This window comes from Lemur catta, chromosome 1, assembly GCF_020740605.2.
Source record: "Lemur catta isolate mLemCat1 chromosome 1, mLemCat1.pri, whole genome shotgun sequence".
NCBI classification, from domain to species: Eukaryota; Metazoa; Chordata; class Mammalia; order Primates; family Lemuridae; genus Lemur; species Lemur catta.
The window spans coordinates 2,560,743-2,632,361 of NC_059128.1; the positions used below are offsets into that span (position 1 = coordinate 2,560,743).

At 45.2% G+C, this 71,619-nt stretch overlaps 1 protein-coding gene and 1 non-coding gene across 3 annotated transcripts; both read right to left on the minus strand.

The window, feature by feature from the left end:
* Positions 1-26,696: 26,696 nt before the first annotated feature.
* EIF5 (eukaryotic translation initiation factor 5) lies at positions 26,697-35,944 on the minus strand. 2 transcript variants are annotated; one of them, XM_045560366.1, is made up of 12 exons: positions 35,682-35,944; positions 35,331-35,540; positions 33,946-34,086; positions 33,756-33,837; positions 33,293-33,465; positions 32,915-33,026; positions 31,950-32,095; positions 31,213-31,371; positions 30,246-30,407; positions 29,758-29,922; positions 29,290-29,424; positions 26,697-28,891 (listed from the first exon to the last, which is right to left on the minus strand). In XM_045560366.1, exons 3-12 carry the CDS (start codon positions 34,015-34,017, stop codon positions 28,802-28,804), a joined length of 1,296 nt encoding a protein of 431 aa, XP_045416322.1. In that variant the 5' UTR covers positions 34,018-34,086; positions 35,331-35,540; positions 35,682-35,944; the 3' UTR covers positions 26,697-28,801. The 2 variants fall into 2 exon arrangements, with proteins under 2 accessions (XP_045416322.1, XP_045416321.1); XM_045560365.1 differs by having other exon boundaries at positions 33,946-34,225.
* On the minus strand, positions 32,440-32,564 carry LOC123630866. Its single transcript, XR_006732807.1, has one exon. It is a non-coding gene; the product is annotated as a small nucleolar RNA SNORA28 (small nucleolar RNA).
* Positions 35,945-71,619: the final 35,675 nt, after the last annotated feature.

The window sequence follows — 71,619 nt, forward strand, 5'->3', positions numbered from 1 at the left end:
TTTGGCTGCGCCTCGCGGTGAGCTTCTGCCGCTGCTGGAGCAGCTCCCACGCGCGCGCGGCTGAGGCTGTGGGATTTGGCGGTGGAGGCGGCGGGAAGAGCTTCGACTCTGGCGGCGGCTCTCCAGGGTCCACTTCCCGGGCCTGCGGCGATGACTTCCTCAGCCACCGCCTGGTGACAACGGCCACTGCTGCCTGGCCCCCCTGCCTGGCTCGCAGAGCGCCGTGCACGGCTGGCACTGAGGGCCAAGCTGCAGCCAAGGGGGGACCCTGGACGACTTCTGCCCACGTGGCTTGGCACTGGTCGAGTCCCCACTGTCAACTGCACCCGGGGCTCCTGCCGGGATATTTGGATCGGAGCCACTAGTGAGGCATTTTTAATAAGAACACATTTTATTTAGAATTTTTCTCATTAAAAACACACACATACACATATATATGTAGAGAGAGATATATATAAGAATCACAGGTATTGACTAGAATTTTTATTTTTAGTAACTAAATTTTAGTGAAAACCTAAGAAATAGGAAATCATGAATTGCCTGTCATATATCAGTATTTTATAGACGAGAACCATTTTATAACAATTGTTTTGGAAAATATATTTTTATAACATAATTTTTCTGTTAATTGGAAATGACAAACATTTAATGAGTGTTTTTATTTAACATAACAAAACTTTAGGCCAGGCGCGGTGGCTCAAGCCTGTAATCCTAGCACTCTGGGAGGCCGAGGTGGGTGGATCCTTTGAGCTCAGGAGTTCAAGACCAGCCTGAGCAAGAGTGAGACCCCATCTCTACTAAAAATAGAAAGAAATTAGCTGGACAACTAAAAATATATAGAAAATATTAGCCAGTCATGGTGGCGCATGCCTATAGTCCCAGCTACTCAGGAGGCTGAGACAGGAGGATTGCTTGAGCCCAGGAGTTTGAGGTTGCTGTGAGCTAGGCTGATGCCACGGCACTCACTCTAGCCTGGGCAACAGAGCAAGACTCTGTCTCAAAAAAAAAGCCAAAAAACAAAGCAACTTTAAAGATTACGTAAATACAAATAAAATGAAATCAATACAAAATACATATAAAATGAAAATTTTATTTTTATTTATCCCATTCGTATTTACCTAATTTATTTATTTACCTTAGCAGTTTATTTAGATTCCAGTTATCATATGAAGTTATTTTCTGTTAACTATTTTATACCCTATAAATTAGATATATAACACAGACCAAGGATCAAAATATAGTTTTAGTTACTGGTTTAAAACTCATAAATCTTGCCAAGAAAACAAATATAAATATTCTAGTAAAATTTGTTAGTTTGAACAATGTAGTATCTTTTCTAAGTCTTACAAATACAATGGATGTTTTAGGTATTTAAAGGTGTTAACTAACTAGATTCTTTCAAAACACCATATCCCAAAACAAATCTGTTGACCTTGTCGGGAACAAAGGTCCCTGGCTGCCCAAAGTTTAGCTGAACTGCCGGGAGCAAAGGCCACCATCTCCATAAAGGTTTGCTGTAAATTCACTGACATGAGGCAGATTAATAATAGGAGACAAAATTACAAACTTATACATGGGAGCCTTCAGAATGAATGCTGAAAGATACAGGGAAAATTGTCCATTTTTATGTTTAGGGTCGACAAATAAAGGACAGCTAGCTGTGTAGAAATAAGATTGGACAAAGAGGGTGTGAGCCCCTGCTAACAGGCCGAGTGGGAAACCCACCAAGGCCTTCCTGTCTCCCCTCTGCTTGGCCTCTCTGAGTGTGCTCCCTCCTTCTGGGTGTGGGCAGGGCCCTTTCTGAAATGGGGGTTTTACAGTAAAACAAAGTAGGTCAGATCATTACTTTATGGCCAGTTTTTACACAGAATAATTTTAGGTTTTACGTCTAGCTTTCAGAAAAAGGGGTTCTGGCTTTTATGACCTGCCTTGGGGAAGAGGGATTCTGGATTCTGTGGCTGGCCTCAGGGAAGGATGGGACCAGGAGGCAGGGCAGAGTCAGAGAACTTCTGCTCCCGATGCCTCATTTTAGGGCTGTTTTCTGAGCCCTGTCAACATGATATCACTTGGCTGTAGACTGAAAAAAAAACCCTTCAGCACCAATCCTTAGCACCTCAAACAGTGATGCAAAGTGGTAACATGGTTTTTCATTTTTTACATGAGGACCGAGATTAAGCTATTTCAAAAACAATCTAAATAGTCCCAAGACATCTTCCAACTTGCGTGTAAACTTGAGTACATGCACTATTTCCAAAGAGTAAGATTGTTTTGAGATTCTCTTTAGATTGTAATAACCATTTTGTTTATCTTAAAATAAATTACTATACAAAAATTAACACTTCAGGGATTTTTTTTTCCCCTAGGCAAAACTTTTCTATGGCAACAGAATGTACACATGACCGGCCAGCTTGCAGAGTAGCACAAACCAAGAGTGGACAGGACCAAGCAAGGGAAAGCTAGAGCTTCCAATTTAAGCTCTTGTAACTATGATTTGTGGGACAGCTTTGAATCCCTGGCAGTACTGTGAATATCAGAGAGAAAGAGTGAGATAGAGACGCGTTTTGTGCACCTTTCCACACACACTGACATCGGTGTAAGAAACTGTATCTGCAGCTGGGATTGAAAGACCAAAACCAAAATATTTTCATAAACCTTTGACCATAAGTTTCTGTTTTTGTGCTCTATTTACTTCATGTTTTATTTATTCTAATTTATTGACGCTCATTTTTTGTTTAGGCATGTCTATGGTTTTACCCAATTAAGAACCTTAAAGTTAAATACATCGGTATTTTTGTTGATAAATCAGGATATTTAGCTGTTGTCATTAGACCAATAATATTAAATTTAACTTACTTATCAAAAATCATACAAATAGATCATTTTGTCTTTAGCTGGGTTTATAGTTTTATAACTTTTGTATCAAACCCTGACACCTTAAGAACATAAACACATCCAGTAAAACCCAGGCAAAAACGTATGCTGACAATTCGAAAACTTTTTTTTTATTCTAACTATAACAATACTTTTTTAAAAAGCAGCTTATTTGCCAAAGATTACTAAATTCACATGAACTAGGAAAGCATTTGGGTTTGTTTAATTAATTTAGGAGGGCTCCCTTATTTATAAGCCAGTCTGGAACCATGGAGGCACAAGCTATAATAGATGGACACACACAGAATACATCTAAAAATGTACACTTACACGAACACACACACAAAGTTTCAATGGATTTTACCTCCGAACTCTAGCCATGAGATATTTAATAGTAACACAAACTCACCAGTTTGCAAAAGACAACTGGCTCCAGATTCCTTCTGACAAAACTGGAACTTGTTCACATGGCTAAACTTTAGTAAATTGCCCTGATAGGTAACCTAATTACACCTGTGGATCAAAGTTTTGGGTACAGCAGTTTTCATGGCAGTTTGATTTTAAAAAACCTCTTTTACCCTTTTTCTCCCTTCAGTTTAAAATGAATTTTCAATGTTCACATTTTAGCTAGAACTGGCTGCAAGATCTCCAAGTGGCCTTCAGTTGGTGATACCATAAGCAGTGAGTTTATCTCAACATCGGTAGAAAAAGTCAGCAGGTTCAGAGAAGGCAGAACAGAAAATACACAGAGAGCTTAAGAGTGGCAGGTCGACCGTTTGAGCTCTGAATTTTCCTGGCTGTAATTTGTCCTTTAGTAGAATTTGTGTACAAAAGTTGGCCATAACCAGCTGGAGCTGCAGCCAAGCCCGCACGCCTGTGAACCTTTCCATTCACAAATACCTGCAAGTGGAGGCGCCAACTGGGGTGCCCGGAGGGGGTCGTGCTCCTTGTCTTTCCTCACTTTCAGAGGATTTGTTTCCCATTTTCCTTTAAAAGATGCAACTGAGGAACTATAGTCTAGGCTTTGGTGTCGTGGATCGGAGTGCGCTGACTGCGGGTGGGGCTCCAGTGTTTCACCACGGAGTTCTCCCCACACTCTCACGCGTCTCAGTTTCTCTCTTCGGGGGTCCACTGCCTCTGAGAGGGCTCAAAACGCTGAGTGATCAGCTCTTATATGCGTTTCCTGGGCAAGCCTTCTTTTAATTAATTTCTCTGGGGGGTTCCGTATAGGGCCACTTGCACTGTGGGGAGTCGCCCCAGGCAACTCCCACTGAGGGCCCTGGTCACCCAGCGGTGCCTTTTGGCTGAAGGAGTAAAATGCCTCTCATTTATCTACAAACAAGACAGTTTGGTTTCCTCTTTTGCAAATGCACAGAAAAGCCAACTGAGATTAATTTGGGGAGGAAGAGGCAAGGGAGAAGACCCTTTAGAATGCACCTCCAAATCAAAGTTAGAACCCCAAACAACAAATTCCTAGGAAAAGAACCAACAGATCAGAATAAACCAGGACCATCAACCAAGAGCGGGAGGTCTGGAGCTGAGGACTTACCGGTTCCATCCACAGAGAAGCTCGGAGTTGGGTGGCCCCGAGGGAGTGATCCAGCACCTTGTGCTGAGTTCGGGCTACTCCTTCAGGGGGCCCTGAGTCTTCTCTGAACCCCATATTGGGTGTCAACTTGTTAATGGAAAAGAAGCCAAACTCTGTGAAATAAAGAGGTTTATTCTGAGCCAAGTTTGAGGACCACGGCCCAGAGCCACACCCAAGTAGCCTTGAGTAAGTGGACTCACCGTAGTTGGGTATGGTTTGGTTTTATACATTTTAGAGCAGTAGGAATTACATATAAAGTCATAAATCACTACATGGAAAGCATACATTGGTTTGGCCTAAAAAGGTGAGACGTCTCAAAGCAGGGGCTTACAGGTTACAGATGGGTTTAAAGACGGTTTGATTTGTAATTGGTTAAAGAAATGAAGCTGTGTCTAAAGGCTTGGAATGTTTTAAGATAAGGGCGTCTGTTAATCAGAGACAAGCCACCTGACATATACCCACACTCAAGTGATCTGTTAAGTAAAGTGAGGACCTGCAGGTGTGGTTTAACTTTGTCTTGCACAGCCTTCACCTGTTAATGGGTCATAAAGGACGTTTCCAAGGAAGGAGGGGCATGATGAGGCAAGTCTGACCTCCCTTCTCATGGCAGCAACTCAGCTTTAGGGTATTTCTGGGGTCCCCTTGGCCAGGAGGGGGTCCATTCAGTCAGCTGGCTTAAGATTTTATTTTAGTTTACACTAGGAAGGATGATTTTTATCAGATTTTCAAGGGGTTCTTTAGCATGTTTAAAAAAAGTCACTGGTTTACTAATTAATAAATGGTACTGGGGCAAGTTAGTAGTTCTTAGAAAAAAAAATTAGCTTAGATCTCTTTCTCGCATCTTATATAAGGATGAATTCTAACTGGAGTGAAAGTGGAAATATAAAAAATAAAACTCCAGAAATATTAAAAGATGTTTCTTGAGCAGGACTCTTAAAAAAAAAAAAGAAATATCAAAAGAAAACATCGTATGATTTGCTTTATAACTGGGACTGGTTTTTCTAACTGTGACCTCAGATACCAAACCCATGAAAGAAAAGACTTGCAAATTTGACTACATAAAATTTCTATGTGATGCATCCATACCAGGGCTGGGGAGCCTGTGGCCTTCTAGGTCCTTAAGTGCGGCCTTTTGACTGAATCCAAATTTTACAGAACAAATCCTTTTATTTTTATTAATACATTTTTGTTCATCTTTTATATTTTTATTTTATTTTAAAAATGAATGAATTTAAAATACCAAAGAATAAGCTTCAACAAAATAATCCTCCCAGATTGACCGGCACAATTAGAACATTAGTGATCCATACTTCATGCAGTACTTCAAAAGGGAAATATGTATTATTCAATTGCTTCGGATGAATCAACTGATAATACTGACTTGGCACAGGTTTATACTTCATTCCGGTCATAATATAAGATTTTCTTTACTATGAAGAGTTACTCAATTTGGGCAGTCTTGTGACGAGAACATGAGGAATAGATATCTTCAATGACTTTCAAGATAAATGTCGTGAAGTTGGACTGAATTTGGTAAATTTAGTGAGTGTATATACAGATGGTGCACCTTCCACGACAGGAAAACATGAAGGGTTTATTGCACAGATCAAAAAAGTATTGACAGATCCAGATGCTCTTATTTCTTTTCACTACATCTTGCATCAGCCAAATCTGTGTGCTAAAGCTACTATTTTAAGTGACACTTTGCAACAAGTTATAAGTATTGTTAACTATATTCCTGCAAATGCAACAGGGCGTCCTTTTGTAACATGCTAAAGTTGAACCATGAGGTATTCCCTGTGGATTTGCTGCAGCCCTCTAAACTGCACTGGCTATTGCAGGGACAAGTGTTAGCTAAAATTTTATCTGTGAGAACAGCTAGTTAAAGTTTATGAAGAACAGAATCAGCAATGTGAATGATTGAAAGATTTCTATAGGAATGCAGCATTCCTGTAACATGTCAAATCAAAATGACTTCAGTATATCTTTGCAAGGTAAAACTAAGTCTATACATGCATGATATATGGCAAAACATCCAAGCATTTCAAAAAAAGCTATCTGTTTTCAAAACACTTCTTCAAAAGGAAATTTTGGATGAACATTTCCCTAGTTAGCAAAATCATTGATGAGCTATATATTCTCCAAATGATTTGTATATATCATCCTACTCATCAATCTCTAAACTATCTAACAACAACAACAAAAAAAACTAACAGAAAGGAAAAAGATCACAGCACACAACTGCCCCTTTGTTTGATTAACCACCTGTGACTTAATTTGTCATCTTTAAGAGTTTGTTTTTACAACACTTGAACTGAACAGATAGAAGGAGCGTGACCCCCACCCCAGTTCCCCCAGACCAGTTCCAAGGAGACTGAGAAAGCCCGCCCGGCAGAGAAAAGACAGACTCAGACACTTCACAGCTGCCTCCTGTTATGAGCTTGCAGCAGTAACTCCCCCCTTTCCCTTTATCCCAGGAAAAACCCCAAACCCCTTATCCTCGGGGGCTGGCGCTTCTTTCTTTCTTTCGTGCCACGCCCTTTCCTCTCTTGGAAAGTAAAATGAAACTTTTTGCTTCAAACCTATCCTAATCTTTGTGTTTAAAATTCTTTCTCACCCGAGTTCCCAGTTCCCACCCCAACAGGTGTGGTCACATGTCAGTCAAGGATGCTGTACTGTGCTGTAGACACATTACCGCAAGTCTCAGTGGCTGTGACAACAGAGGTCATTTCTCATTTCTGTTCCAGGTCCATTGAGGGTCTGCTGGGGGCTTTGCTCCGCGCACTCTGGGACTTGTGCTGTCTGGGCCGCCCCCCATCGTGAGTGACGCTGGTTGCCATGACCACTCTGGCAAGTCTTCGACCTGTAACAAAAAGTATATTTTTATGTTTTATATATTTTTGAATGGAATATGTGTATATAATATATATTCTGTATATCTATTCTATCTATTGTAGGAAAAGTCTGTGGCACGGCAGGAGTGATGCCATCTGGAAGCGAAAGCGCCATGATGACTGACGTTTGACTCCTGCGTCCCCAGCTGTTCCCGTAGCACAGGTAACCCCTCATAAAGAAACCCCTATTGCATAGAAACCCCTCAGCAAGATGTTTATCTGACCTCCCCAGTGGTCAAGGAAGTCTGAGGCATGACCCACACAGACTTTACTCCAAAAGCTTGTTATATAAAGGATACTTTTTGGAGGGTGGGTGTGGGGGCTCCCTGAGACATGGCTTCTGTTTGCAAGTCCCTGCTGAATGTTTCTTCCTGAGAAACTGGATTTGTCAGCCTCTTTCTTCAGCCTGTCAGCTCCCTTTGCTTTTGGAGATAGGTTTGCATCGACCTGCTCACTGAGGAACATCCATCCATCCATCCATCCATCCATCCATCATCTATCCATCTTCAAGCCACAACTTGCTTCCTAATGGCAGAATCACACCCCACAAAACAAGACCCAGAGAGGTCCTGACATTTGCCACAGGAAGGTCATCAACAAGGCTGACACCTTTTCTTCTGGCCCCTTTCAGAAGCTTTCCAGTTAAACGTACTGCTTGCTTTTTATAGTTTTTTTTTCCATTATTATGTCCAGTATACTTCTCCATTTATACTTCGAACTGGTTATTGCTATACAGAGAAAACCTACTGGTTTATGTATATATTAAGCTTGACTCTATTCACAAAAAAATTACCAAACTTTTTTACTACTTATAATAATTATTCAGGAGAGTCTCTTGGGTGTTTTAAATAAATGATCACATCATCTGAAAAACTAACACGAGTCTCCTGTTTCTCAGTTTCTTCCCAATATTTCATTCTCTCATTTCATCACAGGCACACCCACCCCTGAACTTCCACAGCAATGTGGAATAACAGTGATGAAAATGGGCATGTTTGTCCTATTCCTGATTTAAATGGAAAAGGTTTTACTATTTCTCCATTTAATATAGTGCTTGCTGTTGTTTTTTGTTAAAAAGGCTTTAACCTGAGTAGGTATTTCTTTCTATACTTATTTTATATAGTGATTAAAATTAAAAATGTTTTCATATAGTAAAATTCACTCCTTTGGTGTGCAGTTTTATGAATTTTAACAAATGCATGTTGTCACACAACCACCTGCGCCACAGCAGGGGCAGAGTGACCCGCCAGCCCCGGATCCCTCTCCTGCTGCCCCTGTAGCCCAGCTCTCTGCTCCACACCAGGTCCCGGAACCACTGATTTGCCCCAATCTTCTTTCTCTATAGCTTTGCCTTTCCAGGTGTTGTACAAACAGAAGGATCATGTAACACGCAGCCCTTTTCATTTAACGTATTTGAGATTCATTCACACTGTGGTATGTGCCGATAGTGCGTTGCTTTCTATTGTTGAGTAGTAGCCACTGTACGAACGTACCCAGCTGCTCTGTTCATTCATCAGTAGAAGGCTGATTGAGTTGTTCTTAGTTTGGGGCAAATATGAACAAAGCTGCTATAAACATTCGTGTACAGGTTTTTGTGTGAATGTAAGTTTTCATTTTTCTTGGGTAAACACCTAGGAATGGGATTGCTGGGTGATTGGTAAGTGTGTGTTTAACTTAAGAAACCCGTCCAAGATATAGTCCATGTCGGTGAATGTGCTGTGTGCACTTGAAAAGAATGTATGTTCCTCTGTTGTTGGGGGGAGTGTTGTACAAACGTCAATTGGGTCAAGTGGCTGATATCTGAACTTCTATGTCTTGACTAAATTTTAGTCTAGCTCCATCAGCGACTAATTCTGTCAATTTTTGCTTCATGTATTTTGAAGCTCTGTTAATCATTCACATTTTTGACTGCTGTGTCTTTCTGGTGAATTGATCAGTTATCATTACAAAGTGTCTCTCATATCTCTGGTAATATTCCTTATCTTGAAGCCCACTGTATCTGATACATAGCTGCTCCAACCTTCCTATGCCACCCCCATACTGTCAACCTCTGTGTCTTTATATTTAATGTGGGTCTCATGTGGAAAATATATAATTGGATGGTGCTTTTTAAAATTCACCCTGATAATCCCTGCCCTTTAGTGTTTAGTCTACTTACATTTAATGTAATTATTGATATTGTTGGATTTTGTCTACTATTGTATTAATACTATTTGCTTTCCGTTTGTTCCTTTCTTCCCCCCATCTGTTCTATCTTCTTTTGGATTAATTGGATATTTCTTAGAATTCCATTTTAATGTGTCTAGTAGTGCTTTAGTTAAAACTCATTGACACATTATTTTTATTAGTTATCTAATTCATTGGACTTTTTCTTTCCTTTTACTTTCAACTTTTTTTTTGGTATCCCTGCATGTTAAATGTGTCTCTTTTAAAGAGGATATAGTGGATTTTTAAAAAATTCAGTCTTGGCTGGGGGCTGTGGCTCATGCCGGTAATCCTAGCACTTCGGGAGGCCAAGGTGGGAAGATCGCTTGAGCTCAGGAGTTGGAGGCTGCAGTGAGCTGTGATCACACCACTGCACTCCAGCCTGGGCAACAGAGTGAGACCCTCTATTGAAAAGAAAAGAAAAGAAGAGAGAAGAAAAGAAGAGAAGAGAAGAGAGGAGAGGGGAGGAGAGGGGAGGAGAGGGGAGGGGAGGGGAGGGGAGGGGAGGGGAGCGAGGGGAGAGGACAGGGAAGACGGAAGGGAAGGGAAGGTAAAGAAAAAAATTCAGTCTTACAATTCTTTTTAACCCCATAACTCAGTTCATGTAATGATATATATGGGTTTAGATCCACCTTCTTATCTTGCAGCTTCTACCTGTCCCACCTGTTATCTTTTTCTTTTCTTTCTTGACTGCTTGTCCCACCTTTACTATTACAATATATTGGTGGTTACCACAGAGACCACACATGCATCCTTCACAAGCCGCAGTCCTGTGCAGGTACATGCCTCTATGCACTCTCCTCCCAGACAGTCTGGGAGTCCTAGACAGCCCCATCCACCACCGCCACCACCCGCCCACTCTGTCCCAGCCTATATAGTAGTAAAATTTTATTTATTTCTGGTTTTGTTGTTTAATAACTCTCAGCTAGGGGCAGTGGCACTCAACTGTAGGCCCAGCTACTTGGGAGGCTGAGGTGGGAGGATCACTTGAGACCAATAGATGGAGGCCCGCATAGGGTGGCCCCGTCTCTTAAATAAACAAATAATTCTCACCATGTGATGTAAGCTCCATAAAAACAGTGACTATGTCTGTTCATGTAACCCTATCTCAATGTCTAGGCATCGTAAATATTTTTTAACAAGTTAATGAACATATCTTTTATTAGTAAGGTTAGCCATTTAAAAGTGAACAATGGCATTCAGCACACTCACAATGTTGTGCAAATACCACCTCTACCTAAACATTTTCATCACCCTAAAAGGAAACCCCATATCCATCAAGCAGTCACTCCCCGTCTCCCCTCCCTCCGCCCCTGGCAACACCAGTCTGCCTCCCGTCTCCGTAGATTTACCTAGTTTGGCTATTTCATATGGAAGGAATCACACGATATGTCCTTTTGTGTCTAGTGTCTTTCACTTAGCATGATGTTTTCGAGGTTCATCCACGTTGTAGCGTGTACGTGCATTTTCATGGCTCAATAACGTTGCATTGTATGGATGTACCACATTTTTAAAAATCCATTCATCCAACTGATAGACATTTGGGCTGTACTCACCTCATGACTATTGCGAGTAGTGCTGTGAACATTCGTGTACAAGTTTTTATTTGAACACCTATTTTCAATTATTTTATGTTCCTAGGAGTATAACTGCTGGGTCATGTGGTAATTTTATGTTTAACTGTTTGAGGAAGCATCAAACTGTTTTCCACAACAGCTGAATCATTTTACATTCTCCCCAGCTGTGTATGAAGGTTCCAGTTTCTCCACATCTTGCCAATATTTATTATCAGTTTTTTTAAAAAAATTATTATATACACCCTAGTGAGTGTGAAGTGGTACCGTATTGTGGCTTTGATTTGCATTTCCCTGATGACTAGTGATGGTGAACATTTTTTCACATGCACATTGGCCATCTGTATACCTCCTTTGGAGAAATGTCTATTGAAGTCCTTTGCCCATTTTCAAATCGGGTTGTCTTTTTGTTGTTGTTATATGTTATTATTGCCTGCCTGGATTTTTTTACATCCTCTTTTATCAAATCTACGTAATGCATGATGAGATGTGCCACCCAGATCTCCCCCACCCCCTGCCCACCCGCTCCACCCATGACAAAGCTGTTACTCCTCCACCTGCCTGGGGTGTTCTGCCTGACAGCCCTCAGCCCGGTCACTCTCCAGGAATCTCTCAGATGAAGAGAGCCACCCCCAACCCCACGTGTCCAAGGTCACAGCCCCTTTCTGAGGGCAACCCATCTCCAACGCCTGGTATAAAGTCCCAGCACCCTTGCCTAAATGTGCTATACTCAGAAGGGCCGTTTCAGCTCCAGAGCTCCTCATGGGGTCAGCTGAGGCCTTGGCTGTGACATCAAACCATCCTTGGTTGAGCATCGCAGCTCGACTCTCCCTCTGCCCCGCCACTGTGCCCTCTTCCCCAGCCAGGGGTCCCAAGGGCGCTCCCCAGGAAACTCACTGAGTGCGAATCTGTGTCTCAGTCTGCTCACTGAGGACCTGACCGCAGCATCCACACAGCAGTATTTTAACTGTCATTCACTTAGATTTGCCCACATATTTATCATCTTCTTAAGCTCTTATTCCTCCTTGCATCTCAGCCCTTTCACTTGGGATCTTTTCTTTTGCATGAAGTGTACCCTTTAGAACGCCCTTTGATGCAGGCCTGTGGGGCAGAAGCTCTCAGTCACCACTGGTATGAAAATGTCTTATTTCCTCCTCATTCCTGAAAGATGTTCTCACTGGGAATACTTCCCCCCACACCAGCCCCCCAGCACAACTGAAGACATCATTTGGTCTTCTGTCTTCTAGTCTCCCTGCTCAGAGATCAGCTGTCAGTCTAGCTCTTGTCCCTGGAAGGTGATATGCTCGTTTCAATAACCAAAAGCGGTTGCTTGAGATCACCCATTACAAAGATGGGCTTGTTGATTTCTCTGTCCTTCTATTAATTTCCCCCACATTTTATCATGAAATTTCAAACATAGAAAACTGCTGAAAGAATTGTAAAGTGAACACCCATAAGCCCCTCTAGATTCTATAATTAACATTGTGCCCTATTCGCTTTAAGGCCTATCCATCCCTCTGGCCCTCCCTCCCTCCCCTCCATCAACCCACCTTTTTTTGATGCATTTCAAAGATAGTTGCAGAAATCAACACGTTTTATTCCTAAACACTTTAGCATGCATGTTAACTGGAGTTCAATATACTTATGACTTTTAAAGGTAAAATTTACATGCAATTAAAAGAATACATTTTGACAAATGCATACACTATGTAACCCAAAATTGTTAAGATATTAAACATTGCTGCCACCACAGAAAGTTTCTGTGTGCCATTTCCCATCAATCCCCAGCCCATCCCATCTACAGAAACAATCATTGCCTTGATTTTTTTTTTTTACTTAAGACTAGTGTAGCCTGTTTTAGAACTTTTTATATAAATAGAATCATACATATGTATTTTTTTTGTAAGGCTTATGTCATTTAGTACATTCTTGAGATTCATAAATTTTTCTATGTGCATTAGTATAATAGTTTGTACCTTTTTATTAATATTATCAGTATTCCATGTTAAGAATACGGTGCAGTGTATCCACTCTGTTAATGGGACCTTGGCATGTTTACAGTTTGGGATTATTATGAAAAAAGCTGTGATGACCTTTCTCAAACAAGTCTTTCCATGAGCATCTGCTTTCATTTCTTGTACGTGTGGATTCTCTAGGAGTGAAATTGTTGGTTCAAAAGGCAGATGTATGTCCAGTTTTTGTAAGAAACTGTCAGAACTTTTCCCAAAGTGCGTGGACCATATTACGTACCAATCAACAGTATGTGGCAGTTCCAGTTCCTCCAGCCGCTCACCAGATCTGGCGTGGTCAAGTTCTTAATTTCAGCTATTCTGGCTGTGTGTAGTGGTATTTTATTATGGCTCTTTCACTAACTTTTACTTTATAGAACTTTTGGGGGTATCGCATCAGGTGCTTTCAATGATAGAACTGTTATTTTTGATATATTGAATCTTTTTTCACCTTGTACTGATCCTCCTTATTCCCAATAATTTCTTCTGTCCATCTAAATAACAGAGAGAGCTCTCTAAAAAAAAAAGGATATTTATTCAGGAATAGGGCATTGTAATGGGCATATGGATGCCATAGTAAATTATGTGTGTATTCAGGGTGGTAAAGGGAGACAAAGGTTTTTAAAGGAAAAATAAGGAGGACTACATAATTGTTTTAAGATAATTATCCCTGGGTAACAAGATCAGTAGCAAGGGTGATGCTATTCCAAGGTTGGGACATGCAGTTGCTGGGCAGATGTCCTCACAGAAGTTTTCTGTGTGTGTGTGTGTGTGTGTGTGTGTGTGTGTGTGTGTGTGTGTGTGTGTGTGTGTGAAGTTTCAATGATCTCTGTGCTAGGTTGTGGTTTTTGCAGTCTCATGCATGAGAACCCTTTATTCACAGCCTTCTCTCGTTCTACTTGTCCATTTGTTTTGATTTTTAACATACGTGACTCCATTTTGATTCTGACAACTTTCACATTTCTCCCTTTTGATCAAGATCTTTCTCTGAAAGCATCACTGATTAATCAACCTGTCGTTAGGTTTTGATTGTCCCTCGGTATCAGGATGGACCTGTCCTGGTTCCTGATTGCATCCCACATTGGGCGGGTGATTGGCAACTAGGAGTCAGTGTCAAAGTCCTTTTAGCCACATTCAAGCAACAAGAGAAGTTTGAAAGGAGCAGCTTTCAGGCTAAGTCTACCTGGAGTCCGTTATTAAGCTCAATTTTGTCTGTTTCATAGTCTTTTGCTATCATCTCAAAGTGGTGGGCCAGCATTGTTCTGTTAGGAGTTATACTTCTGCAAAAATTTTAACAAGTATCAGATAGTTTAAAAAGGAAAAAAGTAAAATTAATACTAATATGACAATCTCAATTTGCAAATGCTTCATTTGAGCCATGAACCTAGGCTTAAAGGCAACAAACTGAACAAATCAAATGACAATAGGGAATTAAGTGAGACCATTTATAACCATGTGGCCTGTCTTCTTGTTTTGTGTACATGGGCCTCAAATTTCCCAATTTCCCAGAGAAGTTTATCCAGGTACAACATGTACACAAATACCAGCAGATACTAAAGCAGGGGTCCCCAACCTATGGTGAGTTGTATTATTTCATAATACATAACAATGTAATAATAAAAGAAATAAAGTACACAATGTGTTGCGCTTGAATCATCCCGAAACCACCTGCCCAGCCCTGGTCCAGGGAAAGATTGTCTTCCATGGAAACGGTACCTAGTGCCAAAAAAGTTGGGCACTGCTACACTAAAGGATCTCTTAGGTGAGCTTCTGCCAAGTTACCACTGATTGTGAATTTTCAACTATGCCATCATCCTGCCAAGTGAAAAAGGTGTGCATGAAGGGAGGGGAGTTAAGAGTGTCATGATATGGAGCCTTGTTCTGACATCTTGGGGAAAGCGCTATAGCTTGCAAATGTCAACGTCTCATCCTGGTTTGTAGTTTGAATGTCTCTGGTTATGGCATCAGGCAGTTTGGTAAACTTTTCGTGTGGCCCATACATCATGCATGAGGCTTGTTCCTTAAAATTCATCTATTTTTATCTTCCAAGGCTTTAGGAACAGAGCAGTTACTGTTATTAGCAATCCCATGGAAGAAAGCTGTATTGGAGGAATCTAAAAGAATTCAGGATCTAATCAAGTCTATAGGTAGATAACAAGAACTTGAAAACAATGTATAAGGCTATTATCTAATAATAGGTATATTATTATTATTTTTTTTTAAGAAACATAACTTTTTCTCTCTACATTGATCACACAGGAAACTCAGATTTAAAAATATCTTAAGGCTGGGAGGCTAAACCAAGGCAGGCTTTAGATTTTACTTACAGTCTTAAAGTTTCTGAGCTTGCCAGGAAGTGACAATTTTTACTCATTGACTGTAAGGCTGAGAACTCTTGAAATTAGGCATTCTATGTACATTCTCAAATACGATATTTTAGCCAAAGGCTTGGTATAGAACCAATGTTTCCGACTGTATCTTACTATAAAGAGAAAGAAGATTTTTGTTGAACTTACACAAAAACCATATTGTCATAAAAAGTAAGAATACTCACAAATAGTATCCAAATTTTGCAGGAATCAAGTAGGGAGAAAAAGCAAATGCTTCCACCTTTGTTCACGAAAGCATAATTTACCAAATTGTTGTAAACTATAGATAGCTTTCTTAAATCTGGAAAACAAAACATTTAAGTAAAGAACCAACAATGTTTCGAATAAAAGTCATAAAAACATTATCTTCATCAGTTACTTAATCCCACGTAATTATTTTTTGTTGCTTGATCTTGATTAGCAGTTTCATCGAACTCATCAGCTTCTTTATCGGAGGTCTGGAAATGTTTATTTAGACCCTTGATCTTAAAGTTATTAGAAATGTGTGTTCAAGAATACCTGTGGAAGTCTTTTCCATGAAAAGCAATTTTGGACTATAGCTAATTACAAATGCCTTTAAAGAAGAAATCAAAACAGTTACAGTGGATGACAAAAACTCAGAACAGTCATGCTTAAAAATCTGATAAACCTTCATAATCGACAAGGAAATTTAGTCACTTCTATTACATACAGCGTTTTAAGATAACAGCCAGAATCATGACTGACTGTCACACCAGGACTATCAGATTTATAAATTTCATGTCATCTTTAGAATATTCATATCAATAACATATCCATATAAATATAACTTTAAAGAAGACTTAACTAAAATTATGACTGGTCATATATTAAATAGCTATAAATTTATATAATTTTTGAAACATTTGTAACGATAACACACTCATAAATGTAACTGAAAGAAGATTTAGCATCACTTGTCATTTGACAGTGTTTCCCATACAATTTACCAAATAAGCCTAATCATTTAGTGTCCACAAGATGAGGGACATGTTCTTTTAGACTTCCCAGGGGCCTGACTGGAAAATCTCAAAACTAATTCTAGGTCAAAAAGATTTAATTTAGAATTTTGATCCTTGGGAAACCTGCCAAAAATGTCAAAAGACGTAAAACACTTGATCAAAACAGAAACATGTCACTATGAAATAATATTCATGTAACCAGAGCAATAATCAAAAGATTTCAAAACCAATAAAGTTACATGGATTTAAAAACCTTAACCAAAGCTCAGTTTTCCAAAGTAATCAAAAACCTAATACACACAACACAGGCAATTATCTTAATAAAACATAAATTCTTTGTGGTTTTAGGCCAGTTATCAAAAAGGTAAACAAATATCTCTTACAGTGTGATTGCTTCTCCTTATGAGAAGCTCATTTAGTAACCTGGAAGTTGAACCTGAGGAAACAGTACTTGAACTGACTCAGACACAGGAAGACCGTGTCCAGGGTTATGAGTGCACACCGCATTAGAGAGGAATGTGAACAAGAAAATGAGCACCTTGAGCAGGGGAATATATGGCTCTTAATGACGGCATGGGAGGTTTCCTGGTTACATGGAACAATTCAAACACATCGCAAAAAGCCAAGAGTGCAGAATCAAGTCATACTGGAAGGAAACACTGCTTTTCTAGGCCTTCAAGATAAGTATTTCAGTATCAGGTCATAACGGCAGAGTTAGAACTGGAGAAAAAAGTTACTGATGAAAAAGTTGAATGAGAGAATTGTCAGTCCAGCCAAGCTAAAAGATACACCTTTTTGAGGGGAGAAGGAGGAGGGCTGAAGGCAATGACGCATGACTTGCAAATCACAGGCAAGAGGTGAACCTCTGGGATACAAGGCTGAGAAACTTCAAGAGGAAAACTACATAAAGAAATAAAATTACCATTCCAAATGAAAAAGACCGCATTTCCAACCTGACACTAGGGAAATTCAGTAGATCTCAGGAAGAAATGTGGCAGAAATAGAAACTCTGCAGTGTAGAAGATGGCTGTTAAAGAAACAGATCTCAGAATTAAAAATCAAAGCTTCTTGCAATTTTACTAAGAACAAATACATTTTTCAAGAAAATCTAGTTCTAACACAGGTGACCAAATTTTTGGTTTTGTGTCAGTGTATTTTTAATGTCAAAGCTCATTTTTAAATAATTTTATTTTAAGTATGGCCAACTTGATCACACAAAATTCTTTTCACGCTTCAAACTTGATCACACAAAATTCTTTTCACGCTTCATGAACCTTTCTTGACCTGCTCAGACATTTTGATAACATGCTTGGAATTTCTGCTTTGTCCTATACTTCCTCTTTGTTAAATAACAAGTCATTGTACTTTGGGTCAAAAATTTGCTGCACAAGATTTTTTCATGTAAAATTATTCTCTTTTCCTTTTAACTTTCCTTACCAAAAATACATCTTCACACCCATACATCTCTCTCTCCTACTTACTTGAACCTATTTTGTTTCTATTTCCTTCCTAAACCATATTTTAAAACAACCTTTAAATAACCCCCAAATTAAGCAAAATTCTTTTTTCTTAACAAAGAACACACTTTTTATGCCTTTCTTATAATTTTTCAAAGTAAAAAACATTTTTTGGGTACACTTTATATACAGAATTGTATACATTAACTAGAATTTTAACTCTTAGTATCTTTAATTTTTAGTGAAAACCTAGGAAGCAAGAAATTTTGAACTGTCTTTCACAGATCAGTATTTTATAAATGGGAATTAATTTGTAATTTTTAGAAACATGTTTTCCCATGTTTTTATGTGTATTAATAGACCCAAATATATTTAGTCTGCCTATAAAATTTAAGAAGCCAAGAACAAACATATTTATGTTTAGCAATTTGTTTTTAAATCTTATTTGGAAATGACATAGACATTTAATGAGTATTTATTATTTAAGTTAACACAGCATAACTTTAAGATTACAAATTATGTATAAGGTTAATTTATAAACATTTATCCTGTTACATTTACCTAATTTATTTATTTTTAAAAATTTACCTAGATTACGTATGAAAACTAAGATGTTAATATAGACAAAACTAGAACACTTTCAAATTATTTCCTGTCAACCATTTTTATAGCCTGTAAATATCAGGTGTTAACCTAAGTAATAACCTTAAATATATAAGTATTTTGCCAACAACTCAGAAGATGCAGCTGGTTTTTATTATGAACACATATACACACACAAATAAAAATGTTATAGCTTTCATTCTAGAATTTTAGTCATGCGATAATAAAAACTCACTGGTTTATAAAAGACAGTTGGATCCAAATTGTATTTTTGACAAAATTGGGAGCCCAGTCACGTGGCTAAACTTTATCTGCCCAGATAATCTAATAAAGGCTGTAGACCCAAGTTTTGGGTAAAGCAGTCTCCACAGCAGTTTGGTTTTTCAGGAAAACCTTCTTTACCTTTTTTCCTCCCCCTTCTTTCAGTTCCAAATGTGTTTAGGGTTAAATTTTCAATGTTTGCATTTTAGCTAGGAGTAGTGTTAGAGCCGGTTCCCCTCGGCCCCGGGAACAGAAAGACAGAGTCACTGAGGCTGCAAAGGCAAAGGAGTTTTATTTTATTGACTAGCTCGAGCTAGGGTCCAGGTCCCAGAGCACCAACGCAGTGGTCTCTTTACGAACCAGGACCCTGCCCTGGGGTAAAAACAAAGCTTTTATACTTTTTTTTTTTGCTGGAGTCTGTTGCTAGTTATTTCTGATAAGAGACTCTTTCCCAAGAGATTCCCTCCCAGGAGATTCTCTCCCCAAGGACACTCGCCCTGCACAGCCGGCCTCCCCATCAGGAAGCCACCTGCGGTGCGGTTTTTTTCTTTTTTTTTCTTTTTTAACTGCATTTGAACATGGTTTTAGCTCTTTATCGTAATCAAGCAATAAGCAAGCAAGCTTTGTGTACAGAAGCGGAATTTGGCTGTTAGCTAAGAGCAAAAAAACAAGTCACCATCAAACAAACTAAAATATTGTTTTAGTCCTACTCTACAGTAGCTGAACTGTATAAGAAAAACAAAATCTCTAAGTAGCCTTGAACTAGTAACAAATCTATCCTGTTTGTTGGCCTGGTTTGTGTGAATATTCCAGATGGGGAAGCATTTACAGGTTTGTTTTGTTTTGTTTGTTTGTTTGTTTGTTTTTGAGACAGAGTCTCACTCTGTTGCCCTGGCTAGAGTGAGTGCCGTGGCGTCAGCCTAGCTCACAGCAACCTCACACTCCTGGGCTCAAGCGATCCTCCTGCCTCAGCCTCCTGAGTAGCTGGGACTACAGGCATGCGCCACCATGCCCGGCTAATTTTTTCTATGTATATATTTTAGTTGGCCAGATAATTTCTTTCTATTTTTAGTAGAGACGGGGTCTCGCTCTTGCTCAGGCTGGTCTCAGACTCCTGACCTCGAGCGATCCACCCGCCTCGGCCTCCCAGAGTGCTAGGATTACAGGCGTGAGCCACCGTGCCCGGCCCTGTTTTGTTTTTTTGTGTTGGTTTGTTTTGGTTTTGCCTTTTCCTTTTTGCCTACGGCAGACAAAGCAAAATTTTTATGCCAGACAGTGATACCTTATATTACTGCTCTGAGCTCAGGTTTTGGCCTGTTTGATCAGAGAGCCTACCCTTTATAAACATTTACCTAGTTCTTTTCTTTTAGAACTATTAATGTTTCAATTAAGTGTTTCATCACCATAAGTGGTCGTTAGTCAAGGAAACCTAAATTTACATTTCCAACAGGTATCTAGGTTGTTGGTTACCATGGAGCTGTTTTAAGACTTTTCCTGGTTGAAATGCCATAAGAAGTACTAGTTTTTCTTCTTCTCACCCTTCTTCCTCTTTTTTTTTTTTTTTAAGAGACAGGGTCAGGGTCTCACTCTGCTGCCCAGGCTGCAGTGCAGTGGTGCAATCATAGCCGTCCTCCTGCCTCATCAGCCTTCCACATGGCTGGGACTACAGGCACATGCCACCCCAAATGGCTAATTTTTCTATTTTTTACAAAGATGTGGTCTCGGGGTCTTGTTTTGTTGTCCAGGCTGGTCTTGAACTCCTGGCTTCAAGCAATCTTCATGTCTCAGGCTCCCAAAGTGCTGAGATTATAGGTGTGAGCCACCATGGCTGGCCCTTTTTTTTTTATATAATTTTTTTCATGATAATCTTCTCCATTTTAGCATATGTGCTGCTGAAGCAAGCACCCTGGTGGCTTTTAAGTAGCCACCCTGCACCCACCATTTAGAATGTTTAGTTTTGCTGTTGGAAGATTTTTAGAAACAAATAAAAGAGTCAAACAAAATCAAAACAAGAATGTTCACAAAAAGTTTAACCCAGGCATGCAGATCAAACAAAATATTAAATTAGGCACGCAGACCAAAAGTGAATTCACCATAAATGACAGGCCTCACAGGGAGAATGCAAATGCTGTAGAAACCAGAATACTCAACCCAGAGAGACATTTGTCTTTATGCCTGAAAAGACAAAAAGCCTCTCATCATTCCAGGTGGGATACAAGGTCTTTTACTAAGGTGGCCTTATAACCAAACCAGATCTCAAAAGTTATCAGAAAACTCCTATCAAAAAGAGGGAGAAGTCTCCCCAGGGCAGAAAATAGGAGCCATGAAAGCCGAGAGCTCCCAGGGCCCAGGTGAGTGCTACGCACTGGTTCCTAGAACCACCAATCTTCTGCAATAGTCATCTTTCTTCAGGTCTTGTTTCTGACCCCATTTATGTCAACCTAAATAAAAGAGAGAGGCTCTCTAAAGGACAAAGATATTTATTTGGGAATAGGGCATGCTTGCAATGGGAATACGTGAGCCGTAACTGTGTGTGATTAAGGGAGGTAAAAGAAGACAAAGTTTTTTAAAGGAAAAATGAGGGGAGGCCAGGCACGGTGGCTCACGTCTGTAATCCTAGCACTCTGGGAGGCCAAGGTGGGAGGATCGCTTGAGGTCAGGAGTCCGAGACCAGCCTGAGCAAGAGCGAGACCCCATCTCTACTAAAAATAGAAAGAAATGATCTGGACAGCTAAAAATACATATAGAAAAAATTAGCCGGGCATGGTGGTACATGCCTGTAGTCCCAGCTACTTGGGAGGCTGAGGCAGGAGGATCGCTTGAGCCCAGGAGTTTGAGGTTGCTGTGAGCTAGGCTGACGCCACGGCACTCCAGCCCGGCCAAGAGAGAGAGATTCTGTCTCAAAAAAAAAAGAAAAGAAAAATGAGGGGGATTATGTTTTAAGATAATTATCCTGGCTACAAAGATCAGTAACAAAGGTGATGCCAGACCAAGGTTGGACAGGCAGTTGCTGGGTGGATGTCCTCCCAGAAGTATTTTTTTGTAGACGGTGTCGATGACCTTTGTTGCTAGGCTGTGGAGGTTACTGTGGAGTCTTTTGTGATCATTTCGTTATTGGGCATACAAGCATGAGAACCCTCTCTTCAGCCTTCCCCTGATTTATTTGTCAGGTGGTTTTTGTTTTTTAAGCCCAAGGGACTCCATTTTGATGCTAACAACTTTCACACTTCATTAAAATCTATTTTGTTTGAGACTCAAAGAGCTATACTTTCGGTTAGTATTACACCTTTTTTTCATCCTTTTAAACTTTTTTTGTCCTTATAGTTTAGTGATGCTTTTGTAATAGCATATTTCTAGACTTAAAAACCCAAGCTTACATTTTGTCTTCTACTTGATAGGTTTATTCCACTTACATCCCCTCTACACCCCGAAACAGGGTGTGTCACTCCTTTGCCCAGGCTGGAGTGCAGTGGCGCGATCATAGTTCACTGCAGCCTCCAACTCCTAGGCTCAAGCGATCCTCCTGCCTCAGCCTCCTGAGTAGCTGGGACTACAGGTGGGCGCCACCACACCAGGCTAATTTTTCTATTTTTGGTAAAGACAAGGTCTTGCTCTTGTTCAGGCTGGTCTCAAACTCCTGACCTCAAGCAATCCTCCCACCACACCCAGCCAATTCCATTTAGTTTCATTTGGGTTTTTAAATATATTTGAACTCGTTACTACATCTCACTCGTTCAAGTTTTCCTCCTTTTTAAATGCTTGGCTTTTCTATTAGTCTTTAAAAAAAAATAATCTTGATTTTTTTCTTATAAATTGACTTTTTAAAAAGAGAAGTTATAGGTTCACAGCAAAATTGAGTAGAAGTAGAGTCCCCATTCTCTCCCCACCACGAACATCCCCCACCAGAGTGGTACATTTGTTAAAACTGATGAGCCAACGTTGACACATCATCACCCACAGTCCATAGCTACATTAGGGTTCATCTGGGTGTCGTGCATCTTACAGGTCAGACTGTACAAACCTGTGGTGACACGTACCCACCCTCCTCACAGTATCACACAGAAGAGTTCCACTGCCCGAATCCTCTGTGCTATGCTTCTCTTCCTTCCCAGTCCTAACCCCAGGCCACCTCTGATGTGTTTACCGTCTCCAGTTTTGCCTTTTCAGTGTCGTATAGCTGGAATCATACAGTATGGGTGGGTACAGGGTGTCCACAGGGCTGGCCCTGCTGTCGTCTCCGGGTCCTCACCAGGCCAGGCTCATGCCATGAAGCTCCAGCGATTCCTTTACCCTGTGAATCTTTGGAAAACTGCCCCCTTCCCCCAACTGGCTGTGACTTAGGGTTACTTCGTATTTTGTCATCAAAAGAACTGGACTAACAAAGACTATGGTTAGACCTGAGGACCCCAAAACTACAGAGGATTGTCCCCTCATCTGGAGGCCTTAACAGAAAACCCTGTGGTCACTCAGGCCCTGAACCTCTGGGGACCCCCTCCTGGGCACAAGCCTTTAAGCAGATCCCAAATGGGAGATCCTGGTCTCAAGAGGGGGCAGTTTCATAGCTCCTGGGGGCTCGGAGATTCTGCTGCCTGTGGGACAGGGGCCTGGGCCTGCTAATCTATCCGATCTGGGACACTGTGCCCTCAGGATGGACAGCCAAGGCTGCTTCGGGACCTGACCTTCCCAGGCTGAAGTGCGTCTTTGTCTGACCAGTCTACCTCCCATGGTTGCTGTTGGCTGTCAGCCACACCACCCCCTCCACCCTGACTCCTGTCCCAATTCCCACAGCCTCTTAACCTCCCTGACACAGGGCGGATGCAGATGTGAGCTTGTCCCTGAGGACCTGTCGATGCCTCCCCACCACCCACAGGGGTGCTCCCCCCATTTCCTCTCATACGCAAATTCCTGCCCACCCTTTGAGAGCCAGTACAAATGGTGCCTCTTTTCTGATGCCGTCCTCAAAGGTCCCAATCATTTCCTCCCTCCTCTGAAGTTCTACAACTATCATTTGTCTTGCCCTGGCCTGGGAGCTCTTCTGGGGGAATGGGGGAGCAAACCTGGAGTCAAGCGTGAGCTCCTCCAAGGCCTGGCAGGGAGAAGCGCTCAAGGATCCAGTGGGGTGAACAAGTGGACGGTACCTTGCTCCTCTCTAGGACTCAGTTTCCCAGTCTGGAGATGGTTCCTTCAGATTTCACCCAAGGACCCCGAGAGCTGCTATGCCAAGCCTTCCCTCCACTGTGTAACCATCCTAAGGTCCAGAAAGTTCTTCCTTACCTCTACCCTTAAGTCCTCCATGGAACCAATAGGAATCTGAGGGCCACAGAAGGGACAACATACTGGCTTGGGTGGCAGAAGTCATGGGGTTCAGCCCCCATGTGGGTTTGCTGCTAGACCTTGGGCCAATCATCCACTCTGAGCTTGTTTCTTCCTTGTCAGGTGCATGTGTAACCCAATCCCCATGCCACCAACCCTAGCGTGTACTTGGGAAGGGTCCCTTCAGAGTGCTAGAAATGCTGGCAGTGCATCAGTCCTCACCTGTCTCCTTGTCATTCCTAATAATGCTTGGGACACTCCTCTTCACCTAGCTAGCCTGCAAGGTGGCCTTCCCAGGAAGCCCCCTCAGCTGCACAGGCAGGCTGGACACCCTCCTCTCACAATCCCTGGGACCACAATGCTATCAGGGGCTCTGTTTTCCCCACAAGGGTACTATGTGCGGACTGTGGACTAGGTATCTCTAGCACCAGCTCCGGGCTGTCCCACGGTAGTAGGAGCTTCCCAACTAGCACCATCTGTTGGCCAGAGCTCTGCTTGCTGGGGCCCTGCCAAGTTAGGCAGGGCTGCCTAATGGGTCAGGGTGCTATTACCAGTTAAGGGACCTCAGGAGGGCGTGGCCAGTCTGCAGCCACTTATCTGGCTTGCTCTGGGCACTACAGAATGAGTGTTGCTCGTGACAACCACCTATAGGACATCAGGGGGCTACTTGAGGCAAAGACTATACCCTGAAACTGCTCCACAACCAAGAGCAGTTCTTCCCTGTTCAGCTGCCCACTGCTCATTCCACTGTGACTCTGCTCCAGATGTCTGGAGGTCCCGGTACATGTTCTGCCCTCCTATCCCCTTCTAGACAACTTCCCTTACTGCCCCAGCCAGGCTTTACTTCTGTCCGCAGCATTACGCTCCCAGCAGGATTCTGAGTGTCGCACACAGGGATACCATCCCTATTACAGATATGGAAAGACAATCCCCTAGTTTTATAGGGAGGCCCAGGCCAGAACCCAGGTTTAATCCTGAAGCCCAAGAGAGTACTCCACTCTTTAAATCACTGAATCATCAAACATCAGGGCCAACTCGGACCCTACTCTCCATGCTGAGGTCCCAACACTGCACCTCCTGGTCTAGGGTCCTGAAAGAACTCTGGCTATGATTCCCACACTCCAGCACACACAACTTGTTCACAATTTCCTGGCCATAAAGAAACACAGAGATCACGGCCAGACACAATGGCTCATGCCTGTTATCCCAGCACTTTGGGAGGCCAAGGCAAGAGGATTGCTTGAGCCCAGCCTGAGCACGAGTGAGACCGTGTCTCTACAAAAAACAGGAAAAAACACAACTACAGAAACTTGATTTCTATGAAGGACATTTTCTAGGCCAGGATGGGAGCCCTATTATGGGTGGATATAAGCCCTGAGCTCCCACCTGACAAACGCTTACAGGGTCACACCAGTACACAACTTGCAATGAGGCCTTTGGCAGGTCATCCGTCCGTCACTCCACCTATGCATCATTATGAACCAAGGTCCGTGTGGAGTACTGGGGACAGAGACAAAAGAATGACTCCCTGTCCCCTCAGGAAGGAGGGATCGTGTGGCACATGATACAGTTAGCGCAGCATTTTTCCTGGTACCGAGATTGCTCTGAAAATTTGGAGAGGTCAGAAAGGCTGAAATTTCAAAAATTCAAGACAATGCAGGAATAGGGCCAACTTTGTGTATTTTTGGTTACTCTGGAATACTAGTAGGTAAAGCTGTGGCAATTAGGAAAATAGTTGACCAGATAAGCACAGTTTGTAGACATGCTAAGGAAACTTAAACTATCTTAATTATGGTTTGGTGGTTTTGTTAAAAACAAGTTCTACACAAACAAAATTTTTTTGTTTGGTTTTAAACACATCTCAGCAGTGCAAGAGGGACAAAGCGGCTGGGTACAGGAGTCAGACTAGATGAATGACCATGACAGTACCTCCACCTCAGGACCATTTTGAGGATTCAGCTAAAGGAAAATAAAGAGGTTCAAATTTACTTCAGTAACCTGCTCTTTGGGGAGGGCCAGCTGTAAGTTATCCCAGGTCAAAGGCTTGGAGTCAGTGCTTGGTGCACTGGAAGAAACAGCTCAGGGTTCAACACCCCAACTCCTCCCCTCACCAAGAAGCACTGATTACAGAGAATACCTCCTGTCCCTCCCTAAACTTTTAGGACCTGAACTAGTACCTTATTAAGTTTGTCAACTTCAAAATGGACTTGCTTAGAAAGCTATCTTCCCCAATCCCCCATTCTTAACTAGAGATATATATTGTATTCACAGTTACATAGCTATGTATTAGAATTCTGAATTCCTTAGTCAGTACCTGTCAGATTTCAGGAACTATAAAATTGAGGCGGACTTTCGGTTCACAGAACAAGACCACAGGATCTAAGGAAAGCCAGTGACCCAATGCAATGAGCAACATCTGTTTTTTGAGTGGGGCTGGCAAGTGTTAACTGCAGAAGGAAATGTCCAACACAAATCCAAAGCAGCAGCTACAAAACGGGGCAGATTTCAATGTTTTGATCATTATAAAATGAAAACTTAGGTTAATGTTAATATTAAAGCAGAGACAAAAATATAATTTTAACATTGTTTTAATCAAGTAACTTAGCTGTTTGAAACAGGAAATTTTAAGACAGTTCAATAGAGCAAAGTGAAGAATTACTCTATTAGGATAACCTGTGAATAAAAGCTCAGGTTATATGAATTTGAACTCCATTGGAAGTTTGGCACCAGACTGAACACTGGTCTAAGCCAAAATTTTCTTAGTGTTTAGAAGCCCTGAACATGTTTTCCTTCAGATTAAAAAGTAAAAGCTTTATAACAGAACCTCATTAGCTTGACACCGAGTATGCTGAATGCAACTTAGCTTAGATCACCAGAATTTTAGTTAATGAAAGCAAATCGGCCTTGCAGCAAGAATCTGAAACCTAGGCAACATGTGAATTTGCAAAAACGTCTTCTCTTTGGTGTGTCAAAGCACATTCCCCGCTGGGTGTGTGGCTCCTGCTCCACTCTCACCAGTCTATCAAAAGGCAGCTGGAGACCCATTCTTACCTCTCCAGTGAGATGGCTAGGTTTCATTTCCTTCAGATATCAAGCTAACAAGATTTTATTACATCAAATGTTTGTATAATTTCAATGCAAAAGAATTTTACATTAAGGTTTCAATCTGTTGAGATGGGTCACAAAGAAATGACAGGTGAATGATACAAGCCAGTGCTCCAAACAAAACTAACCATATGTACTCTCAATTTCCACTGTGCACTTTTTGTAGCAAAGAATTAAATGCAGTAAAGTGTTTCCCTGGAAGGTGATTACTCAAATATCATCAAGAACCCCTATCGAGTTTAGATCAGCCAATTGGGCAGGGAGTTCACAAGTCATCAACTCTCATGTGTCCAAATGTAAAGCCCTAGATGGGCTGGGTCAGGCCCCTGTCACTTGCACTCAGTGGCCATCATCACAGACTTCTTGGGTGCCTGGATATATTCAATGTGAAGTAAAAATTATCCCAAGTCTTACACCAAAATAGAGGCTCTGACTTAGAAGTATGCTTTTAGCTTTGTTTCTTTTTAAATAAGACATTTTTTGGGGGGAAAAATATCAAGTTTGAAACACAGTAACACTTATTTTGGCAAGATAGCAACCAAAATCTAAAAAGCATAATAAGCTACACATCCAAATGTAAAAGGCATTAAAGAACAAACCATAAGGGGAAAAGAAACCCACACTGAACAAAAGATAAAGTCTAAACATTTTGAAATTATAATTTAAACCATAAGGATAAAAGCTGAAAAATTATGCTGTTTTTGCTAGACAATAAGTGCACCTTTTCCTGTTTCCCCCAAGTAAAAATCATAGTTTAATATTTAATCACACCCCAAAGTGAGTTTTCATCTCAGTACAAAGCAACCACTACATACACATAAAATGCTTATTTGTTAATGTAATAATTTCCCTGGCTCATCCAACGTGCAATGCACATGACTTCAGAGACTACAAATTGGGGGCAAGTGTACACAAATTGAAAAACACAATTTCAAATTTCAAGTCCTGCTCTTACAATTATTTATAGGACACTCAGAACATTTTTACTTCTCAGTAAGATGTTGTACTATCATTTATCAGTCTACCTCAGAATAAACATTACCAGATGCCAATTTGAGGGATTAGAGGAAACTTATGAAGTACTATATTTCTTAATGGCCAAATAAGGTAATTACAAGTTTGTTTTACCTTCTGCTTAAGACCTCCTTCAGTCTCAGCACCTAACAATACCTAACAGGCTCCAAGAATGCTATCAGTTAAATGATGATGCAACATTTTAAAAAGGAGCCTAATGTTTCAGCTTAAGTCATTCAGAGCCAAAAATCTGAAGAATGACCAAAATCAAATATTTTTATAACTGTATAAATGTGATCCAAATGTGTCCACCACTAGTTTTTCAAAAAGAAACATGCTATAAATAAGCAAACTACATCTGCCCACTGATTTGTGTATGGACTCCCTAGATGTCTCATTGGGCTTAATTACAGACCACTCACAGTAAGAGATTTTTAGTATAAAGTGTAGCATGATGTTAAGCCATTTTAGCTTTTTGCACATACATGTTGCACTTCTGGCTGATAAATGAGAAAAATTTGCAGCATTACATTGTTAAGCTAGGTTGCATCCATCCCTTTAAATGGCATCAATATCAATGTCATCATCCTTGTTATCAGACTTCACAGTTTCAACTTTCGGTACACTGGCAGTCTTCGAATACACCACCTGATAAAAAATGATTTTATTGATTATAAACCTTTGTCCCAATAAACTTGCTTATAAAATAAATCAATATAAATTGTGGTCACAAAGAAGAAAACAGCCTAGATACAGCTATCATTCTTCACGAAACAGTTTTGTTAATAGAAAAACTTAAAAGTTATCTGACATGGTCCCTAGAGTCTAACAGTATTTTTTTTAGTTTTCATAGACCATAACATCTGGGGGTAGGAGGAATTTCCATCACCCTATTATGATTTTCCAAATTACTGAGAAGCTGTATTTTATTGCAACTTAAAGTTGAAGTTACCTAAAGCTGCCATTTTATATTACTCCTCATAAACCTTTTAATTTCAAACACCTATATCACCAACACCATATTCAACACCTTCCCCAGTGTTTACCTCAATGTTCTCATCTTCATCATCTTCTTCACCACCAGAAGATTCTTCCTCTGCCTCCTTCAACCACTTTATAAATGGTTCTGCTTTGACACGAATCTCTTTGGCAAGTTCTTTTGAGACATACTTCTTAGAGGCCTAAAAAATGTTCAGTACAATTTTCTTAGTTGCGAACTTTAACTTACTTTGGATTTATATAATCCCTCTTCTGAGCTCTTTGAGGGGACTAGGTCGTATCTTAATCTTGAATCCTCAACAGAATAGACATAGTCAGCACATGTTTATTACATTCTAAAGCAGTTTCTGCTGTTGTGACTACAAAGCTGACACAGCGGGAAGCACCTACAAGTTATACCAGTCAAGCTCAGGGACTGCATTTTAACATAGACCAGAAATCACTTCTTCATCCAAAAAATCAACAGCTCTTGTCTTAATACTTTGAACTTGAAGAGCCCACTACGTATTCCCCACCTTTTCTGACCAGCTGATGATGACTTCCTCTTCTAAAAGGTCTGCGTCATACATCTCCTTCAAGATATGAGGAATCTTGGAGATGAGCTGAGCTTGATGCATTGCTACCACACACTCCAAACCATGAAGAAGGTACCGCTGAGCTTTTTTGTTGTTGTGACAAAACTGCAAATAGACATCTTGGCATTAACAAGCTTTTTTAGATGTTCTAAGTCGACAATTCTAGTATCCAAGTAGTCATTCCCTTAAAATTGTTCCTTAAGGGTATGGCCCACACAACAGAAGTTCAAAAAGGTCAATGCATAAAAATCCCTATATTTATTTATAAGGGCCTATGTACAGCATTTTCAGATGCTCACAGGTTTGTAAGGCGGGTCAATTATCTCCACTTTCAGGAAGACAAAAAAAACGAGCAAAGGTGGTTAAAACGACGGTCCCAAGGTCACACAGCTGTTATCTCATTTATGAATCTAAAACAATTAGCTTACTCGTAGGAAATGGCGCCTGTATTTCTTAATTTGTTCTCTAATCTTCTCATTAAATAGAACTTCAGTCAGAACAAGAGGGCCCATGGCTTTAACATCCAGTCTTTCTGCTTCAGCAACAATTTCTTTGTCAGATGAATCAATAATACCCTCTTCTTTCTTTTTCTGCAAATAAAAAGGAAACAATTCAGTGAAATGGAGACACACTTTGCTAGGCTTGAGACACCAGTTAGTCCCTGCTCTCATGGACCTATTTCTCTGATAGAATTTATAATTTCTTCGGCCGGGCGCGGTGGCTCACGCCTGTAATCCTAGCTCTGGGAGGCCGAGGCAGGTGGATCGCTCGAGGTCAGGAGTTCGAGACCAGCCTGAGCAAGAGTGAGACCCCCGTCTCTACTAAAAATAGAAAGAAATTATCTGGCCAACTAAAAATATATATACAAAAAAATTAGCCGGGCATGGTGGCTCATGCCTGTAGTCCCAGCTACTCGGGAGGCTGAGGCAGTAGGATCGCTTAAGTCCAGGAGTCTGAGGTTGCTGTGAGCTAGGCTGATGCCACGGCACTCACTCTAGCCCGGGCAACAAAGTGAGACTCTGTCTCAAAAAAAAAAAAAAAAAAAAAAGAATTTATAATTTCTTCACAATCACAGCTTATTGCAGCCTCCAACTCCTGGGCTCAAGTGATCATCCTGCCTCAGCCTCCTAATTACCTTTGACTTTGGGTGTGAGCCACTGTACCTGGCCTTTGAATTTAATTTCTAAATGATACACAATTGCTAAAGATAGTGCCTGGAACCACCCCTCAAAAAAATATTTAATGAATCAACAGAAAAGCTAAAAAAAAGCCTTGCATTAGAGTATTCTAAAGATATCACGAAAGTTACTTACCAATTACCCAGCTGAAAATCATAAATATCTAAAAGCCCAAGGTTAAGATGAAACTGATTTATAGATAAACGCAATGTTTTACCTTGACAAAATCAAACAGGATATTGACGCGCTCTTCAATGGTTCTTTCCAAATCGTCACTGAGTGTCAGAACTTTTGCGTGGTCACTGATTTCATCCATTCTCCGCCTTTGAGCTTCCTCAGTCGTATCCTCCCCCCAATCATCATCCTCCTCTTCTTCCTGTTTACAAAACAAAATGTTTGGTCAAAGTCCTTAATAGAAAAAATAGTAAAGGTTTTGTCAAGTTAATAGCATCAAGTTCATTTGTGACCAAAATACATTCCATTTAATTCAAGCAACCAACACCTGGAATCCAAAATACAGTTGTAGGCCAGGCGCAGTGGCTCACGCCTGTAATCCTAGCACTGTGGGAGGCCGAGGTGGGTGGATTGCTTGAGGTCAGGAGTTCAAGACCAGCCTGAGCAACAGCAAGACCCCGTCTCTACTAAAAATAGAAAGAAATTATATGGCCAACTAAAAATCTATATAGAAGAAATTAGCCGGGCATAGTGGCGCATGCCTGTAGTCCCAGCTACTCAGGAGGCTGAGGCAGTAGGATCGCTTAAGCCCAGGAGTCTGAGGTTGCTGTGAGCTAGGCTGATGCCACGGCACTCACTCTAGCCTGGGCAACAAATCGAGACTCTGTCTCAAAAAAAAAAAAAAAAAAACAGTTGTAATATCACACTATCCACTTCCACCAAACGCCATATACTTTAATGCAATTTTAGTGCCTACTACGCCATCAACCCTGCACTCACCACAGCATGTGGAGGAGGACTGATTTCATTTGGTGGTGGTGGTGGTGGTGGTGTCTCACTGCTGGATACAGAGCCATTTTCCTTGTCTTTACCCTTTCTATTTTTCTTTTCCTTTTCTTTCTTTCCTGTACTACTGTCACTATTCTCTGTAAGAAAAAACAGGCAAATAAAAGTTTAGTTCCATAGCTAACATTACCTCAATGCCCATTTAAAGCTCAGCCCTTCTGCTATGGATCTCCTCTGAAAACCTACATAACACAATCTATAACTCTAAGGGGCTTCTCACAAAACCAAATTCGTCACAGGTGAGAAATGCAGGCTAAGAATGCAATGACAAAATACTGGGGGTATTAACCATTGGGGAAGATTAAGACAAGTTGGTGACGCCACAGATGACCAGGTAGTGAACGGTGGATGACCCCTTCACCATCCCTCACATAAACTTGAACAGGGCCCTACCTCAAAACCCAGCTAAGCCAATAACTGTAACACTGTTTAAGTCTATATAACGGCTTATCTCACCAAGAGAGAACACCGGAATAGGTTAGACTTTCTTGCTATAGCAAGCTCAAATTGTGTCAGACAATTGTGATCATCTGCCACAGAGTGTTGCTTGCAATCTCTAAAAACGCCTAAATTTAATGAGGCAAGCCCCCATTCACAAAACAGTACCAGAAGTAGATCCTTCGCTAGGTTCCCAACACAAGTCTGTTTTATAATAATTTCATCCATTCTAAAACGATCTGCCTTAAAAATGACGGCATGATATACACGGCAGCCTCTTTTTCACCTTCAATGGTAAATAAAATAATAGTACATTTTCCAACGGAGCCTCAGATTTAATAAAATATGATACAAGAATTAAAAGGCCCTTATATTCTGGCTTTGTAACAAAAGACCTTTCACTTGTTTCCAACAACTGGTTATTTCATGTTAAGATCTTAGAGTTCATCATGAAGACTTACCAGGTGGGTTTTTGAGAATGAATGTGCAGAGTTTATGATGTGTGTCAAGCATGCCTCGATAGCCACAGGCTTTACAAGAATTACCTATTGTTTGCTTCTTTGGATTGACATGCTGCCAAAAAAGTAAAAACAAGTATGTCATTCATAAGATGAAAATTCTGGGAAAATACATGATCCTCAGAAGTGATCTAAAATACCAGCTTTACAAAAGAAATTTTTTCACAGTGACTTGCTTTAAAAAAGTCTGAACTTGAAGTTTTGCATCTTATTCACAATTAAGTCCGTTCTTCTCAGGAATATGACTTAGTGGTATCACAGAACTGATCAAAAAACATACATGGATTTTTCTTTTGCAAAACCTCAAAGGCACTTACTTACCAGATCTGTTTCAGGATTCTCACATTCAGGACAGAGAACAAATTTTTTAATGAATCCATCCAACATGTCTTGCAGCTTATTCGCCTCATGAGATCCATTGACAATGTAACGGTCATTCTTAACATCAAACTGGGTCTGTGCTCCCAGCTCACAACCAAAATATTTGGTGGGATCTATTTAGAGGAAAAAAAAAAAAACCAGGCTGAGTCATTATAGTTAACTACATTAATCTTTGGCTACTCATCCACATTTATACAAACATCATTATTTTTTTAATTATTGGGTTAAACAAATGTGTTGCCCTAGTAGTTTTGTAAACTTAAGATAATCAATAAATTTTAATTTCAAGTGGAAGGTTCCACACTCAACCTTTAAGCTAATTAACATACAATTTAGTCAAGTTCTGCAGTTCAAAGACTGTATCCATAATACGCCCTTTCAGGCTTCTCCAAACTTTACTTACACGTTGGAGGCCGATTAAGCGCCTTTGCAACGTCAACCATGTTGACTATAACTGTCTTGATTCCATTTCCTTTGCCCTCAACCTAAAGGAAATAAGAATTTTAACTTTGCAGTCTTCCCTGTGAGATGCAATCTTTAAAAATCTACGAAGAGAACTAACAACTTCCCACAAAAATGAAGGTCAGTATTACCTTGGCAATCAGACGGGGCATCTTGTAGCGATAGAACTGGTCTGACACACTGCGGTTGACGTTGACAGACATTTTGGCTTATTAGTGGCTTTATCAATACGATGAAGAGATCTTTGATTGCAACTTTTTGGTATCTTCTGTCTGGAGAAGAAGGGATGACATAAACGACTGCAAGAGTTCTCGGTCTCTGACATGAAAAAATTTTCGCCACTGAGGCTGTAAGCTTCTTGCTTGTACGCTATGTTTCCCCAATACAGGTACCAATGGCTGCGCAACAGCTCTGAAAGAGAAATTGGAAAAACATGCAAAAATTCCCCCAAGTTTAACATCATTCCTGAATGGGAACACGTTGCTTAACATCCCAGTAAGTTGTGCTAATTAATTCTATGTTAAAAAGCATCTGAGTTCACATGCAAAACAGCTAACAGTCCCCTATTAACAGGGCACACCTGTAGGAACGTAAAAGGCCTCCATTTTGATTCAGCTGTAACTCTGGTGGGGAATGCCTGATAAAAACAAACCGTGCTGCCTCAGCCGCTGTGGATTTATATCAGACCAAAGGCAATCAGCAGGTCAATGATTTGCTTCTGTGTAGGGACCGTATTTTAACTGCTAAAAAATTAATACAAGCCTCTCCTCCCCCAACCCAAGCCTGCTTTAATAAAAAATTTCCTCAAATATACCTCCATCCTCCCTTAGCCACCATTTTAAAACGGGAAACTATGGGACTGTCCTGGGTAACACATCGTTGCTTCAGCAACCACGGCTTACTTCAAAGCAGCACTTCCTTAATACGACACGTTTGTCTCACTGGAGTGTGCGTTAAGTAAGGGAGAGCAAGAGAACGCCAAGGTCCAACCTCGACCTATTCTCCCTTTTCTTCGCTATTCAAACAACGGTTAACCTTCGCCCTCGTTCCCATGGCTACCACGGCTCCCCGGCCTCTGGGCAGCGGCTGGCAAGGCCGTCCCGGGCAGCCCTGCGAAGGGGGTGGCGAGCGGCCGGGGCGTGGGGGCACATTCGCAGCGTGTCCCCCCCGAGTCGGCGGCCCCAGGCAGGGAGCAGAGCGGAGGAAGGAAACGAAACCGGGCCGAGGGCGCCGGGGCTCGGGCCGCCCCCGCCCCCGCCGCGCGCGATGACTCACAACTGCAGCAGGAAGGCCTGACTCAGCCCGCGGCGGCGGCGGGCACGCGCGGCGCGCGCTCGCGCAGGGGAGAGGAGGGGGCGAGGGGCGCCGGGCGGGGAGCTGGGGGCGCCGCGGGGCCCGGGCCCGCCGCCCGGCCCGCCCCCCCAAACTGCGCCACACGCCGCGGCAGGGTCACGCGGCGGCCGCCGCCATCTTGTGCGGCCGCCATGTCCCCGGCCGCGCCGCGCCCGCGACTCACCGTTTTCGTCAAATAAAGACATAAACCCAACGCTGCTCGCCCGGGACTGGGATGAAGTGAGGCACGTTATAAACCCGAGTCCGAGTCGGCGGAGGCGGCGGCGGAGCGCAGCGGAGGAGCGGCCGGGCCAGGTGCCGCCGCCGAGCAGCGGGGAGGGGCTGTCCCAGCGACGTCCGGGGTCCACACCCGTCAGCGCCGGAGCCTGGCGACCTGGGCGCGGAGAGACGGCGCCGTGAGCCGCGGCCGGGTCGGGGAGGGCGCCTTCCCCGCCAGCCAGCGGCCCGCGAGGGTCGAAGGGGCGGGGAGCACTGGGCAGGGGGCGCGGGGCCACCGCCCCTCCACCGGACTCACCTCTGGAATGTTCTCGCTCTGACTGAACAACGCCGCCGCCGCGCTCAAGCTACCCTCGGCCTGAGCGCCCGCCCCCCGCACCAGACCAGTCTGTCCATTGGCCGAAGGCCTGCCGGAGCCCGCTTTTCATTGGTCCGCATGCTGCGTCAATCGCGCTTTTCCCCGCCCTTGCTGTTTCCTGAGGCTCCACTCGCGGCCTCCGCCCGCCTCCAGCCCCGGGTCCCGGCTTCCTTCTCCTCCCCGCTCCCCTCGCGTTTCCCAGAGGTCCTCGCGGCGCAGCTTTCGGGTCTCGCGAGAGCAGGAACGGCCCAGGCGGGGGGCCGCGCTTTGTCGGTTTGGGCGCTAGGAAGAAGATGGCGGTTGGTCCCCTCCCCCGCCCGGCCTGCGCCTGGCTGCGGCGTCGCGGTTACTCCTGGTCTCGCGGAGGCTGTCTCCTGCAACCGCTCCCGAGTCCGCGTTCCCGGGGAGAAGGCGTCCACCCGTGTTCTCCCCGCGGCGGGCGCGCACCCTGGCTCGGGGGTCTGCTCTCCGCTCTTCCCGTTCCTCGGGAACGCCCGTCGTTGGGTCTTGAGGAGTGTTTTCTTGTTTTACTAGTCAGAGAAATGCAGATTAAGGGGAATGAATTGTTTTTCCTCCCACTCCCTGGGCCAGGTCTTTATCCCGAGTGCTGCCTTTTCTCCGAAAGTCGGGGTGGCGTGGCTGCCGACAGGACGAGCCTGTGTGTCTCGAGCCAAGTCACCGTTTCAGGCGAGGCGCGGTCGCCTGTTTGCTTAGCTCGGACGGTCACTGCCCTCGGCGTTCAGGCTCCCGGCTTTGGAGAAAGAGGAAGCACCAAATTACTGTGTAACTCGGGGCCTCCTGAGAGCGCTCCTTGGTGGGGTCTGCATCTTCTCTTCTAGGCTGGAGAAGTGCTCTTTCGTTAGTGCCCCACTGTCACTTTCGGTTACTGCGCCTCGAATCCACCCCTCCAGTTAGTGAACTGTGAATTCCTTGCTAGGCAAGCCCAGAGCAGGTGTTAGGAATGAGGTTCCAAGGTAGTCACTTGATTATTATTTAGAAAGCCTCTCATATTTCAGTTCTGTTGAAATGCCCATTCTTTTCGAAACTTAGATTTTGTGTTAAAGTTTCAGTTAAGACTTTAAAAGCCCATAGTCCACCCTGCAATTTGAAGACGTACTTGTCTGTAATGGAGCGATAACCTGCTCTCTTCTGGTCTCTAAGAAGCAGTCGTGGCAAAGTCCTGAGCAGCAGTGTGGATTCCCCGATTGCATAAAATAGCAACGTTGTTGAGGACAGGATGCAGTGGATGAGGGGCTGCATTTTGTTTTACGCTAGTCAAATTTGCAGGGTTAGAATTGAAAGCTATGTTGATTTCTATCGAAATCCAGGATTATTCTTCCATAACTGATAAGCTTTACAAACCATTTCAGAATCGACAGTGTTGGTGGGGGGAATAAATCAAAGGCACGATCCGGAATTGAGAAGTGATTTATGTCCTTTACCGCAGGGGGCTTTTGTGATAATCACACAGGATGTTTACATTGGTGTATGATTGTTAAGCCAGATGCATAGCGCTTTATGAGTACCAGGGTTCCTGTCAGACAAAATATGAAGGTAGATCCCAGACACGCTGCTTCTGTTTCACTGTGGATGGAGCATGACTTAGCAGTATTGAAACAGTTTGAAGTTTTTGCTTGGCTGCACTCAAATGACATTATTTTAGAAACTCTGTTGGAAAATAGAGGCGTGAAACTAAAGCTAGAGGATTGTCCCCTCAGAACAGTTTTTTAATAAATAGAAAGTAAATTTTTATATGTCTCACATGGTCCAATTTTGAATTTCATTAAAGAAGTTTGCACTAATTTTAACGTTAATTTTTAGTATGTGTACCACTCACTTGTATGTAACATGGACAACTTTTAACAATTACTCTTGTGTTCTTTTCCCTTTTCTTTTTAGTTGACACATAATAATTGTACATATTTATGGAATATAGAGTGATATTTCAATACACGTATACAATGTGTGATGATCCAGTCAGGGTAATTAGCATATCCGTCACCTCAGACATTTATCATTTCTTTGTGTTGTGAACATTCAAAATCCTCTTCTAGCTTTTTCAAAATATACAATAAATTATCCTTACCAATATTCACCCTAGAGTGCTAGAGAGCCCTAGAGCTTATTCCTCCTATCTAGCTATAATATTGTAACCATTAAGTGACCTCTCCCACCCCACCCTTCCCAGCCTATAATGTCCACAATTCTGCTCTCCCTTTCCATGAGCTCCAGTTTTTTTTTTTAGCTCCCACAGGAGAACATGGTATTTCTTTCTGAGCCTGACTTATTTCACTTAATGTAATGTCCTCCAAGCTCATTGTATTGCCTCAAATGATAGGATTTCATTCTTTTTTATGGCTGAATAATATTCCATTGTTTATATATGCCACTTTTTTTAATCCATTCATTTGTTGATGGATATTTAGCTTGATTCCATATCTTTGCTATGGTGAATAGAGCTGCAATAAACGCGGGGGTGCAGAATATCCCTACAGTATACTGATTTCCTTTCTTTTGGATAAATGCCCAGTAGTGGGATTGCTAGATCATATGGTAGTCCTATCTTTGGTTTTTTGAGAAACCTCCATACTGTTTTACATAATGGTTGTAGTAATTTACATTTCCACCAATAATGTATAAGAGTTCCCATTTCTCCACATTTTCACTAGTTATCTGTTGTCTTTTTGATAACAGCCATTCTAACTGGGGTATGATAATACCTCATTGTGGTTTTGATTTGCATTTCCCTGATGATTAGAGATGTCGAGTATTTTTTCATACGCTTGTGTTGGCCATTTGTGTGTCTTTTTTAGAGAAATGTCTATTCAGATCCTTTGCCCATTCTTTGATTGTTAGGTTTTTTGCTGTTGAGTTCCTTGCATATCTGGATATTAGTCCTTAAAAATTACTCTTAATCAGGCCAGGCGCGGTGGCTCACGCCTGTAATCCTAGCCCTCTGGGAGGCCGAGGCGGGTGGATCGCTCGAGGTCAGGAGTTCGAGACCAGCCTGAGTGAGACCCCGTCTCTACTAAAAATAGAAATAAATTATCTGGACAACTAAAAATATATAGAGAAAAAATTAGCCGGGCATGGTGGCACATGCCTGTAGTCCCAGCTACACAGGAGGCTGAGGCAGTAGGATCGCTTGAGCCCAGGAGTTGGAGGTTGCTGTGAGCTAGGCTGACGCCACGGCACTCACTCTAGCCCAGGCGACAAAGTGAGACTCTGTCAAAAAAAAAAAAAAAAAAAATTACTCTTAATCATACCATTTGTTGAATGCTTATTGTATCCTAGAAATTTGCTAAGTCTCCTGAATATATTATCTTATTTATTTCTTAGACCCTATGAGGAATTTTTATTCCCATTTTACTAAGCAAACTGAGGCTTGGTGGAAGAAATTAGGCAACTTCTCCAAGATTATATACCTGGTAAGTGGCAGAGCTAGGATTTAAACCCAGATCTGTCTGATCTCAAATCCTGTTTCCTTAACCATTATGTTTCACAGCATCTCTAGATAAATATAAACATAAATAAACTAGGTAGTTTACATATGTAATCCCATTGAATTCTTTTGCAGTCACGTGAGGGGTGTCATGCCTGTTTTATAGGTGAGGACAGATGCGTTTGAACTCCAGCTTGTTTGACGCCAAGCTCATTGCACAATTCTGTCTCCCCTTCCTGCGTCTCTGCCTCATTTGGCTGCGTGAGTTTCCCCAGTCAGGTGCTCACAGTTCATTAAGTGATGGACACTCGGTGCTTATGAAACCCTTGTTGAATGAGTGCATGAGTCATGCACTTCCGCGCATGCCCTGGATGGCAGACATGCAGAGCTGCTGGAAAAGTAAGTTGGTGTCTGTGATTCTGTTCAGCATGAATTAGCCCCCTTGAGCAAGGTGAACTCTGTGTGGACTGAAAGCCTTGTGTTTCTGAGCTCTGGGCCATTGAGCGAGCTAATGTAATGTCCGCCGTGAGGGGCTGTCTGGCTGCCCAGCTGGCTTCCCTCTGTGGCACCCCCATCCCCCCACCCCCATCAGCTTTTAAAGCTGCACAGTTGCTTACTTAGGTTCCTGTCTCCCCTACTTGAAGACGAGCCACAGGGCACATGCATCATTTTTCTTCCAGCACTAGTCACAGAGGTCTCCATAGAGCAGACATTCAAAGCTGCTAGGAGGGAACCAAAGGTCAGAGGTGGTGCTAACCTGAGGGCTGGTGTCCTCGACCGTGGTAATCTAACACATATCAATCAACATTGCTGTGCTAGGCAGTGAGGATGCAGTCCCGCCTACATCACAGACCCTGCCCAGGGAGGTCACTGGTAAACAAGTGGAGGCTAACATCTGCTTGAGGGATACCCCACTGAAGCTTGCCCTCCTCCGTGAAATCTCCGATCCCCTGGGCAGGACGTCTCCCTGCCTTTGAGACCTGCCCAGCCGCACCTAGTCCACACCTGGCATTGAGGCCACTCTTGTAGTTGCCTGTTTCCTCACTCAGTTCCATCTTCCTCATCAGACCAGGCAACCTGAGGGCAGAGGGGCTTGTGCCTGAGGAGAACAAAGGAATCACAACAACTTTGGTGGAGGAACAGGAGCCTTCAATTCTGAAAAGGACAGTGGCAGGAAGCAGCAATGACTCTGAGGAAAAGATGAGGTGTCCTGGTGGGGTTTTTCTGGGGACTGACTTAGTGTCTTCCTCCTCCGAAGTACAGCGCTGTGACCCCCAGCGGAGTCTCTTCTGTATTATGCCAATTCTGGAAAGAGAGAAAATGCAAAGTGGTTGTGTTGTCCTGCATGCAGCAGATGATGGAGGAATGTGGATGAATCCGGGCCCCACCGCTGGATTGGTTTTGTCGCCACCACACCTCTGCCACACACAGCTCCCCAGGACAGGACAGCGACTCCACACTCACCTCAATCCTGTCTTCAGGGAAGCAAGGTGTGTGGGCATTGAACGGGATCCTCCCTGCGTGATTCTAGGGCAACAGGAAAGGCGTTGCTGGGTGATGCAAGGCTGGAGGGACAAGGGCTGCCACCTGTGGTGGCTGTCCTGCCCAAGACCCCAGGCTTGCCGCTTTCACTCCCGACAGCCATTCGCAAACCTTCCTGAGGGAGCATCTTCACTCACGCTCCCCACCCCCCATACACTGTCCTCTTTAGTTGCGAGTCTGGCACATTTTGTCCATCCAGGGGAGGCCTCCACACGCCAGGGGGTAGCTCCTGATGGAGGATGGGCTGTGGGGAGTGGGCCCCTGTCAGGGCTAGGCCCACACGGCCAGGAGCAAGGCTCCTCAGGTTCTCAGCACTGGGTCACCCGGTACTTTGGTAGAGGTGATATCTAGGTCAGCTTTTGAGTACAGATAGCTCTGGCTGCATTCTGGGCTCTGTACTTCATAAGGGAAGCCTATCCTACTTACCTGTGCATGGCCTGGTTTCCCTAAGGTAGGTTCTCAAATGTGAGTGAACATCAGAGCCCTGGAGGACTTGTTAAAGCAAGATTGCTGGGCCCTGAATCACCTGGTGTCCGATTCAGCAGGCCTGGGTGGGACTGAGAAGTTAGATTTCTGGCAAATTCTCAGGGGAAGCAAAACAGGTGCTGCTGGTCCCAGGACTACACTTTGCCTTAAGGCCAGGGGAGTCCTTGACTTTGGAACCCAGATACCCTCCCTCCCCTCAGCATAGTCTCAGTAGCTTTCTTGTGAGATAGTCCGGGTGACCCAGTTCAGGGGGTCTGTCTGTGAATCAAAATAAGTAAAGAAGAACAAAATCTCCACCCGCTGAGTGTGTTGGAGGAATGGTCCCCAGGTCCGATGGTGAGGTCTGGGACTGGCATTGGGGATCGTGCCTGTTAGAACTGCTGACCGGGCCTGACACCCGTGCTCTCTCACTGGCCTCCTCCACCCTGGGAGGTGGCGAGCGTGTATGTTACCCCTCATTTCATGGGTGAGGAAGCCAAGGCTCCTCAGTTTGGGGGTCAGGACACCTCCCAGCCTCAGGGCTGTTCCCACTGCGTAGGGACTGGTAATCCCTTTTGGTGCATCCAGGTTCTAGAAGTTTGCTGTAGTACCTTTGCTCAATGCTCTTCTTTTTAGCCATGTCTCAGAGGGGAAGCAGTATCCAAGGGCTAATCTGGTAGCTAAGACAGAATGTCCGTGTGCCCTGGGAGGTCCACTCGGGCGTGCTGTCTCCAAGCCAGTGAGGATACGTTTTCCTTTATGCCATTCGTTGTCATTAATCAGCCACTGTGCATCCTGCCCAGGGCTGAACCAGACAGTAGAGGTGCAAATGGGCCCCCAGAGGTGGGCCTTACTTTGTCTATAAGCCAACATTGAAAAACTTAGGAGATTTCACCTAAAAATGCAGGTTTCTAGTTCCTTGAGAAATTGGAAGCCTTCGCACTCTAGGACACATTCCTACATGGTAGCTCTTCCAGGAGCTGAGTCTTGGCTGACCATTCAGAGCCTAAGATGGGGCCTGAGTGCTCATGGACATGAGCCACTGTCCCCTAAAATCCAGGTGTGCGTGTGTTCTGCCCCTCCCTGATCCAGGTGTGCACTGCCCTCCCAGGTGTGTGTGTGCACCCACACTGCCCTACCACTCACCGTTGCTTGCCTCACCTGTGTGTTCATCTTCCCTCATCCATTCACCCACCCTTTCATTCATTCAACCAACACATATCGCAGGCCCTGTGTGCAACTCAGATGACCACAAATTTAAAATACAGCCCTTTCTCATCATCCTCTTTGGGAGACAGGACTCCTAAAGCTTCAGCCAGTGTCCCAGCGGCAGCTCGCATTGGTCAGGCACTGACAAGGTGGTTCAGTGGCCTCAGTGCTCCACGTACATGAATCCACTTAATCCCCACAGCAGCCCTTCAAGGAGATTCTATTGCTACTCCACTTGCAGGTGAGGAAACCGAGGCACAGAGAGGTTATGCAGTTGGCCAAGATGGAGAGGGGAGCAGAGCTGGTGTGTGGACATGGGCAGGGGCCAGTGGAGACAGGACAGTGCGTGCCAGATTTTTTCTTTTCTTTTTTTTTTGAGACAGAGTCTGACTCTGTTGCCCAGGCTAGAGTGCTGTGGCGTCAGCCTAGCTCACAGCAACCTCAAACTCCTGGGCGTAAGCGATCCTCCTGCCTCAGCCTCCCGAGTAGCTGGGACTATAGGCATGTGCCACCATGCCCGGCTAATTTTTCTATATACATATTTTTAGCTGTCCATATAATTTCTTTCTATTTTTAGTAGAGACGGGGTCTCACTCTTGCTCAGGCTGGTCTCAAACTGCTGGGCTCACACGATCCACCCACCTCAGCCTCCCAGAGTGCCAGGATTACAGGCGTGAGCCACCGCGCCTGGCCCGATGCCAGATTTTTGGGTGAAGCTCAGCAAGCTGATTCTCTTCTCATCAGTCCTCCCTTGGGAGGTGGCCAGTGCGAAACTAACTTTTATCTTGGCCACTCACGTGAAATCGAGTCCTTAGGTCATTTATAATCCCCCTGTGAGGAAGAACAGGGCACACTGCTGCTCTGCCAGCTTCCCAGCGTGATCGCAGGGGCTCCAGGTGTGATGTATAAAAAATCCAAGTATCTTCTTTACCTGGAAGGTGATGTTTCTAAACTCCCATTTAAACAAAATTAGGTCCATATTTTGGGTCAATTTCCTGGGTTTCTTGTCTTGTTCTCTACTAGATGGAAGAACCTTCCAGAAACCATAACAACACGCTCTAAATAACCTTTATTTTGTGGTACTGATTTATCTAAGTAAATATAGTTAGCACCAGATGGGACTGTGGCAATGTAGAATTTTTAACGAAAAACTGGATTCACTTTGAATTTCCTTAAATTAGGTGAGATTTTTCTTCCCCCTTGGGCGATGAACTCCCACATTCAATATTCCTGGCACAACATTTGGTGCTGTTATACTTGGTAAGTAAAGCTCAGCTATTCTGAGCTTTATGTGCCAGAAGCCTGTGCTCAGAAATCCTTTTTCAGTTTAGCTCATAAAGGCTGCTTGTATGTTTGGGTATTTCATGCAGAAAGAAGTCTTCCAGGCTAAGCAGCTCACATTCCATGCTCTCTTGCTAGGCATTTGCAAAGTTCATAGCTATTTTTAACACACACCTTTGCTGCTTTAAAATCACAGTCAGAATAAGCCATGACTGGTCTATTTCTCTTAGCACAGTCTTCCCGGTTCATTCCTTATGCTAAGGGAAATAAGCCAGTCACAAAGGGGGACGAATACTGTAGGATTCCACTTACATGAGGTCCCTGGAGTAGTCAAATTCATAGAGACAGAAAGAAGACTGGTGGGTGCCAGAGGCTGGAGGGCAGGGGACGTGGGCAGTTATGGTTCAATGTCAGAGTTTCAGTTTTACAAGACGAAAAACGTTCTAGAGGTGGATGGTGGTGATAGTTGCACAATACTGTAAATATTCTTAATGCCACTGAACTGCACACTTAAAAATTGTTAAATTGGTAAGTTCTATGTTATATGTATTTTTCCACAATAAAAAATAACAACCCTACAATAATAGCCTAAGTGACTATACCCAAATATATATAAAATAAGAGTCAGATGAGGTGGTGCAAACCCATAATCCCTGCTACTTGAGAGGCTGAGGCAGGAGGATCGTCTGAGCCCAGGAGATTGAGGCTGCAGTGCGTGATGATCGTGCTGTGAATAGCCAGTACACTCCAGCCGGGGCAGCACAGTGAGACCTCGTCTCAAAAAAAAAAAAAAAAAAAAGCAGGTAACAAATATATGCAAAATAATGGTAAATATGTAAAAACTCACACTTCTGCAATTATGTATGAATATCATAAATATTACCAATAATCATGTATATATGTATATATTAATATGAAATTTGTTTTCCATTTGTAGCTTTCTAGATTTTTCAAATTAAAAAGTTTCTTGGCAAATAGAAATAATTTTAGCTCCCTGAATTACTAACTCTGTGACTTTGAGCCCATCATTTTAGCATTTTGAGCTATTATTATCCTTGCTATAGGAATAATACTCCATAGGGTTACTCCCCACCCCCAAATTTTTTAAAGCCATGAAATTTACTCAGCAACACAAGTAGAAACCAGTCAATCGAGATCACCTCTCAGTAGGGTTTAAGTGCAGTGTTGGAAATCCCTCAGCCCCAAAGAGCAGGAGTCCTAAACCCAAGCCCTTCTGGGGTCAGGCAGGTGACAGCAAAGAGTGCAGTGGGCTGGGGGAGGCACTAGGCAGGGACTGTGGCAAACTGGAGGCCCCAATCTAAAGGCATCTACATTCAATTAAGAAACAAAACCAAAACAGAAACTCCATGCAGGTTAAACAAAACATGAAGGGGGGTGTCTGGCCATTGGGCCACCAGTTTGCAATTTCTGCTTTACAGTGAGAGATTCTTAGGTCTGGAGGGGGACAGGGGAGCCCTTTTGGCCCCAATCCCTACTTTTCAGAAGAGAAACTGTGACTAGGATATGGACTGCTTTAGAAAGAGCCCGGAGAGAGTCTTGGTCTTAGACAATGATTTCAGGGATCTATCCTATCTCACTGCTAGCTAGAAACATGTTTTTAAAACATTTTTTTCAGATAGTATATTCTTCCAAGTTCAAAGCTGAATATTTTTTTTAAACATAGATAATACAGATAGATTTGTTTGATTTCATCTTACTGCTCAGATCAGGCTGGAATGCAATGGTGCGATCATAGCTCACTGCAGCCTCCAACTCCTGGGCTCAAGCTAAGTGATCCTCCTGCCTCGGCCTCCTAGAGTGCTGGGACTACAGGCACCACTGCACCCACTTCTGGTACTTTTCTATTTTAATAATAGCTGCCACTTCCCAACGAAACCCAACATTCAACGTTTAGCAGAAATTTTGACGTGCATACTATGTACCTACTGACCTTTTACAATTGCACTTATGATATTTTTATTACCTTTTACAATTGCACTTATGATATTTTTATTTGGTTCTTTCGATTAAAAGGCCAAAGGAATGTATTTGTGAACATTATTGTAACTCTGATTCTGTTGGCCTTCTGTGTGATTTAACATGCCTTGAGAAAGACGGATACTTTCCCTTTGGCTCTCAGGTTGTTAACACCTACCGTGAGGATTTAGATTATGTAGTAGAACTCTAACCCAGGGGCATGAACCGGCAGACCTGGTATGGACATGGCCCCTGCAGATGTGTCGTGTTTGGCCAGCACTATCTTTCAAACTATGTTTCAAAATGCCTTTTTTTTTTTGGAATGACATGCCTTCGGGCGTTGTGTGCTGGGGGTTAGGGGGAGCCCTGCACATTCCCCACTCCCCTCAGTGTAGTCTTCCTCTTTCAAACTCCTACAGCCTCTCCCTGGCCAGTGAAGGCCTGTGTGGTTGTGACTGGTCTCACCCAAGGGGAGTCACAGTGCAGTGCTATCTAAGTGAGGCTCTCCAGGAGATGTGCACAGAGGTCAAGAGTGAGCGCTGGAAACTTCCATGCCAACTGACGTTGCCGGGATAGCCACGAGTCACCGGACAGGGCATGGACCAGTCCAGCTGCCCTAACTCCTGTGCTGCTGCCTCCTGGGTGTGTGCCGGGGTGCCAAGTGGCCCTTCAGCCCAGAACCTGAGAAGTCCCAGGTGAGCAGCAAAGGAGACCCCTAGACAGTTAGGACTGGAATTCAAAAACGTTCCAGCCCTGCCGGGGCCCGGCGTGAGCAATAATCACACATTAGCTGCCCACGCTGATTCAGCGCCTGCCAGCGAGCGGGTTCTGAGCAAGGTTCTTCCCGTGCGTTGGATGTTAGAGTCCGCGTCACTAACGCAGCGTCCACTCTGAGGCGGGAGTTTCTCCCGTTTTGCTTGGCACTTGCCCGTGTTAGCACGGAAAGTCCAGCGGGGAACCCCTTCGTCCCAAGCAAAGTGGGAAAGGTAGTCACCCTGGGCAGGGGCACGAGTTTTACCTAAATTGCTTGGTACAATATAAAGTGGAATGAAAAAAAATGAGAACAAAAGCGGGATTAAAACAAACATGGGGCCAAAAGAACGATCCAGACCAGGACGGGCCCACACTGTGGGTTGCCACCAAGGGGTCAAATCAGTTTGGTGGGGCCAGAAGAGCATTTTTAAAAATTTTTATTTTTTATGCTTTAGAGCAATTTTAGTTTCACAGGAAAATTGAGCAGATGGTACAGAGGTCTCCCGTAGACCCCTGTCCCCACGTGCACAGCCCCCGTTATCCACAGCCCCCAGAGCAGCACATGTGTTGCAGTCGATGAACCCGCTTGGACACATCGAGACCCCCTGGAGTCCACAACTGACAGAGTTTGTGTGGTGTATAGTGTACGCAGCGTTTGTAAGAATGAAACGGAGCAGAATAGACTGGGTCAGGGTGCTTTGCCTGCTGTGGCGGTGAGTACACAGTTCTGTGACCCGTTTTGTGTCGGTTATATATTTGCATGTGAGTGCTGGTTGTCATGTAAATTTCTTCCCTGACTGTGGGTTGTAGTGACACAAGGCTGAGAGAGGTCGCCTAGGAGTTCCAGGGACAGAGAGGCGTGTGAGGTGAGAGGTGAGGGAGAGCCCAGAGGGGGCTTTCTGGGCTCAGGGCCTGCAGCGGGGGACGGGAGGGAGGAGAGCCGGGGCAGGCACGGAGGGGATGGCCCGGCGTGGGGGGCACACCCAGGGGGCGGGCGGAGGGCCAGGGAGGCGGGAGACCTTGGACTTCTCTCCGTGGGCGCGGTGGAGCCCCAGAGGGCAAGGAGGGCTGGGTTTGGCTCCTGCTGGCCTGCCTCCTGGGCGGGCAGTGCCTGGCACTTGCTAGATCTCTCCGTGCCTCTGGTTCCCGGCAGTGAGACGGGGACCAGTGATGGTTCCCACCTGGGCAGGTTGGTTTGGGTGTCAGGTGAGCAAGCCCTTGGCACCATAGGAGGAAGCCGTACTTTAGCTGTTGTTATAGTCAGGCGTCGTTTGGGGAAAATAGCTCAGGGAAGGCAGAGATGGTGTCTGGATCAGATGGACCCAGCACGGTGCCGGTGGGAGATGCTGAGAGCAGACGTTTTGCAGAATGGCCATTCCTTAATGTTTTGCTTCAAGGGAAGTGCGCCCACAGTGCCACTGTGCTGGTGGCAGTGACGGCGTTTACAGCACAGAAGTTTAATTTGCAGCACACTGCCCTGGGGGCAGGGGAGGGGCGGGGCTGTAAATGTTTGCGGCAGGGAGACTCCTGCAGGACCCTGGGCCTCCCGCTGAGCAGCACCAGGCTGCAGGTGTTGGCTCTCCCTTCCCAGCTGGGTTCCCCAGGGTGGTCCCACTACTGTGTCCAGACGCCTGTAGTCATTGTCGCCCCCCAACCCGCAGCCCTTCATCTACACCTGGGTTGCGCCCTGCCACTTTGTTTTTAAACCCATGGAACACAAAGAGATGCTCCTCCCTGGGATGCCCATCCTACCTCCCTCCACCTTGCTAAGCCCTATTTTTGGTACCTGTCTATTGACTGGCTTTAGGGAGCCCCCCACACCTGCCTGGTAGCTTTCAGCTATTCCTTTGGAAAATGCAAACACCAGTGGCCCTCCTCGCCTGAACAATAGAATTTGCTGCTTTTAGAGACCTAGCCCTTTAAAGCAAAGGAGCCTGTTCACCACGCTTCCTTCCTGTGGGAGGGCGGGGATGCCCTTCGGCTCTTCCCCACCAGAGAACAAGCCCCATCTTCAGCAGGTCCCTGTGCTCCCTGTGCACACACGCCTTTCCTCCCACCAGATTCGTGGCTCTTTGTGACAGGACACTGCACAATTGACGTGCCCAGAGCAGTTTCCTGTCCCCATCGGCCGCTGAGTGATGAGAACCAAAGTCAGTGATGGGGCCTGCATGACCTTAGGAAACGGCCCTCGGAAAACTTCCTACTCACACAGCCCTGCAAAAACCACCACCTGCTCTTTCGCCGTCTCAGTATGAGATCAAGGGAAAGTGATGCCAGCCCCCAGGATATCCGGTATTGGCATCAACTTTTCATTCATCCAATAACACACCTCAGGGACCTCCCGCGCCGTGCCGTGCCAGACCCCATGTCTCTGAGAGAACCGGCAATTACGATGCAACGTGATAACTGGCGAACTGGAAATGCCTGGATTCAGAGAAGCCGTGTGCATCGTGGGCTGGGGCGACAGGAAGAGTCCCAGGGCAGCGGCCCTGCCCAGCTCTGGCTGGGCAACACGGTTGCGGGAAGAGGGGAACTGGCACCCGTCTGGGGTGCACGTGTGGCAGTGGGTGGCGTGACAGCGAAGAGCGCACCCGGGGAAACGTGAGCAGCCTGGGCTGGCTGCAGGTGCGTCTTAGGGAGCATGTGGGCAGGAAGATGGGGCCAGGTCCTTGTGGGTTCTGCGCTGGCTGAGAAGGAAGTTTTTGCTGTGTTGTAGCCGCTGCTTTTGATTAGTTAAGGTGATCACTATTTATTAGCCACTTCCTGTGCGCAGGCCCTGGGCACAGTGACGGGCCAGACTGGCATGATCCTTGCTCTCATGGCACATGTGGCTGAGCAGCATGGACAGACGCAGCCAGGGGCCAGGATGAGCAAGACTGAGAGCTGCAAGGGGTAGCACGGGGGCTGCAGGCTTGGGGCCAGGGAAGGCCTCCCTGAGGAAGCTGACAGTGAAACGAGGCCCCAGATTCCGAGCAGGAAGTGCCAGAGGAAAAGGATGGGAGAGGAACAGCGCATGTGAAGGCCCAGAGCGAGGCAGGGGTGGACACAGGTTCCTGGGAGTGGGGGGTGCATCAGAGGCGGGAGAGGGGACGTGCAGAGCTGAGGCTGGAAAGGTCGGGTTCCCCGCACCAGAGGCGGGGTGGCTCCATCCCGTGGAGGAAGAGGTGCCCTCCCCAAGCTCTGAGCAGATGTGGCTGGGGGGGAGCCACGCTCTGGGCCGTTGCTCTCCCGTGGAGGGAGTGGGGGAGGTGGGCCTATGTCAGGCTGGTGCCAGGAGCAGAGCAGACTGTAGACAGGAGGACTGCTCTGGCCTGCTCATCCAGAACATTCCCTAGCCTTGGGCTAGGCTCTGGGCCAGGCCCTGGGAAGTCCCAGGTAAACCAGCCACTGTCCCTGCCCTCAGGACCCTGTGGTCCATGGGGAGGAGGGTCCTGAAGCCCTGAGGGGCTACCCTGGAGCTGTGCAGGATGTGGGGGCTGGGAAGTGGAGGACAGACAGACATGGTGTGGTGGCCTGCTTTGTGAAGTTCTCTCTGTGAATTTGGTTATTGTTGACACAGAAACTCCTTCCACACCATGATGAGTACATTTAATACTGCCCCGAAACCCAAAGAGGTGTCCCAAGGCAACTGAGGAGCTGCCATCCTCCGTCCGGACACAGACCAAGCAGATGAGGTCTGGGGTTGCTCCCCGGGCAGGTGACCTGACAGTGTGGGGCCTAGGACAGAGCGGCCCTGGTCCTTGGAAGATGCCCATCTCCTGGCGCCGGCTGGGCTGGGATTCGCTCTGAGCAGGACGGGAGGAAGTGTCGGTCTCGTCCTCGGCACAAAGGTGCAGAGGCCGCCCCGACACCTTATTCCTAGGTCTGGATTTGTACACAGCAAAATGGCAGGCTCTGGTGCGGCAAAGGTTTCGTCACGTTTTGCGAATGGCATTTCCATGGAAGGCCTGGTTTCGTCCCACACTAAGCCTTCTGACACCCTGCGCTGCTCCAGGACAGGGAGAGTGACTTTAATCAGGCCACCTTGGGGATGGCGTATAGGATTCCCTTCTGAGGCCAGACATTTTTCCACTTTGCACATAGAAAATAAGAATCAGGTCAATGTCTTGTTTTAATGGCTGTGGTTAGGAAGAGGTGGGGGTGCTCGGGCTGTGTCCAGTACCCCGCTGGCCTGGGCCCTTTACGTGGCTGGTGATTCTGCTCTTGGACCTGGCCGGGTTCCCTCGGGGCTGTGAGTCCTGGCACCGCGGGTGAGCCTGCGGCGAGGGCTGCTCATCTCTTCACGGCAAATGTGACTGACAATCTCCAACCAAGCTGAAAAACCGTAATATCAAGGCCACACACACCGGAGGATGGGGCTGGGCAGGAGGGGATGCCTCCTTGGAGTGGGGTGCATATAAATAAACATTCTACGTGCCCGGCTGCCTGGATCCCCCACCAACCACTGCCCCATGCCCTCCCTCTCTATAAAGTGCACACTGTAGCTCCCACTTGTTCTGTGTCCCGGCCTCACGTACTTGGAGTTCTGCCTGGAGTCCTGTGTTTGTCCCAGTTCCAAAAGGCAAGGGCTGAACTTTCTGAATCTAGATGTTAATAGCCTTTCTCAATTCTAGAATACTTAACCATTGCCACTTTCCTACTGGAACTCCAACTAGATATAGGTATTGCCACTCAGTTTTAAACTGTACGAACAAACATGCAAAGTTTTGTTTGTTGGGTTTTTTTAATCTATTTTTTTGGTCAGGAACGTCTTACCTTAACGTGCATGGCCCAAGCTCACGGTCTTTGAAATGTGCTGAGGCGCCTTCCCCAGGCCCAGGTGCTAGTAATACGTGACGGGTTTTTATAAACGGCCTCTTTCTTTGTGGCTGCACAACTCTATGTGAACGTTGTCCATTGGGTTCCAGATCTGAGTCCTTGCTGTTGTTGGTAGTATTTGAATGATGGACGTTTGAGCGATGTGTTGAAGTCTCCCACTGAGACGGAACTCCGAGTTCCTCTCTGAATCTCACACCTTCGGAGGCTGCTGCATCGAGTGCCCTAGGTTTAAAATGACCTCACTGTCTTGGTGAACTGAACCTTTTATTGTTATTTAGTGGCCATCTCTATCCCCAATAAAATTTTGTCTCAAATTCTCTTTCAGCTGATTGTAGTGTCTTCCTTTGCTAAGATTTCCCTTACTTGTTGATTTCCGTCTTTCATTTTCAACCTTTGTTTGTCTTTAGGCTCTTGGTGGGTCTTTGGCAAACAGTATATATCTTGATTTTCTAAAAAAATCCAGTGTGTCTGTGTCTTGTCTTTTGACCGATAGGTTTAGTCCATTCTCTTTTATTGTAATTATTGATATATTTGGACCAGTATCTACGATTTTAATTTGTTACATCAGTTCTGAATAAATGTCTGTGTGCTCCCCTAAACAGACAAGAACATACGGCTCACACGCTCCGGCCTCCCCGACACCTGACTCCGCTGGGCTAATAACGCCCGATGCTCTCCCGCTGCCTTGCTGTGGACGCGCATTAATATTCCTCCTTTGGGTCGTAGCCACCTAGATTTTCTCTTCCTCTGATCGTCTTTGGTTGGTGATCTTCTCTTTAGGGCTCTATGAGCCTTTCAATCTCAGGTCTTTTATTTTATTTTTTTAATTCATTTTCTTCATTTTTAAATCTTCGTATTATTTTAAATCTTTTAGTGTTTCTTCATTATTCCTTCCGATCTGCACGTCTGCCTCCTTTTGGGTCTCCTGCGTCCACACGTGAGCAACTCTGTGCCTACCCACCTTCCCTCCGGACACGTCTATTTCGTACTTCTCTGCCCTACGCGTCTTCCTTCTAGGAAATCTCCCCGTCTCCTCCTCCCGTTCGCTGACTTGCTCCTCAGCTGCATCCCCCCTGCTCTTCGTTCTGAGTAAAGACCCACCCTCACCCGTGTGGGTGGGTGGCATTGCCACAAACCTTCAATTTGTGAAAAAACATAATTTCTGCAGAACATAATAAAGTGCAATAAAACGAGGTGTGCTTGTGAATGCAGTTGTCCCTTGTTATCCACGGGGACTTGGTTCCAGAATCCCCGAGCATACCAAAATCCGAGTTGACAATAAAATTAACCAGCACCGAGGGATCAGGTCCCCTGTGTAACCCGGCGTAGTGTTTATGGATAACATGAGTGTGCTCTCCTGTGCACTCTGGATCGTCCTAGGCTGCCTGCAACACCTAAAGCAATGTAAATGCTATGTAAATAGATCTTCTACTGTATGGCTTTTTATTTATGTTTTTAAATTATTGTATTGTTATTTTTTATTTATTTTTTTCTCAAATATCTTCTGTGTGAGGTGGGTCGAATCCCTGGTGTGGAAGCCCCGGACACCGAGGGCTGACTGCGTATATGTCCTGTTGTTCTGTTTCTTTGGAGAACCCAGCCTGACACACCCTCCCCCTGGCCCTTCCTTTCACCCCCTCCCCAGGTCATCACTGGTCTGATTTCTGATGTAGATTAGCTCATATTTTCTAGAGTTTTGTGTGGCTTCTTTCACTGAGAATAATTATTTTGAGATTCATTCGTGATGTCGTATCAATGGTTCATTCTTTTTCACTCCTGAGTAACAGTCCATTGTATGGATGTACCACCATTTGTCAACTCTTTCACCAGTTGATGAACATTTGGGTTGTTTACGGTTTTTGGCTGTTATAAATAAAGCTGTTATGAATATTTGCATACAAATCTTTGTAGGGACATGTATTTCCTTTTCTCTTGAATAATTGCCTAGAAGTGGAATGGCTGGGTTACATGGTATATGTGTGTTTAATTTTTAAAGGAATTCCCAAACTGTTTTCCAAAATGTTTGTGCCCATTTACATTCTCCTGAGTAACACTTGAGTGTTCCGATCCCTCCACATCTTTGTCAACACTTGGTATGGTCAGTCTTTTTCACTTCAGCCATTCTATAATAACAAGTGTACAGTAGTCTCTCAGTGTGGTTCTAATTTGCATTTCCTTAATGTCTGATGGTGCTGAGCATTTTTTATATGCTTTATTGTCACTGGTGTATATTCTTTGGTGAAGGAAGTATCTGTTCAAATCTTTTAACTATTTAAAAAAGTTGTGATGTTTGTTTTCTTACTGAGTTCCAAAAGTTCTTTATATATTCCAGATACAATTTGTTTTCTTTTATCTTACTTTTATTTTGTCCCTCTTCAGGACTTGGTGTGCTTTTTCAGGGTGAGGACTTAAATCCTTCTTCTGACCGGAAAGTTTTATTTTATTATTTCTTTTCCTCACCTCTACGTTCCCCTTTTGACATCCTCAGCAGAGGAAGGATGACAGTCTCTTATCCCTTCTTTCCCGCGAGCATCTGCCATCCCGTTGAGTGAGGCTGCCAGGTGCCTGGGACTCATTAGTGATCAAAACCGGCAAACACCTGTCCTCGTTCTGGCTGGGGAGGCAGACAGCGAGCGACACACAGCAGACTCGTGACTCAGTGGACTGCGGTGTCCGTTAGAAGGGGGTCGCTGCTATGGACGGAAGTGGAACAGGAAAGCGGAGGGAGCCTGGGCTGGGAGCAGGGTGGCCGGCCACCCTCCCCAGGCAGGGCAAGGACACGGAGGCCATCCAGTCAGAGCAGAACAGGACCAGGCTGTGTGGGGCGTGAGTGTGGGGGTGGAGGCGGGAGGCCTGTGCCACCACCCGGTGAGGAATGGTGGCAGTGTGGACTGAAGTGTGGGCAGCTGGTCTCTGCATCCGTCTAGGCCCTTTGAGAAGCATCTGGGATTAAAAGTTTTATTGTGGGAAATGCCCCCAAGGGGACAATGGGGAGGGGACTGTGGGAGGGGGGAAGCTGTGGGACAGCGAGCGCTGCAGGTCTGGCTGGGGGGACAGTCCAGCAAGGCCACTGGGGAATCCCGTCTCCTAGGAAGGACCCTGCCCTAGTATCCTTGCTGCGCAAGGTCACTGCTGGGAGCAGCCCGTGAGAAGCGTGTGTTCCAGAGCTTGCAGCCGGGAGCCTGGGCCAATGGCACTCCCTGGAGCTGGGGGTCAGGGAGGTACATTCTCATGGCTACCACACTCTCCAGCTGTGACTGGCCAGAACTGTCGCCTCCCCCAGCCTCAGTGGTGATAGATGAAAGGTCAAAGGGAACCAGTGACCCTAACTGACATGTTTGGGTGTTCCTTCCCACTTCCTGATACTCTTGTCTTTTGCTTTGGCGGGGTGGGGGGGGGGTCAGACCACTGTGTTATGGGCATTGGGTTATGGAAGATGATTCTATTGCTGCCATGTAGGTCCCTGCAGAGACCGGATGGAAAATCAGGTCATGAGGTCGAGGAAAGAATGTAGGTTAAAGTTTAAAACACACATCTTTCTGCAGAGGTTCCCTGAGTCAGCCTTGAGCTGGACAGAGGCACTCCAGGTGGCCCTGCCTGCCCAGGGGCTGTGGCCTTTGAATGGTCCTGGCACCATTGTCCCCGTGGAAGAGCAGCCTGAATTCTCCTTCAAGCTTTTATGCTTTTAAGCAACATTTAAATTCATCCCTGTACACCCTCGACTGCCTGGGAAACGTCCTAATTCAAGCTGAGAATCTGGGTCAGCTGTTTATAAGAATAGTATTCACTGAATGAAACAGGCAGCCTAGACAGCGGGTGACTTCTTGGGAGGTGGCAGGGGTTGGACACGGGTAGGGATCTGGCTGTGAGCTCATACGTTTGACATGTGGTGTGTGCTGCACTGGTATTTCTATTCTCAGGCTGGTGTTGACTGAGCGTTGCAACTTCCATGGTCACATGGGGAAAGGCAGCAACACAGTGTGGCTGGTGGAAAGGCTCCTCCTGCGGACAAGGTGGCGAGGGTGGGAGCTGCGGTTACCTGCAGCACGGGTGACTTGGCCACCATGTGCAGCTCCGTGCCCTGCCCCACTGCTGCCTCCAACACAGACACACACGTAGACCCGCACACAGGAGTGTTTGAGACTGGCTGGGGGTTTCTCCGCAGTGGTTTGGGAGAGGGGAGCCCTGTGCCTCTGGGCCACAGCCGGGTCCTTGCTCTGGGCTGGGCTGGGCCCTGGGTTCTAGGACGGTGACTTCTTTTGTGTTTTTAAGCTCCAGCACCTGGCTCAGTGTCTGGTGTTTTGGGTGACTTAATAAACATGTGTGCAATAAGTGAAGGAGAGAGCAATCTTTACAAAATCTCAGAATCCTGAGACAGCAGGTAACGATGCCCCGGTCCTGCGGGTTACTTTGCAGATGGGGTAAGCGAGGCCCTGGGAGGAGACCTCGCACCCAAGGCTGGACACCCGACGTTCCTGGTGCAGCTCCCGCAAGGCCCCGGGGCTCCTGTCCCGGGCAGAAGCTTCGCCCACCTGGCGTTCTTTCTTCTGCATGAGGAGTAGAGGCTGACCCTGGATCCTTGCTTTCTGAATTTTTCCATTGACCTCGGGGGGAAAAGGGCCTGCTGAGCCCCGGGAAGGGGGAGGCTGCATCCAGCCCTGACGCCTCCCAGCAAAGCAGCCCCGCGAGCAGGGTTCTTTGGCCCCTGGCGGGAGGGTTCGCTTAATCCCCTCTCTACTGTTATTGTCTTCGAATACTCAGTATTTTGATGCCCGAGTGTGTGTGTGTGTGTGTGTGTGTGTGTGTGTGTGTGTGTGTGTGCGACTCCTCGCGTAGAGTCATTTGGCCTCAGCAACATTTTTACTTAGCCAGGCTGGTGCCACCCAGCCCTGCCCCCTTTTGTTTTGGAGTATAAGCTAATCACAGGCATCTCAAACAGGAAGGCTATTTTCTAGCCTGGTGCGGTGGCTCACGCACTTTGAGAGGCCAAGGTGGGAGGTTCGCTTGAGGCCAGGAGTTTAAGACCAGCCTGGGCAACATAGTGAGAGCCATCTCTATAAAAAATAAAAATGTTAGCCAGGTGTGGTGGCACCTACCTGTAGTCCCAGCTACTCAGGAGGCCGAGGCAGGAGGATCGCTTGAGCCCAGGAGTTCCAGGCTGCAGTGACCTATGATGGCGCCACTACACTCCAACCTGGGTGACAGAGAGACTAAAACAGTCATTTTTTTTAAGTAACTGCAGTGCCCTCCTTGCACCTTACAACTGACAGCCCTTCCTCCCCCTCAGCATCACCACTAGCTGTCTGGGTCCAAAGGACTCTACATTGTTTATGTTTAAGTCATTTTAGAAATACAGGCATGCCTCGTTTTATTGCACCTCACTGAATTGCGTTTCGCAGATTGTGTATTTTTTACAAATCGAAAGTTTGTGGCAACCCTGTGTTGAGCAAGTCTATCATTTTTCCAAGAGCATGTGCTCACTTCATGTCTCTGTGTCACAATTTGGTAATTCTCACAATATTTCAAACTTTTCATTATTATTATATCTGTTTTGGTGGTCAGTGATCTGTGATGTTACTACTATGATTGTCTTAGGGTGCCATTAACCGTGCCCATGTAAGACAGCAAACATAATCAGTAAGCGTGTGTGTTCTGCCACTCCACTGGCCAGTCCTGCCCCCACCTCTCTCCTTCTCCTCAGGCCTCCCTGTCCCCTGACACACAGCAATATCCAAATTAGGCCAATTAACCCTACAATGGTCCCTAAGCATTCAAGTGAAAGGAGGAGGCACACATCTCTCACTTTAAATCAAAAGCTAGATACTCAGAGGCTGAGAGGATGGCTTGAGCCCAGGAGTTAGGGTTGCAGTGATCAGGCCACTGCACTCCAGCCTGGGCGACAGAGCGAGACCCTATCTCTTAAAAAAAAAAAAAAAACCTAGAAATCACTAAGCGTAGTGAGGAAGACATGTTGGAAGCTGAGACAGGCTGAAAACTAAGCCTCTGGCACCAGTTAGCCAAGTTGTGAATGCAAAGGAAAGTTCTTGAAGGAATTAGAAATGCTACTGTAGTGAACACGCAAATAATAAGATAACTGCTGATACGGAGAAAATTTTAGTGGTCTGCAGAGATCAAACTAGCCACAACATTCCTTTGGGTCAAAGCCAGAGCAAGGCCCTGACTCTTCAATTCTGTGACGGCTGACAGCGGTGAGGAAGCTGCAGAGAAAAGCTGGAAGCCGGCAGGGGTTGGCTCACGAGGTTTAGGGAAAGAAGCCGTCTCCATCACATAACAGTGCAAGGTGAAGCAGCAAGTTATTCAGAAGATCTAGCTACGATCACTGATGAAGGTGGCTACACTAAACAGCAGATTCTCAATGTAGATGAAGTAGCCTTATATTGGAAGAGATGCTTTCTGGAACTTTCATAGCTAGAGAAGAGAAGTCAATGCCTGGCTCAAACCTTTAAAAGGCAGGCCGATTTTCTTGATAGGGGCTAATGCAGTTGGTGACTTTAAGTTGAAGCCACTGCTCATTTACCATTCAAAAAATCCCAGGGCCCTTAAGAATTAGGCTAAATCTACTCTGCCTGTGCTCTAGAAATGGAACGACAGAGCTTGGATGACAGCACATCTGTTTACAGCATGGTTTACTGAATATTTTAAACCCACTGCTGAGACCTACTGCTCAGAAAAAAAGATTTCTTTCATAATATGACTGCTCATTGACAATGCACCTTGTCACCCAGGAGCTCAGAAGGAGATGTGCAAGGATATCAATGTTGTTGTCATGTCTGCTAGTGCAACACCCATTCTGCAGCCCATGGATCAAAGAGTAATTCTGCCTTTCAAGTGTTATCATTTAAGTAATACATTTCGTAAGGCTATGGCTGCCATAGACAGTGATTCTTCTCATGGATCTGGGCAAGGTACAATGAAAACCTTCTGGAAAGGATTCACAATTCTGGATGCCATTAAGAACATTTGTGATTCATGGGAGGAGGTAACAATATCAACATTAACAGGAGTTTGGAAGCTGATTCCAACCGTCATGGATGACTTTGAGTAGTTCAAGCCGTCAGTGGAGGAAGTCACTGCAGATGTGGTGGAAACAGCAAGAGAACTAGAATCAGAAGTGGAGCCTGAGGATGGGACTGAAGTGCTGCAATCTCGTGATAAAACTGGAACAGATGAGGGGTTGCTTCTTATGGATGAGCAAAGAAAGTGGTTTCTTGAGATGGAATCAACTCCTGGTGAGGACACTGTGAACATTGTTGAAATAACAACAAAGGATTTAGAATATTCCGTAATCTTAGTTGATAAAGCAGCAGCAGGGTTTGAGAGGTTTGACTCCACTTTTGAAGGAAGTTCTGTGAATAAAATGCTGCCAAACAACATCGCATGCTAGAGAAATCGTTCATGAAAGGAAGAGTCAATCAAGGTGGCAAACTTCATTGTTGCCTTATTTTATGAAATTGCCACAGCCACCCAGCCCTCAGCAGCCACCACCTGGTCAGTCGACAGGCACAACATGGAGACAAGTCCTTCCACCAGCAAAAAGATTACGACTCCCTGAAGACTCAAATAGTCTTTAGTACTTTTTAGCAATAAAGTATTTTTTCATTAAGGTATGGACATTTTTTAGACTATGCTATTGCACACGTAGGAGACTACAGGATAGTGCAAATATAACTTCATGTGCACCGGGAAACCAAAACATTCATGTGACTTGCTTTATTTGATATTTGCTTTATCGCGCTGGTCTAGAACCGAACCTGCCATCTCTCTGCGGTCTGCTTGTAATTCGCAGAAGAATAAAGGGATAGTGAAACACAACTTTATTCGATATTTTAATAAGAATTCAAACATAGCGAATTCAACTTTTTATTCCATGCTTGTAATGTTGAAGGGACATAGGCAGCATCCTTCAGATCCCACTAGCTACTTGTCACCTGTCTTGCACAAACCTGGAACACGTGGAAATGCTGTTCCAGGTTTCAAATGCACCTCAAATGGGTCCTAGACTATCATTGCTTTTCCTTCTTGCACTGGCACTGCCAAATGTGATATTTGGATGAACTTTTTGAAATATTTGACACTTACCATTTTGTTGAAGAGACTGTGGTCATTTTCTTTGCCCCGTAATTGCAAAACATTTTCATTTCTTGATTTATAAACAGCCATGAGAATGATCAATTAATTTTTAAAATTCTTCATCATCTATTTCCTCCCAATATCTCTGTATGCTACATCTGCCTTCAGCATTTGTCCACGTATGTCCACTCACAGATGTCAAAAAATGTAAAAGAACACTGTCACGTGTCCTTTTAGGAAAAGTGCAATACTCCAAGTTCTTATTACAAAATATGGAGTGAAGTCTTTCCAGTTGACCAACTGGATGCAAATATGTTTCCCTTTTGTCCTTGGAAATAAGGGTCTGAGAGAATTTATCTAGGATGTAGTCATCTGAAGACTCTCTGAAATTTCCCTCATTCGATCGGTTTTACCGTCATCATTACTGTCTGGCTGGAGCGCCCTCTCTGTTCCTCCTCACCCACTTCTAATTGCCTGATGGATGCTAATGTCTCCCTTGGTCAATTTTCTTCTCCTTACTGTTATGTGTAGAAAATGAAAAATTCTGAATGCTCAACTGTGTTGTTTGATATGAACAAAACAAAGAAAAGCCCATCTCCAGAATTCGTTTATTCCTGCAACAACCCCAGTGGTCCACCGTGGATCTGAAGCCCAGAGCACGGGGCAGAATCCACTCGGGTGTGTTCTGAGTGTCTGTCAGAGCTGCCCCTCCCGAGGGGAAGATTAGAAGCAAAACCAGAATGGTTACAAGATTAGTTGAGTCTAATTAATTTGTGGAGCATCTGGTGTGTGGCTCTGAGAATCAGATCATGGTGACAAATGGAGGGGCTGTGGGCCCTGCATCCTCCTACTGGAGCCCCTGTTGGCTTCATGGGGAATGTAAAACTTGTCCCTTATTGTCATTAAAAAAAAAAAAAAAAAGCCACATTGTGGCTGTCTTTAGCTCCAGATCTGGTCCCCAGTCAGTGACTCTGACCCACAGGCAACTAAACTCACCTAGAAAGGCACATGGATTTACAATACCTGAGTATTTTAACTCAGCCTCATGATTTTTTGGTTTGAAAGATATAAGGAATGTGGCCAACGTTTAAGGACCAAAGACCCATCACATAACTAGGGAATGTTTTGTTAGTTATTCAATTGAAGTGTTTGAAGCAACTAAATATATAATTTAAAAGCTTTAAGTGTTCTTATTTAAACTAGCTTGTGAATGAGACTGAACATCAACCAAAAGCCCCCTTGCAAACTATTGTTAAAATCGACTGGATTTATAAACAGCATAATAAGATTTTTAAGTTGAACTTTGACACTTAAGGAAAAACTAGGTTTGTTAATGTAGAAGTTTAATAAGCTGAAGTTTTTAAAAAAGTAACTGCCACTAGTCATCTATGTGCACAAAAGTCGCCTTAAACAAGCCCCCGACCTCTCACTGCAGCACGTGTGTACCACCGAGGTGCGGCGACTCATCCACCCGTGCTTGCAGGTGGGCCTAAGCGGGGGAAGGGGGAGACTAGGGGGTTCACATCCGGATTCCTGCACTGACCTCCACTGTGGAATGAGACGCTTTTGGTCCTGTCACCTCAGGCAGTGTTTGCAAACTGGGGGCTGGGACTCAGCAGGCTGCAACGTGGGGCTAGGAGGTTTCAACAAGCAATTAAAAAAAAATGGAGAATTAGGGTTGCCAGGTAAAATACAAGATACCAAGTTCAATTTGAATTTCAGATAAATAACAAAAAATTTAGTATAAATGTATCCCAAATACTGTATCAGACACACGCATGCTAACAAAAGCATTTGTTATTTACCTGAAATTCAAATTTAACAGGGTGTCCTGTACTTTTATTGCTAAACCTGGCAATCCTCAGTAGAATAGAATGGAAGATATGCGGAGGGCCCCAGGTTGCCGGGGAAATGTGACTTCATGTATATTTGTGGTCATGTATTGGGTCATCCCCGAATTGTATTTATTTTTTATTTTGAGACAGGGTCTTGCTCTGTTACTCCAGCTAGAGTGCAGTGGCATCATCATAGCTCACTGAGACCTCCAGCTCCTGGGCTCAAGAGATCCTCCTGCTTTTCAGCCTCCCAAGTAGCTGGGACTACAGGCTCATGCCACCATGCCCGGCTAATGTTTCTATTGTTTGCAGAGAAGGGTGTCTCGCTATGCTGCTCAGGCTGGTCTTGAACTCCTGGCCATCCTTGGGCCTCGGCCTCCCAAAGCGCTGGGATTACAGGAGTGAGGCGCTGCGTCCAGCCTGAAATGCATTTCTTAATGTGGGTTGAAGCAAACAGTGGGAAAGCCACTGTCGTAAGCGGTGGCGAGGGCTAAATGTGAGAGTCCCATGAAGCTGTTTGCAGCGCCCGCCCGGCGTGTACGCAGGGGCACCTTTGGGGGCGACAGTAATCACCGTCACTCCGTTCCCTGCCTCTATCTGAGTTTTGAGAGGATTTTTCTTGCAAGAACTCTGAGCCTTCACACGTTTATTAAAACATTAAAATGTCCCCTGTTGATCAGACTGTCACCTCTCCTCTGAGGGGAAGACCGCGGTTCCGCTCTCTGGGCCTCACCTGGGCCAAGACGCCGCCAGGCGGGCAGTGAGCCCGGCGCCGACGGACACTTCCACCAACGGCCACTGGGTGGCGACCCGCGGCCGCGAGCTCTGCGGGGACTCGCGCGGCCGTGCGCGCGCGGCGTCGTTTCGGTCAAAGGCCGCATGCGCAGGGGGTCCCGCACGGTTATAACGGAGCTGAAAAACTTCTGTGGCCCGGAGATGTCAGCCAGTCGCCGCGCGAGTACGGGCAACGCGTTACTCACGTGTCCGTGGTCACGTGATTGTGGCGGCGCTGGGGTAAACAAACCTGGGCTGTTACCCTGCAAAGTCGCCCGAGGGTTTCGTGCGGAGCCTAATGCGTGGTGGTGATGACGGGCGACGTGCCACTGGCGTGCGGATTTAATGTACTGTACTTTTTATCACTAGAGAGCTCTGCTTCTAGTTATTTTTTTAGAGAAGTTGCCTGTTAATATAAAACAGCCTCAGTTTTATAACAGGTCTGGACTCTTCTGGTTTCCTCCCTTCAGGAGGTTTCTAGAAGGCGGCGTTGCTGTCACAGGAGATGACAGTTCTGTGCTCGTTATTGTCCCCAAGACCTTCCAGTGGGATCAGGTGTGGACGTGGGAGACAGTGATGTTGATGATCCTGACCCTGTGTAGGCCTAGGCTAATGTGTGTGTTTATGTCTTAGTTTTTAACAAAGTTTAAAAAGCAAAAAATAAAATAAAATAAAACATTTTAAAAATAGAAAAAAGCTTATTGAATGAGGATATAAAGAAAGGAAATATTTTTGCACAGCTGTACAATGTGTTTGTGTTTGAAGCCAAGTGTCATTACAGAGAGTCAAAAAGTTTTTTAAAAGAGTAAAAAGTTTATAAAGTAAAAAAGTTACAGTAAGCTAATTTCTTTTTGAAGAAAGAAAAATATTTTTAATAACTTTCATGAAGTCTAAGTGTACAGTGTTACAAAGTCTACAGTGGCGTACAGTAATGTCCTAGGCCTTCACAGTCACTCACCGCTCAGTGACTCACCCAGAGCAACCTCCCGTCCTGCAAGCTCTGTTCATGGTAAGTTCCCTACATAGCTGTACCATACTTTATCTTTTATACTGTACTTTTATTGTACCTTTTGTGTGTTTGAGTGTGTTTAGATATACAAATGCTTATCATTGTGTTACAGTTGCCTATGGTATTCAGTGCAGTAACATGGCGTACGGATGTGTAGCCCGGGGGCAATAGCTGTACCACACATCTAGGTGTGCAGCCCGCTGTACTGTCTAGGTTTGTGTACATGCACTCTGTGATGTTCCCACATCAAAACAACAAAATTGTCTAACAACACATTTCTCAGAGTGTATCCCTGTTGTTAAGCAACACGTCTGTATAAATAAATAGATACACTTGAAACTAAATTAATATTTATTTTAAAGGACTATTCAGCCTGACCCGGTGGCTCACACCTATCATCCTAGCACTCTGGGAGGCCGAGGCCGGAGGCTCGCTTGAGCTCAGGAGTTCGAGACCAGCCTGAGCAAGAGTGAGACCCCATCTCTACAAAAAATAGAAAAATTAACTGGGTGTGGTGGGACAGGCCTGTAGTCCCAGCTACTCAGGAGGCTGAGGCAGGAGGATCGCTTGAGCCCAGGAGTTGGAGGTTGCTGTGATGACACCACTGCACTCTAGCCAGGATGACAGAATGAGATTCTGTCTCAAAAGAAAAAACAGAATATTTGTTTAGAAATAATATTATTTATTTTAAAATAATGATAATAAACTTATGTGTTAACCTTAATAATTATTTTTAAATGAAAAATTAGTATCTTCTGAAACCACACAACAAACTTAAACTTATTAGGTGGCATTGTTTTACATATTTGCCAATGTCTTTAATGTCTGGCTCAACAGGAGACCAGCAGATTCTCATATCTGCTTCTGTGTTCAATCTTTTGTGATATGTTTTTTTTTTGGTTGAAGTTTATAAGGAATATCCAGCCTCTCATAGACATATTGTTGGAGGGAAGAGTACTTTATTATGTATTTATTTATTTATTTTTAGAGACAGTGTCTCACTGTGTCACCCAGGCTGAGTGCAGTGGCCCAATCGTAGTTCACTGTAACCTCCAACTTCTGGGATCAAATGATCCTCCCACCTGAGCCTGGCTAATTTTTAAAAAAAAAATTTTGGTAGAAATGGGATCTTACTATGTTGTCCAGGCTGGCCTTGAACTCCTGGACTCAAGTGATCCTCCCGCCTTGGCATTCCAAAGTGTTGGGATTACAGGTGTGAGCTACCGTGCCCAGCCTGATAATTTTTTAGGTAGTTGTGGATATTCTTCTTTGATGCCATACTGAAACTGGACAAGTGGTGGTTTCTTAAAGATTAGTTCCAATGTGGAATCTGAAAGAATACTGATGAATTTTACGGATTTTTTACATTAAAGTCTGCTGGTGTATCTTGTACTTTGAATGGATCTCTCACCCATGGGGGATATTACAGCATACAGATATGTTGGTCCCTTGGAAAATTCATGGAGTGATGCAGATCTTCCAAATGTTGACACATTTTATTATAAAATACTGAAACAGCACTTTTGTTAACATCACTATCAACATTAGAAAAGTCTTTCACTATAGGGAGGCTGTCAGGTTCACAGTGGCAGACACAAGTTTTCTAGAATCCCAATTTTTGTTTGAAAGCTCTCATTTTTGTCCTTGGCAACAAGTACTGACGGTTGTTTACCTTGAAGTGATCAGCTCAAGCTCACATCATGCATTCTCCCAAAAAATGCCTGTCAGAACCTCAATCGGCACAGTTTGTCCATAAGTTATTCTTTTAAGTAAAAATAGTTCCCCACAGCAAGCGGCTAGTTGAGCTTGTAACTCGCACCGCGAGGTGCTTTGCCTCAGGGCCGTCCCTGTCCTGTACCACAAGGCGGAAGCGCTGAGTATGAATTTCATGTTTCCTCACGTGGGAGAGTAAAAAGATGTGTACTCAGGGGTGGAAATTTAATAAAATTAATTATTTTCACTGCTTCATCAGCACATTTAATGTGAAACTGGATTTTTTCTGTGAGCATTTGGTAGTGAGGGCTACAGTGACTGCTGGCAGAGTGTGGAGCTGCTGACTGGATTCAGGACGAGGTTCCAGCAGCTTTACCCACTTCTGTACCATCAGGGTAAATGTCAGCACAGTGAAATGGGCAAATAATGCCTTGGTCCCATTATTAAAAGTTCGGCCTCACAGTTCCCCTGACAGAGCACAGGACCCTAGGGTTCCATGGAACACACTTTGAGAACCACTGGCCTAGCTACACTGCGTCCCTCTTCTCCCTATGTGCCTGTATTACATTGACCTACATGAAATTGTGACATTTGGTCGTTCCCACCCCTGACAAATTCCTATGGTTCAAATAAATTGTTTCCATGTCTTTGCATGTTGTCTCACCTGTTGAAATTCTCTTCTGTCACAGCCTGGCTCCTGCACCTCCCAACTTCACTGCTTCCTTTTTAGGGCCCTGAGGCACAGCCTTCCTTTGGCCAACAGCCATTTTATTTATTTCTTGGTGTGTGACAGCAGAAGACCCGCAGGATATACCTTTGTCCACACCGGGCCTGGCAGCACCTGGGTGCTCTGAACGAAGGTGGGAGGGAAGAAGCCCTGTAGGGGCTGTGGGATCGGAGAGGCCAGGAGTGGGATTTCTGGGTCAAAGGGTAGCTCCATGTTTAACTTTTGGAGAAGCTGCAGGCTGTCTTTCCAGAGTGGCTGTACCATTGACATTTACAGCAGTGTGTGAAGGCTCTAGTTTCTCCACATCCTCACCCGTCTTTTTATTAGCCGACTTTTTGACAACAGCCCTCCTAGCGGGTGTGGGAGGTGTCTCGCTGTGGCGTTGATCTGCATTTCCCTGATGGCGGATGATGTTGAGCATCTTTTCATGCAGTTATTGTCCCCTCATTTGTATACCTTCCTTGAGAAATGTCTATGCAGAATGTGCATTTTTGATTAGGTTGTCTTTTTATTACTGAGTTGTAGAGTTCTTTATATATTCTGTTAATAGATACAAGTTCCTTGTCAGATAAATGATTTGCAAAACAATTATCCCATTTTGTGGGTTGTCTTTTCACTTTTTGCTAGTGTCCTTTGAAGTGCAAAAGTCTTACATTTTGATGAGATCCAATTTGTCGATTTTGTTGCTGTGCTATTGGTGTCATATCTAAGAAATCATTGCCAAATCCAAAATCAGGAAGAATTATTCCTATTATTTTCTTCTAAGAATTTATAGCTTTAGTTCTGACATTTAGGACCTGGTACATTTTCGGTTAATTTTTGTATATGCTGTGAGGTAGGGCTCCAGTCTTACTTTTCCCATGTGGCCATCAGCTACGCTGGCCAGCATTTGTTGAAAACACTATTCTTCTACTGAATTGTCTTGGCTCTCTTGTCAAAGTCACTCGACATAAATGTGAGAGCTCATTTCTGGGCATTCGGTTCTATTCCACTGGTCTACATCTGTCCTTGTGCCCACTCCACGGGGTCTTGGTTACCATAGCTTTGTTGTAAGTTTTGGAATGGGAAAGTGTGAACCCTCCCATCTTTGTCTTTCTTTTTCAAGATTGTTCTGGTTGTTCTGGGTCTCTTGAGTTTCTACATGAATTTTAGGATCAGCTTGTCAGTTTCTGTGAAGAAGCCAGCTGGGATCCTTATGGGGCGGGGGTGTGGCCAGGCTGGGCTGGGCTGAGGTGGGGGCGTTCCAGGATGGCTCCTCAGAGGAGAGACGGTGCCCACCCACATCAGGGCTGGAAGGAGGATGGGAGTTTGTCAGAGGGCAGGGGTGGGAGGGAATGACCAGCGGGGTCAAAGGCCAGGAGGAGGAGGGAGTGGCAGCGCTGTGTGGGGCCGGCTTGGCTGAGCCAGGGCCTCCGGCCCTGGAGACCCAGGCTGGAGCACTTGGGGCCTGGTTGGTCCTGTGGCCAGTGGGATCCTGAGGGCTTAAGGCCATCCCTCCTGCCCCTGCAGCCACAGGCACAGGACGGAGGGACAGGGCAGGACAGTGAATCTGTCTGTTCACTGGGCATTCAGCGGAGGGAATTGCCACTGCCGTGTCACCCGCACAATCGCCTCTGCACTGTCTCACCCCTGGCAGCCTTTTGAAATGGATGTAATCATCACCGTCTGCGCAGATGAAGAAACAGGGCGCAGAGAAGAGAAGAACTTCCTCAAGGGCACTTGCTCTTCAAGGTAGAAGTGGGGACAAACCCAGGAGGGTCCCAACTTCCCTGCTTTTCCTCCTTCCCTCATCTGTCTTCAGAATTGTCAGTAGGGCACCCAACTCCCACAAGAGGGCACCAAATCCCAGGCCTCGCAAGGCACCCCCTTTCCCGCCCCCACCCGGACCATGCGGGCCCCCACTGACTGACAGTGTGACACACAGACCCTGCTGACTGGGAGTGAGATGCAGCCCCATTGACCGCCAGAGTGACAGTCTCTGATGAAGCCCCACTCCTTCCCCCGCCAAGGCTGGCCCCCAGAGAAGATACTGTGAACTCATTCATGATGCCAAATAACATTTGATAACGGAACCTGAGAAGGACATTATGAGAAAAAAAAAATTACAAGCCATTATGCCTTAAGAATTTAGATGCAAAAATCATAAACAAATGACAGCAAACTGTGTTCCACAATATATTAAAAGGATGACCTATCACAACTGTGTTAGTCAGGGTTCTCCAGAGAAATAGAACCAACGGGATAGATATATTATTATTATATATCTATATCTATATAATAAATATATATTAATACATTTGTTTATTATAGCGATTGGCTCAGTCCCACAGTCTGCATGTGCAAGCTGAGCCCGGGACACAGGGGTGTAATGCATCCTGAGCCGGGAGGCCTGAGAACAGGGGAGCTCATGATGTAATTTCAGTCTGAGTCCAAATGCCCAAGAACCAGGCGGCTGATGTCCAAGGCCAGGGGAAGACGGATGTCCCAGCTCAAACAGCAAATTCCGCCTTCCTCTGCCTTTTTGTTGTGTTTAGGCTCTCAGTGGATTGGATGATGCCCTCCAGCACTGAGCAGGACTATTTTCTTTACTCAGTCTACCGATTCAAATGCTAATCTCTTCTGGAAACACACACACCCAGCAATAATGCATTACCAGCTATCTGGGCATCTCTTAGCTCAGTCAAGTTGACCCACAAAATTAACCATCACAACAATCAAATCTGACAGGAGTGCAAGTTTGGTGTAGCATTAGAAAATCAATCAATATATTTTACCACATAAACCGAAGAAAGGGAAAAATCATCTAACCACCTCAGCAGATAGAGAAAAACCAATTGATAAACTCAATACACTTTCACGCTAAAAAATTCTTGGCAAACTAAGGATAGTAGAAGACAGCTATTGTACATCTTAGCTAATATTTTACCCTAACTTGATCTACAGAATCAATGTAATTAAAACAAGAATTTGACCAGTTTGTTGTTGTTGCGGGAATCAGCAAGCCTGTTCTAAAATTTATATAGAAGAGTGACAGGCCAAATAAAAAGTTAACAATTGAAAACGAAAGAATAAATTGTCGGGTATATGATACCAGATATCCACACTTATTTTCTATACAGCTGCAGTGCAGCAGATTGGATTTCCCCAAAGTGGATATGGAAATCTTTCCAGCTCCTCCTGGAAATAGCCATGAAGCCACTCTGACATGTGGGAGCTTAAGTGCACACTGCTTTAAATGTGATTCATAAAGTCGAATACTAAGAACTACAAAGTTTAAAAACAATTTGTTTGTGCTGTAGTTTTCCATGCAGAGTCAACCAGATGTTAATCACCAAACTGACAGCCAGAAGCAGCTCTCTTTAGGTACAAAATTAATTTACCAGGGACACGTATCCAATTGCAAGGTTTTGCTAACTGGGTTATAACTATATTTAGAACTGCACAGAAAGGAAAGAGTGATTGCTCATTTCAATACTGAAAATGAGATGAAAACCTTATGGAACTAAGATCTGAACTGCAGCGAAATGCTCCAAAAATAAACTACAACTCTCAGGACGTGTTAGCTGCGACAAACAAAACAAAAAACAAACTCATCACAAACTGCATTTGAATACAGAGCAAATTCTGCCCATTCACCTTTTTAAGAAGAAAAACTGCAAACAGAATGAATCACTGTTGTTAGTTAAAATACCCAAGTAGTCACTTGCTCAAGTTTCAATTTATGTCCTGCATATCGCTCTTTTAAGATGGCACTGAATAGTTAGTTAATCCTGGGCTTGCACGTTTATTATAACAAGTACAGGATCTGGTTAAGGAAATCTGTTAAATATTTGGGAAATTAGCCCTTGCGTTTAATGTGTTACCATAACTTGCAAAGCTGCGAAGGGAAGACCGGAAAAGAACAGATTTTAAACCGCGGGCACCGGGGCCGAGTGCCTGCTCTGGGCCGGCGGACCCTGGGGGCCAAGGCCTGGGCACCGGCGGGACCCGCGGCTGCGCGTTGGTTCGGAGCGTCCTGCAGGCTCGGTTTCCTCAACGGCTCCAGCCAGCGCCACCCCTTGCGCTGCCTTAGTGCTACCCGGCCGCCACCGGGGTCATCTTTTCACGGATGAAGTCAAGGGGACAACAGATAACTTCTTCCCGACACTGCACCTCCTTCTGGGCGGGACCAGGGCCTCCGTCTCACGCACCACGTGCGTGAACACCTGGTTCACCATCACTTTGCTCTTGGCCGTGACCTCCAGGAACCGGCAGCGCCCCTCGCGGGCCAGCGCGACCCCGCGCCGTCAGCACCCGGCGCTCAGCGTCCAGGTCGGCCTCGCGCCCGAGCTGCGCGCACACCTGGCCCGCCGCGTCCCCACGAGTTTCCGCCAAGTCCCCCGCGCGCCCCGCGGAACCCCCGGGTTGGCGTCCGGGTCCGCCTCGTGGCCCCCGCGGCCCCACCGAGGCCGCCCCACCGCCGGACGCGCTCCAGTGCCCGGCGGCCCCGAGGGAGGCGCGGGCTCCCGGCGCAGAGCACTCCAAGGCCGGCGGCGGTCGCACGGACGCCGCGCCGGGACTCCGGGCAGGGTCCCACCGCGCCTCGACCTGGGCGGGACTCGCGCGGGGACTTGGCGCAGACGCGCGGGACGTGGCGGGGGCGCCTCCCTTCCGGAGGGCGGAGAAGGAAACGCGCGGGGCGGGCCGCGGCCACGGGGCGGGGAGGGGAGGTCGGTCGCGCGGGTGGGGGGCCCGGTCCCCGCTCCTCTCCCGGCCCCGCCCCCGGGACGCAGCCCCGCTCCCATCCGCCCCTGTCTGCGCCGGGGTCCCAGGGGCTCCTGGTGCCCCGTCGTTCCTTACTGGGGTCCCCACCCCTTGACTTATCGCAGGCCTGGACCACCGTGCAGGGGCGGGGCGGGATGGAGGGGCTGTTAGGGAAGATGCTCCGAGCGGCGCAGAAAGGAGCCGCGCCCGTGGGTCGGCGAAGTGGGTGCTGCAGAGGCAACTGCGGAGGGTCTGCCCAGGGAGGGCAGTGTCTCAGGCGACCCTTGTCCTCTGCCGCCCTCCCCAGCCCCGCTTGCGCTCTGCTGCGTGGGACTCAGGGGCGGTTGGACTGGAAGATCCAGAGCCCGGGCTTTTGCCTGCTGGGCCCCTGGGCCCCTCCAGCCTGGGACCCCCCAGAACGGTTCAGGATGGGGCAAGGGCTCCTGCGGGTCTCCGGGCCTCCAGCTTCGCCAGTGTCCGCACTGGGTAGGAACTTAATTACTGTTGGTTGATTGACCGATTGATTGATTGGCTGATTGGATAAAGGAAGGAACCTTAGCGATCACCGCAGGCTCTTCCACTGGGAGCCTGGTTTCCAGCTCTGTCTGCCTCCCACCGGCCTTTGCATGTCTTCACGTGCAGTCCTCACTCTGGGGTGTACCAGAACTTTCCAGAGGGCTCAGGGGCACTGGCAGCTTGAAGGGAAGCAGCTTCAGTCCTCTCTGCTCCCATGTGGACTCTTTCCTAAAACCCAACCCCTGAGAAAGCCCTGGGCACCAGGGGTCCTGCAGGTTCCCCTGTCCTCTCACCTGGCACTTCCCTCCCCCACCTTTCAGAAGGAAGGCCCACCTGGCACCACCCCAAGGGGCCAGTGCTCCTAGGTGAAAACACCTCCAGGGACCAACAAAAGACAAGCTGCAATTTGGTGTAGAACTGATGAAGCGTCCCTGCTGCAAGTCACCACAGGTCCTAGGTAGGACTCAGTCTGTCTCTCTCAGCCAGATTCCATTCAAGAACAGACGTGGGTTAGAAACTGGATAGTTGATCCTCTTAGGACATATACATATACAGACACACGCATAGATGGTATCAAAGGGCAGTGATGACAGTGTCTTCACCTGACCTGCCAGTAAACACCCAACTCCCGAGGCCGTGAGGGAGCGGAAAAAGCAGGGAGCATCGGGAAGGAAGCGGAAGGTCTCAGCTGAGTCCAGCAGGCCCTTCAGGCCTGGCGACTGCCTTTTCCGCATCTTGTCTTTGAGCTAGAACTCAAGCAAGATGGTTCTAATGGGAGCACTTGTGGGAGTCTCTGCATCTGATGTTGGAGTTTAATGTCCACAGGGCAGGCAAACAAGAAGGGAAGTTCAGGAGCAGCTTGCAACCCCAAAAGCACGAGCTGGAACCCCAGGAAGACGACTGAAGTCCATGTTCGTTCTTGTTGCCTCTGACCTCAGGGGTGTGGGCATCAAAAGTCAGGGCCCTTCAGCACAGAGGTAAAC

Excerpts from the sequence above, each read along its gene's own strand:
- EIF5 (XM_045560366.1), bottom strand. The coding sequence starts at position 34,017 with ATGTCTGTCAACGTCAACCGCAGTGTGTCAGACCAGTTCTATCGCTAC. Across the intron at positions 33,838-33,945 it reads TGCCCCGTCTGATTGCCAAG|GTTGAGGGCAAAGGAAATGG; the intron begins GTAATACTGACC and ends TATTTCCTTTAG. Across the intron at positions 29,425-29,757 it reads TCATCAGCTGGTCAGAAAAG|GCCTCTAAGAAGTATGTCTC; the intron begins GTGGGGAATACG and ends AACATTTTTTAG.